Raw genomic sequence first — 72089 nt, 5'->3', positions numbered from 1 at the left:
CTTAAGGACCAGACCAACTCCTGCTCCCTTCATGTTTGAGGCTCCATCTACATTCAGCTCCCACATCTGCTCCCCTTTGTCTTCCTCCAGGGTGATGATGTCCTTTTCGGCCTGCGTCTGGAGGGAGGGGGAAAAGTCGGAGACAAAGTCTGCTAGAGCCTGGGACTTGATTGCTGCCCGAGGTTCGAACTTCAGATCGTAGCCACTCAGGTGTATGGACCACTTGGCCATTCTGCCTGATAACTCTGGTTTCCTCATTATAGTCTTAAGAGGGTAGTTAGTTACCACAGAGATAGTATGGGATTCAAAATAAGGTCGCAACTTATAGGAAGTTGTGACCAGCGCAAGTACAAGTTTGTCGAGTGAGGTGTACCTGGTCTCTGCAGGTAGCAGAGACTTACTGACATAGTATACTGGATGCTGCACACCTTCTTGCTCTCGAACTAACACTGCACTGACAGCCACCTCCGTTACTGAGAGGTACAAAGACAAGGGCTCTCCGGGTTCTGGCTTTGATAGGAGTGGTGGAGTGCTCAGATATCGTTTTAGCTCGCTGAGTGCTGCCTCATGCTCCTCCATCCACTCGAACTTCTGGCTCTTCTTTAGGATGTCATAAAATAACCTGCATCTGTCTGAGGACCTTGCTATGAACCTGTTCAGAGCAGCTACCCGTCCCGTCAGACGCTGCACGTCCTTCGGCTTTTGAGGTGACTCTAGCTGGAGTATGGCCTTGATTTGATCAGTGCTGGCTTCTATCCCCCTCTGGGTGACCATATATCCCAGGAACTTCCCACTGGAGACTCCGAAAGTGCACTTCGAGGGATTCACTTCATTTCATATTTTCTCGGTCTTTGAAAGTGTCGACCGGATGTTCAACGTGCTGGGCAGCTTGCTTTGATTTTACCACCATGTCGTCGATGTATACCTCCATGGTGCGGCCTATTTGCTCTTTGAACATAGTGTTTACCAGCCGTTGGTAGGTGGAACCTGCATTCTTTAGACCAAAAGGCATCACGTTATAACAATAGATACCTCGCTCTAACCTGAATGCCGTTTTCTCTTGATCATCAGGGTGCATCTTGATCTGGTTGTAGCCACTCCAAGCATCCAGGAATGTGAGCATTTCGTGGCCTGCTGTGGCATCCACCATAGCGTCTATGTGCGGCAGCGGAAACGGATCTTTAGGGCAAGCTTTATTTAGGTCCGTAAAATCGACACAAACCCTCCATTTGCCATTCTTTTTTGGGACCACCACCACATTAGATAACCATTCCGGGTACTTCACTTCCCTGATCTTTCCAGCAGATTGTCTACCTCCTGGTTTATGACCTGGTTCCTCTCTGGAGCAATCTTCCTCCTCTTCTGCTGGATAGGTTTATAGCTTGGGTCCACGCTCAGCTTGTGTGTTATTATACTAGGATCTATTCCTACCATATCATTGTGGGACCAAGCAAAACAATCCATGTTAGTTTTCAACAATTGAACAAGTTCTTGACGGACTTTACCTGTGCATTCTGACCCAATAAGTATGGTTCGCTCTGGTTGTAGCTCGTCCAGGTTGACTTCGTCTAGCTCTGCCTGAGGTGGCTCGACATATTCCTCCTGGATGCGCTGGCTCTGTAATTGCTATGCTGGCGGTCTGGCTGTTGGTTTTAGGGCTATCTTGTAGCAATTCTTAGCATCCTCTTGATCCCCACGTATCTCTTGCACTCCCCATGGTGTTGGGAATTTCAGACATTGGTGGTAGGTTGAAGGTATTGCTTTCATTTCATGGATCCAGGGCCTGCCAAGAATCACATTGTAAGTAGAGGGCCCATCGATAACCAAGTATCTTACCTGTTTGTTGACTCCTTTGGCATAGGTTGGGATGACGATCTCTCCTAGAGAGTGCTTTGTTTCACCACTGAACCCGACCAAAGGTACCTCTTTCGTTGCCAAGTCCTTCTCGCTGAGCCCCATGCCTTTGAGAGTTTCCAGCATAATCAGATTGATGGAGCTTCCTGTGTCCACCAGGATCTTTCTTACCTCGCAGTTTCCTATGGGGAGGGTGATGATCAGAGCGTCGTGGTGTTGCTCCGTAGTGTTTTGCGCGTCTGTCTCATCAAAGGTGACTGCTGGGAGGTCCTGGCGGCTGATTCTGCAGGAAAACTCCGGCTTGTCTCCCTTGGTTTGTGTGGCGTGTCATTTGGCTGCTGAATAAGTTAGGCCGCACAATTCCGAGCCTCCTGTAATGACATTCACAATTCTAGTGCAAATAGGTGGAGGAGTAGGCAGAACCTGATTAGCGGAATTAACTTTGGTGGAGCCTCCTGGCAAGAGGTGGTCTAAGTTTCCTCGATCGTACTGGAACTTAACTTCTCTTCTCAAGGTGTAGCATTCGTCGGTGTCGTGGCCGATGTCATCGTGATACTCGCACTTCTTGCTGGAGTCTCTTTTATCGTTAGGACGCTCGTCAGTCCGCTTTCTGGGCCATCTGACTCCCCGGATCTCCTTTAGGGCCTTGAGTACACCTGCAAGGTTGGTTGAGAATTTATACTCACTTACTTTCGAAGGTGGCTCTGAGTTGTTCTTTCCTCCTGGGCCCTCCGATACTTTGCTCACAGGCTTGCTGTAGGGTTTGGCTCTTTCATTCTGCTTCTCTACAGGTGCCTTTCTGGATGTAGGATCTGTGCCATAAGCTGCTCTTCTGGGCCCCGAGTCTTCTTCCAGCCGCATGACTGCAATTGCCTTTGTCTGCACCTCCTTGAAGGTAGTGCATGGGTACTTGGTCAGATCTTTATACAAGTCCGAGTCCTGGTGGAGCCCTTGGCGGAAAGCTTCTATGGCTGTGGCTATGTCGCACCGGGGGATTGCCACCTTCTCTCTGTTGAACCTGTTCAGAAAATCTCTGGTAGCCTCTTCAGGTCCCTGCACTATCCGATCTGAGTCACCGGTTTGTTTTTTTACGTGCTGCGGCTGCTGGCAAACTGCTGGTGGAAGGCATTGACTAAGTCGGCGAAGCAGGTTATGCTCCTGTTGGGCAGGCTGACGAACCATTGCAAGGCTGCTCCGGACAGGGTGGATCCAAACCCTTTACACATACAAGCTTCTTTCAAGGAGCCTGTCGCGGTGATCACCATCATCTTTTGCTTGTAGTGGTTGATATGGTCAAGAGGATCCGTGGTTCCGTCGTAAAGTGTCATGGCTGGCGGCACGCATCCTTTTGGGACACCGACAAGGGCTATGTCATCCACGAAAGGGGAGTCTGCGTAGCTGTCTCGTGTTACCTTCTCCAGGGGTCGTGCTACACCCGGAATCCTGTACATCAGGTCCCTCAATTCCTGGTACTGCTGTTCCAACAAGCTGCCTGTTCCTGCAAGAGGGTTAGAGACAGGCGGATAAGAGCCAACAGAGGTACCTCCCAGCCAGGCTCCTCCTGGGAATTGACTGCCTGGCTGACTTGCCAAGGGTGTTGCATGGACGATGGTTCCTGGTTGCCATTCCGGTGCCTGCTGAGAAGAGGTTCCTCCCACCCAGGTCCCTCCAGAGAAATATCCGCTTGCTGGGTTTATCATGCCGGTGCTGGGTCCTGGATTCCATCCCGCCACCTGCTGGACGGATGTTCCTGCAAAAGATTGCAAGTTAGTCCCTGGTTGGCTGTTAGACAAAGTACTACCTGGGGTTGGCTGCAAGCTGAGTGGTCGATCAAAAGACAGGAATCCTAATCCACTGGGCTCGATGGCTCCTCTGGGTGGTATTCCTTCAAGATCCAATCTGGTGATCAGCTCTGATGGGATCTGCCGGGAGCCTGCGCTGATGGCCGCAACTGGGGCCTCAGAAGGTGGAGGCAACGCAGCTGACGAGGCCCTGGACCTGGTTACTGTTGCGATCTGGCTCCTGAGGTCTTGGTTGTCCTTCCTCAGGCTTTCGATGACTCGGTGCAGGGTATCCATTCCTTCCAACACCACTCGCATTGGGTCTGGTGATGAGGCTCCTGACTTCTTCGGAATTCCTCCTGATGCAGTCTCCTGAATCTGGGTCCTGCTGGGGCTGCTTTCCCTGCTGGATCTCATCACACTGGGTGCTGCTGACACCTTAGGCGCTTGTGGTGGCTTGAAAGGTGGTGGCACGCCCTTCGGGGATGCGCTGACTGGGGCCATCTGACTGGCTGCCGGCGGTGCGGTGACCGATCTTGTGGTTGCTGGAAGAGGTCTTCCCCCAGAAGACTGAGAGGATACTCCCTGGGTGCCGGGTGAACTTGAACTGGCTCCAGACATGGTGACGAACGGGTTGCTGAATTTCGGCTTTACGAGAAATTGATCACTGAGGCCCCACGGTGGGCGCCAAATTGTTTTGGTAAAATTTTACCGGTTAGTCGTTTTATGTTAAGCGGGTCAAAGTGATCGTCTGTGATTGCGAACGGAATAACGAATTACGGTGCAAGAAAAAGTGGAAGACAATAGAGAAAAATCAACACGAGGGAATTTTGGTGACGCGGAAAACCCGTTGTGGGAACAACCGCGGGGGGAATCTGAGTCCCACCAAGATTTGCACTATGATCGGAATATTTTTGCAAGTAAGGAAATACACTGGAAGAAGCTCCGACGAATAATAGTAAAGGAGATTTTTCAAATGGAAGACGGTAAGGTTTTGTCGCTGTTACTTGTGCTCTCGTGTGTTGTGTCCATCTGATTGAGCTTCCTCCCCTTTTATAGTTGCCTCTCCTAGGGTTAGCTCCTGCCGGGCCTTCAGAAAACAGCCTCCTGGCATCTAGGAGCTGTTACCACTTTTTTAGGAGTCAAAGGCGTGGAATCCTCTCTCCCTTTGACTGTCAACCCCTATATCATTAATAGTGTGTTTTTTTACTTTGATCCAACGGGCTTCTCTTTGCCACATAATCAATCCCAGCCCAATTATTTCCTCCATCCGCTGCTTGACACGTGTCTCTAATAAAAATGCAATTTTTAGTCCCAACAAGTTCAGTTCAGTTCAACTTTATTGAGTTCAATTCAGACAATTTCAGTCCAAAAGAATAGAGTGTTAATAGTGTATTATTCGATTTCCGGAAATAAATAATGTACAACATCTAACCAACGACAGAGCTTAGTGTATGTTTTTTTTTTGGACAAAGGTCTTAGTGTATGTTGATGAAGAAGAAGTATGCGGAAGAAATACAACCGATGAAATACAGAGTGAATTATTGAAGCATTAATTAAAATAAATAATTACTCAGCTGCATGACTTGATGTACCATGCATGTATCATGAGTGTCTGAATTATTATTATTATTGTTATTATTATTATTATAATAATAATTAAATAATTGATAAGTTTCTTGGAATTCTCAATAAATTTATTGATGAAAACAAGGTAATAAATCCTCTATAAATAGCGAGAAAGAAATTAAAGGAAGCATAGCAATATACAAAATCAAAGCAAAGCAAAGCAAATAGTGTTGATCAATCATATAAGTCCGATTACATTTTCTGTGAAAATGGCTGCTATTTCGACCCTCGACTCTTTCAACCCGGCTATCACTCAACCACATAATCCATTTAAACCTTGCCAGGTATAATATTATGCACAAATTCTTGTTTATAATGATCTTAAGTTGAGACGTATTCACAACTGATTTAAAAAATGTTAAAATAAAAAAGAAATTGTAAGACGTCTTAACGTAATATGGAGTAAAACTGTCTTAAGCAATACCTACTCGATCAATACTCGGTAAATATTAGATACTAATGCAAGTGTTGGTGGTTGGTGTGATGCAGGAGACCGCTGAACGCGCATCTGCCCCGGTGTAATATGTCTTCACATTGCTCTTTCGCCTTTAGATAATTCGCCTACGGTTGTTGATGCATGCTCCTTATTATCGTCTTGTTCGTAGTTGTTCTGCTTTAATTTCTCGTCTTTTGTCCCAACTTAATTATGTGTTAAGTTTCAGTTTATTCGTCTTTATGTTTTAAGTCGGACTATGTTTGTTTTGGTAAATTTCTACCAATTTAGGGTTAAAGTGGTCTTAGCGTTAGGTCTGTATTATGATTTATTCGAGTGTCGTATGTTAACCTGTATGAGCAATGTAAATAAAGAACACAAGCGATTTTGGTGACGCGGAAAACCAAATGTGGGAAACAACCGCGGGGGGAGACGAAATCCCACCAATATTTTCACTATAATTCGAGAGGAAATACAGCTCGTATGCTTGCTATGGAAGTTAGGGCGTAATTTTCGTATTCTCTCATGATCGTTCTTCTTTGCATTTAGGCTCCTTATATAGGGAAGCTCGATGAGCTAGGGTTTCTTGCTTTCCCTCCAAGTTATCCCTAATTTGACACTGGGTAGGACTTTCCTTCTTCGGATCTCGCAAGATGTTGGACTCTCATAAGCTTCTTCTGCGTAGAGCAAAGCCCACATCCCGCGCTGCTTGCTGGTGCTGGCACCCTGACTCCCTGATGTTCTGCATCCCGTAACGCCTCCAGGCCTGCTGCCCCAAGTCAGCCCATATCCAGATTTTGGGCCTAACAGTTTGCCCCCAATTTTCTGCGAAAAGTGCAACCCTAATTATTTGAGCGGGAAATTGCAGTGTATCGTTGAGTGACTTCTCGCATACTCCATTTCAATTCACATTTCTTAAAACCCCAACTACCCACTCCTATTTAATCTCACCCGCCCACCATTCTCTCTTTCATCATCTTTCGTCTCCTCAAACCTTTCAAATTTCCGTCTCCCCAAATCCCTTCTCATCAACGTCCTTTCACTGTCTGCGCCGCCTCCTCCCATCCTTCCAGGTATTTCTGCTTCTCTTTCCTCGTTTATCATGGCTAAGACCCGTTTCACAGCATCCTCCTCTACCCCCATCGACCTTGAAAACGACGACTTCCCCTCACAGGGAGTTCTCAAAAGTCCACATTCCGGTGATTCTCACCTAACCCAAGAGGACATCTCCAAAATCAAAGCTCTGCTTGGCCTGGGTGATGATGTAGTGATCTTCATCCCCAAACCCGGTCAGAAAGCAGACGCCTTTCGTTCGGGGTGGATCTGCTTATACACCTACCCCTTCGTCCTTGGTCTCAAATTTCCCTTCCCCCCGATGATCCAAGAGTTCATCCGCCTGAACTCTCTCCCTATGGCCCAAATCGCCCCTTATGCGTGGAGGATCCTCCTGTCCACTGTCGCTCTGAACAACAGTATGGGCGCCGAGATTGGTTTGTCAGATCTGGCCCATAGGTTCGAGTGTCGGTCACTGGGGCACGGCCAATACACTTTTAGGTCGGTGGAGAAGACTGAGAACTTCCTCCTCTCGGCGGCAAAAGGGAAAGACGATGGGTGGTACGAGGACTTCTTCTATGTCAAGCTTGAATCTCTTCCCATTCGTGCTGACTACCTGTTTGAGCACTGGGTTTTCGCCAAGAGTAAGTGTATTTGCATGTTTATTCCTAATTGCCCCCGTCGCTCACTGTTCTTACTCTTTGATTTGATGCAGAACTCAAGAACCCTGAGAAATCCGAGGACGAGGATACTTCTGTTGCCAAGCTCTTTTCCATCCCTGAAGATCGTAGACTGTTTCCCCTCCTGCTTGCTGGTCTAGACGACTCTGCCACTGAGGAAACCATGTCTTCTGGTAAGCATCCTTTCTTCCTAAAGCTTCCTGCCCCACTGGGTCTCCATTCTGATTTCCTGCCTCCGTGTGCTACTGCAGGAAGCGCTAAACCGTCTGCCTCTGAGATTCTGATGCGCCATGCCAGGAAAAGGACTTTCGAAAGGTCCTTTGTACACTAAAGTTTTGGCACTTTGTCAGACAAAGTACCGTTTCAAGTGACGGATGTTCCAGGGTTTGTCCAGGATCTGACCGTTCATGGTCATCAACCTGTATGCCCCGTTCTTAATAACGCTTTCGACCTGATATGGCCCTTCCCATTTGTAGGCAAACTTGCCTGCTTTGTGGTTCTTGGTATTTTCAAAAACCCTTCTGAGTACTAGGTCCCCTACTTCAAGGGTCCTGATCTTGACATTCTTGTTATATGTCCTTGCTACGGATTGCTTATACGATGTCATACGTATGTAAGCGCTTTCTCGCAGCTCATCAACTGTATCCAGGCTCCTAGCCATTTCGACTTTGTTCTGTTCTGCCGTCTGACAGCCGTATCTGTGTGTAGGTACCAGAACTTCTGAGGGTATCACTGCCTCCGCTCCGTATACCAGGCTAAACGGAGTTTGACCTGTTGCCATCTTCGGCGTTGTTCTGTCTGACCAGAGTACCAGTGGTAGTTCATCTGCCCATTTTCCCCCCAACTCTTCCAGCCGTTTTCTGAGGTTTTCCACAATGATTTTATTGCTGGACTCAGTTTGGCCGTTGGTTTGTGGATATCTGGGGGCTGACTTTCTCAGTGTTATGTTCCATCGTGCACAGAAGCCCTCGGTGTTATCTGATATGAACTGGGACCCATTATCGCATATGATCTCGGATGGTATCCCAAATCTGCTTATGATGTTGCGCTTGATGAAAGAGATCACCTGTTGCTCTTTTACCTCTGTCATTGCTTCTGCCTCAATCCACTTTGAGAAGTAGTCGGTCATAACTAGCATATATACTCTGTTTCCTGGAGCCCTGGGCAGCTTTCCCACTATGTCCATGCCCCACATCATGAACGGCCATGGAGAGATAATCGGATGCATTGGTTCTGCTGGCTGGTGGATTGCTGGAGCCGCCTTTTGACATGATTCACAGCGTTTGGCATGGTTTACGGCGTCTGCGCGCATTGTGGGCCAGAAATACCCCTGCCTCAAGATTTTGTTTGACAGGCTTCGCCCTCCAGCGTGGTTCCCACATTCTCCACTGTGCACGTCTTGCAGTACTGTTTCTGCTTCCTCTTTGCTTAAGCACCTGAGGCATGGTCCTGCCAATGATTTTCTAAAGAGAATATTATCGATCATGATATATCTGGAAGCTTTTATTCTGAAACTCTGTGCTTCCTTTCTGTCCTCAGGGAGTGTCCCATCCCTTAGCCAATTTAGGTATGGAATCCTCCAATCTGCATCCTACTGTCCCACTGTGGAAACCAGCGTTCTGGCCGCCTGTGCACTCTGTATGTGTACATCCTTTGCTGCCGGATCCTGGTCTGGCTCCTTCTGGATGGCTGGGGTCAACACGTGGGTAATCGGTATGTTTGACAGTTCTGTGGGCTGGAAGGTTGCCCCCAGCGTAGCCAGGGCGTCTGCCTCCACGTTCTGATCCCGTGGCACCTGAGTTATCTTGAATGTCCTAAAATTTGACTTTTGCTCCGTGGCTATCTTTAGGTAGGCTATCATTTTTGAATCTCGTGCCACATATTCGTTGTTCACATGATTTACCACAAGTAAGGAGTCACTATACACCCTCAGGTTCCTTACCTTGAGTCCTGACGCCATCTGCATCCCAAGTATAAGGGCTTCATACTCGGCCTCGTTGTTGGTCGCCTTGAATTCACACCTAATAGCTTGTACTATCATATCCCCTTTAGGAGATCGCAGCACTAAACCTACACCAGCCCCTCTTGCATTTGAGGCTCCGTCAATATACAGGGTCCATATTTCACCATCCTGACTCCCCATCATTGTCAGCATTCCTTCTTCTGCCTCCCCACGGGTAGCAGGGCAGAAGTCAGAGACGAAATCTGCTAGGGCTTGGGATTTTATCGCCGTTCTAGGTTCGAATTGCAAGTCATAGCCACTAAGATGTACCGACCATTTAGTCATTCTGCCCGAAAGTTCAGGCTTTCTCATAATAGTCTTTAGCGGGTAGTTGGTTATTACATGGATGGTGTGAGATTCAAAGTATGGCCGCAGTTTATAAGAAGCAGCAACCAAAGCTAATGCTAGTTTCTCAAAGGAAGTGTACCTGGTCTCTGCAGGAAGCAGAGACTTGCTAATGTAATACACGGGGTGCTGCACTCCTTCTTGCTCTTTGACCAAGACTGCGCTTACGGCTGCTTCCGTGACGGATAGGTACAGAAATAGTGGTTCCCCTTGCTCCGGCTTTGCGAGTAGCGGTGGCGTGCTTAGGTAGCTTTTGAGTTCTGCGAATGCTTTTTCATGTTCTTTAGTCCACTCGAATTTCTGACTCTTCCTCAGTATATCATAGAACAGCTTGCACCTGTCTGAAGCCCTTGATATGAACCTGTTTAGGGCCGCCACCTTCCCTGCCAGCCTTTGCACATCCTTTGGCTTTTGGGGAGATTCCAGCTGGAGTATTGCTTTTATCTGTTCCTTGCTTGCTTCAATTCCCCTCTGGGTCACCATGTACCCTAAGAATTTTCCTGAAGATACCCCAAACGAACACTTGGATGGATTAAGTTTCATTTTGAACTCCCTTAATGTCTGGAAGGTATCTGCCAAGTGCTCCATGTGCATCTCTGCTTTTCTAGACTTCACTACCATGTCGTCGATGTATACTTCCATGGTCTTTCCTATTTGCTGTTTGAACATTTTATTTACCAACCGTTGATAAGTGGATCCGGCGTTCTTTAGGCCAAAGGGCATGACCTTGTAACAATAGATGCCTCTTTCCGACATGAATGCCGTTTTATCTTGATCTTGTGGGTGCATCTTGATCTGATTATAGCCTCTTCATGCATCGAGGAAAGTGAGTACCTCGTGTCCCGCAGTAGCGTCTACCATTGCATCGATATGTGGCAGTGGAAAGGGGTCCTTGGGACAAGCTTTATTCAGATCTGTGAAGTCTACGCACACCCTCCATTTACCGTTCTTTTTTGGCACCACTACCACATTAGAGAACCACTCAGGGTAGCTAACTTCCCTGATTTTATCTGCTGCCAAGAGACTGTCTACTTCTTTGTTAATGACCTCATTCCGCTCTGCCGCAAATTTTCTTCTCTTCTGCTGTACCGGAGTGCAGCTTGGGTTTACGCTCAATTTATGCGAAATAACGGATGGGTCTATACCCACCATATCATTGTGGGACCAAGCGAAGCAATCCATGTTGTTTCTGAGAAATTGGATCAGCTGGCTGCGCCGCTCTTCACTGCAAGTTGCTCCAATCAACACTGTCCTATCCGGGTGCTCCTCATCCAGGTGTATCTGATCTAGTTCCTCCGAAGGAGGCTCCTTGTATTCTGTCGAGGTGCCCCGGTCCTGTAATTGCTATGAGGGGAGCTTGGTCGTAGCCTTGAGGACTTGGGTATAGCAGTTTCTGGATTCTTCTTGATCTCCTTTTACCGTAACCGTGCCCCATGGTGTTGGGAACTTGAGACACTGATGATATGTTGAAGGCACCGCCTTCATCTGATGCAGCCACGGTCTTCCCAGTATTACGTTGTAGGTGGTTGGACCTTCGATGACTAGGTATCTCACTAGTTTATTAACTCCTTCAATATATGTTGGGATGGTTATCTCACCTACTGAATGTGCGGTCTCCCCACTGAATCCCACCAGGGGCACAGATTTCTTTATCAGGTTTTCTTTATCGAAACCCATGGTTTTGAGAGTTTCGAGCATGATGAGGTTCACAGAGCTCCCTGTATCTACCAATGCTTTCCGTACGGTGCAGTTGCCAATGGATAACGTTATAGTTAGGGCATCGTCGTGCTGCTCTGCGCCGCTTTCTATGTCTGTCTCATCGAAAGTTACCGGGGGTAAATTGCTTTGACTTACTCTGTACGAAGTTTCTGGATGATTCCCTTTACTTCCGGTAGCTTTCCTTTTGGCGGCGGAATATGTCAAACCTGCTAGCTCAGATCCGCCTGTTATCACGTTAATAATCTTCGTGCATATGGGTGGGGCGGAAGGAAGCACCTGATTTGCTGCCTCTCTTCTATCCTGCTTGCCCCCACGTGATAACAGGTGGTCCAAGTTTCCCTTGCGTGCACTGAACTTCACCTCCCTCCGCAACCTGTAGCAATCTTCCGTCCTGTGACCTATGTCCTGGTGCCATTCACACCTCTTGCTGCTGTCTCTGTCGTCGTTTGGCCGATCCTGAGTGGGTGGCTTTGGCCACCTCACCTGATCACCCAGGTTTCTGAGTGCTTTTAACAACCCTTCCATTCCTGTGTTGAATCCGTATTCAGATAGCTTAGGAGGATGCGGAGAATCTTCAATTTGCTGAGTTTTTTCTGCTACCCTGCTGATATTGGGTCTACTGTATGGCTTAGCTCTGTCATCCTTCTTTTCTGGTGCAAATTTCCTGCTTGTCTTGTCGAAGCCTGCTGTACCCTTTCTAGCCTGTATATCTTCTTCCAACCTTAACGCTGCAGTAGCTCTCTGCTGGACTTCCTCGAATCTCTCACAAGGATACATTGTTAATTCTTTGTAGAGGTTTGACTCCTTATCCAAGCCCTGCCTGAAGGCGTTGATGGCAGTGGACATATCACAGCCTCGTATTGAGACTTTTTCTGCATTGAACCTAGTGACGTAGTCTTTGATTGATTCACCTATCTCCTGAACGATCCTGTACAGATCACTCGGCTGCTTGGGTGTTCTCCGGCTGCTGGAGAACTGTTGGTTGAAAGCGTTGACCAAATCGGCGAATGAGGATATGGTCCCGTTAGGTAAACCGACGAACCATTGTAATGCTGCTCCGGTTAGGGTTGAACCAAATCCCTTACACATACATGCCTCTTTTGAGGCTCCCGTGGCTGTGGTAACCATCATCTTCTGCTTGAATTGACTGATGTGATCACAGGGGTCTGTGGTTCCGTCGAAGAGGGTCATTGTTGGGACGCTAAATCCTTTTGGTAAGGCCACTGTGGCTATATCGTCAGTAAACGGTGAGTCAGCGTAGCTTTCTGGCGCAGCCATCTCCATAGGCAGAGGCATGCCGGGGACCCTCCGGAGGAGGCTTCGTAGTTCCTGGTACTGTTGTTCTATGTATGTCTCTCTTCCGGTGGGTCGTAGATGCTCCTGTGATTGACGTTCAGCTCCTCGTGCGAAGTTTTGCTGTTCCAGGACTTCTGTTTGACGCGCCTGCGATGTTGCCGCCACCGGAGTGCCTTCCCAGGTATACTCAACCTGATTCGTAACTGGCATCCTGGTTATTGGGACCGCAACTGTTTCCTTGCTTCTCTGCTGTCCCACCGCGCCTGATATGGGTGTAGGCTCTTGGCGTGCTGGCTCCTCGTCTGGTGTTAATGCCCCCAGTCCTGTTGGGACCAGGCCTCCTCTTGGCTGTGGTGTTCCATCCATGTCCAACCTGAGTGCTACTTCGCGTGGTAATACCCGTGTCTGCCTTCGATCCCCACTTTCTCCTAGCGGTCTTCCAGATCTGTCTTCTTGCATCCAAGGGGTCGAACTAGCGGCCTGGTTACTTAACTCATTGATCTGTGCTCGGAGGAGATTGTTATCCTCCTCCATCTTGGATCTCATGCTTCTATTTTCGTTCTGCATAGTCCTGATGGTCCTGGCTAATGTGTCCAACCCGCTTATCATGATGCTGGTGGGACTCGGAGGTGCCTGAACCTGCTGCCTAGACTGTGCTCTTCTGTCAGGCGGTGTGACTCCCTGCCGTCCCTGATCGACTCCTGGATCTCTAGTCTGGATTCTCCCCGTAGATGGGCTTGCTTCTGCCTGGGGACTTTGACTCTGCTTGACTGTTGGTATCTGAGAAGCAATGGTGGTCTGGACCGTAGTTGCACGTGCTACCGCTGCCGCCGAGGGAGATGGTATTGCTGCTGAGGGGGGCGGTACTTGTATTGCTGGGGCACCGCCGGTGCTGCCTGAGTTGGTTTCCTTATGTCCTGACATGTTTCGATTGCTGAGTAGACTATCTAACGAAGACGACCACTATGCCCCACGGTGGGCGCCAAACTGTTTTGGTAAATTTCTACCAATTTAGGGTTAAAGTGGTCTTAGCGTTAGGTCTGTATTATGATTTATTCGAGTGTCGTATGTTAACCTGTATGAGCAATGTAAATAAAGAACACAAGCAATTTTGGTGACGCGGAAAACCCAATGTGGGAAACAACCGCGGGGGGAGACGGAATCCCACCAATATTTTCACTATAATTCGAGAGGAAATACAGCTCGTATGCTTGCTATGGAAGTTAGGGCGTAAATTTCGTATTCTCTCATGATCGTTCTTCTTTGCATTGAGGCTCCTTATATAGGGAAGCTCGATGAGCTAGGGTTTCTTGCTTTCCCTCCAAGTTATCCCTAATTTGACACTGGGTAGGACTTTCCTTCTTCGGATCTCGCAAGATGTTGGACTCTCATAAGCTTCTTCTGCGTAGAGCAAAGCCCACATCCCGCGCTGCTTGCTGGTGCTGGCACCCTGACTCCCTGATGTTCTGCATCCCGTAACGCCTCCAGGCCTGCTGCCCCAAGTCAGCCCATATCCAGATTTTGGGCCTAACAATGTTATCTGTGAATGTACCTGCATCATCATCATCAGCCTCTAAATAAAATCTAAAGGCGCTTATGTTACTTAATATATGTCTTCTCTTGTTTAATTTGTTTTATTTTTCTATACGTATGTATTCATCTACAAATCTTATTTGTGAAAAAGTCGTCACCAATCAAATAATCAGATTTGTCCCGGTGTTATTAAGGCTGACAGGAAAGGGCGTATTGGACGCAGTTTTATTGGTGTATGTGATGATCAGTGGTGGAGTTAGAATTTAGTGGCTAGTAGTAAATCGAGAAAAATTATTGGTGTGATGATCAACTAGTTTAGATCCCGTGCAATGCGCGGTATATATAGAGGTTTCACATTTTAATGTATTATTAGTATAGACCTCGTCCAATTTATGCACGGTATATATTAAGTTTTACTTTTTAGTTTATAACTTGACAATTCATTAATTTTTTATGCGTTCATCTATATATTTTGATTTGAAAAAAAAAAACTCAATATTGAAAAAGTAATCAAGAGAATTGAGTAGGGTTATGTCTATTTTAATGAGATCATTTTTCATAATCATTTTATTTTAAAACATTTTATTTATTTTGTAACTTTGATCCGCAATTTCTTATATTTTCATAGAAAATCAATGAATTTTTTATTATAAAACCCGTGGAGGCAAATCTTGCAGATTGTGAGCATTTCAATTTATGGATATATCTAATTAAAAGATTATATCCATTTATAGTTCAAGATACACCTATAAAATAGAATATAATAAGATACACCTATTCTTTGAGTAGATATGGGATTTTAAGTAATCTTGTCAGTAAATTTGCTAAGAGCTTGATTAATATTAACTAATCTTGGATGCGTTACATCTATAAATTATTGTCTTATTTCCTAGTTTAGATCACGTGATATAAGACAATAATTTTTGGAAGTTTATTAGGTCTATATACTCATGCTAAAACGGATCTATTCATTTAGTAAACATTTAGTAAATATTCCTCCCTCCTAAATCTTCCTTTATTATCACAGATTTGGCCTTGTTAATATATCACATATCTTGAATAGAAGGACGTTATATATTTTTTTTTTTTTGCAATAATTTTTTTACATTAGACTTGGCTTATAGTAGAATGCAAAAATTAAAAGTCAATTAGAAGTTAATATTTTAGGCGGGAAAAAACGTAGAATCGTCTATTCATTTAGTAAATAGTGGATGTGTGATGACAAATTCTCTATTATTACAGCTACACTTGACGAAACTACCCTTGCCGGAGTAGTAAATCGAGAAAAATTATGTGAGACTCGTCATTAGCAACTATGAACCGAAAATTTAAGATAAACAAACATGATCCTAATTCGATCTAACTTTCTTTAACTTGATACTTTTCTAATTTAATAATATTTTTTTTTATCGACCTGAGATTGCTAATATCGCTCGAGTAAATGAAAATTACCCCTTTTACGTTTGATGATGACAACTTTACGTCTAAAACTAACCTTTAGAAGCTCCCTAATCAATGTTACAATGTGTGAAGTGTCGTCTAGCTATCGTTTGGTGGTTGTATCATCTAGCTAAGGCACACGAGTCCGTTGTGGATATATCATGCCAGTGAGGATCATCTGTCCCATATGGTGTCCCATACTCTTTGCTTGACACATCAACATAGGAGATAATAAATATACCACATATGTGGTTTTTATGTCTATGTGTCAAAAGGAGAGAGCATGAAACATGAGATGGGACACAAAAATGTAACAGATGATCCTCACTGATACCATGCACCATACGCGAACAAGTAGTGGCGTTGAATATATTGTCTCACATGAACACCTCCTCCCCCCAGCCCACCACCATAGGTCATGACGTCCAGTAGGATGCTAGGACCGTTGCACACCGTACCAAACTCAAATTATCAAATGTGTATGAATTGAAAATTAAAGATTCAATCGAATCAAATTTGATTTATTTACCGACCTACCACTTCGCCCAGTAATGACCTGGATGCGTCACAACACCATGTTGTCCCGCCTGTTGTTGCTTCTGTTTCGGGTCCGCGTGTGTCCAGTTCGTCCGGCCCTTCTCATGTTCACCTGCCCGTTAACACACATACTATGCGCACTCGGGCGAAAGACGGTATTTTTAAACCTATTGACAAATTAAATTTGAATACCGTTCTAAGTGAACCCGATCCCACTTACTTTTCACAAGCTAATAAAATTCCAATGCTCTCATTGCCAATAAGACATGGGATTTAGTTCCGTATAATACTTCTATGAACTTCGTTGGGTGTAAATGGATTTATAAGACGAAATATAATTCAGACAGGTCCGTTGAGCGATGTAAGGCTCGTTTTGTCGCCCATGGGTTTAACCAGCAAGCCGGGGTTGATTTCACAGAAACATTTAGTCCTGTTGTTAAACCTACCACTATTCGTCTTATTCTTTCCTTGGCTATTTCTTTTGGCTGGGTTGTTCGTCAATTGGATGTCAAAAATGCTTTTCTACACGGTATTCTTACAGAAAAAGTCTAGATGAAACAACCTGCTGGTTTTATTCACCCTGATTTTCCTTCCCATGTATGTCGTATGCGTAAGACTCTTTATGGTCTTAAACAAGCCCATCGTGCTTGGTTTCATCGCTTTAGTAGTTTCTTACTGCAACAAGGCTTCTTTTGTAGTCAGTATAATTCTATGTTTATTTGTCTTTCGTCGGTCTGGTTATATCTTGTATCTCCTCCTTTATGTCGATGACATCATCATCACTGGTAATTCTCCTCCCTTCATTGCGACATTTATCTCTCGTCTTGCTCGTGTTTTTGCAATAAAGGATCTGGGAACCTTCACTTCTTCCTTGGTATACGGGTGGTGCGTACATCAAAGGGCCTTTTCTTATCACAACAAAAATATATTTAATTTCTGACCTCCTACAAAAATTTCATCTTCACACACTTAAACCTGTACGCACTCCCTTGCCCTCTAGGTCCACTCTCTCCCTCACTGATGGTGAACTATTGGTTGATCCAACCGAGTACCGCGACATGGTTGGTGCTTTACAGTACTTGACTATGACACGACCTGACATTAGTATGTCGTACATCTAGTGTCTCAGTTTATGCACGCTCCTCGTACCGCTCACTTGTTCGTTGTCAAGGGTATTTACAGGTATTTGCAGGGCACACCTTCTTTTGGTTTGTGGATCAAGCCATCGACTCGTCTGGCTATTGTGGCCAATTCTGATGCTGATTGGGCCGGTTGTCCTGACAGTTCTCGTTCGACCGCAGGTGATGCTGATTTTTTTTGGTGACAATTTAATATCTTGGCGTTCTAAAAAACAGCCTAAGGTGTCCAAGTCTTCCACCGAGGCCGAATACAGAGCCGTGGCTATTACGGTGCAGGATGTCCTCCGGATTCGGTCATTACTTGCTGAGTTGGGCATTGTGCTTCGTCAACCAGTGCGACTATTTTGTGATAATGTCTCCGCCTCCTATCTTGCTGTCAATCTCGTCCAACATGATCGCAACAGCCAACAAGCATATTCGTATTGATTACCATTTTGTTCGCGAGCGGATCGCTCATGGTGATTTACAAGTGTTTTTACTAAGAGCCTTAGTGGTCACCGTTTTGACACTTTACGGAACATCAAATTTTTAGTCTTCAGAAGTTTTGACCCCAAAATTCCAAACTCATCTCGGCCCGAGAGCAACCTCAAGCTCAGATTCTAATGGACCCCTAAGCCCATAACCAGTTAACCGCCTCTACATGACTAAAGTAGCTTATTTGACCAAAATTTCACCTATCCGGTTTTTTTTTGCAAGTGTTAGACAAGTAGCTTGTTTGGTCAAATAAGCTATCAGAAATGAAATGTCACCTAGAGTAGCATTTGACATTTCAGGTACCTGAAATAAATTATCTTCCATTTATTACGCCTTCAATCTATAATATTAAATAATAATCATATCTTTTTACACATTTTACCAAAAATCAGTTACCTTTTCAGCTAGTTTGTCAAACATTTTTTTTTATAATCAGTTACCTTATCAGCTTCTACTTTTTAGGTTTCAGTTAACTTTTCAGATTTCAGGTAATTTTTCAGGTTTCAACTAACTTTTCAGTTAGTTTTACAAAACACAACCTATATATATATATATATATACTCCCCAAGAGACTCCCCAATGTCCATCTATTTTGTTTACCTTTAGTTCTGACACAAATATAAGGGGATGGGACATGTGTGGTTCTAGTTAATTGATTGAATTATCACCCAAAACCCGCTAGCCTAACCTAATAAAGTAAAATTATTAGTAGTAAGACGACTAGAAGAGCAATGTGATTCCAATTCAATTTCGATAAAGGATCATCTGTATTATTCGACTTCAGGAAATAAACAATGTACAACATCTAACCAACGACAGAGCTTATAGTGTATGTTGATGAAGAAGAAGTATGTGGAAGAAATACAACCGACGAAATACAGATTGAATTATTATTGAAAGCATTAATTAAAATAAATAATTACTCAGCTGCATGACTTGATGTGAATTAAAGGAAGCATTGCAATATACAAAATCAAGCAAAGCAAAGCAAATAGTGTTGATCGATCATACAATAAGTCCGATTACATTTTCTGTGAAAATGGCTGCTATTTCGACTCTCGACTCTTTCAACCCGGCTACCTTTATACCGGTTAATCCATTTAACCTACCTTGCCAGGTATAATATGTTAAGGAAGTAAATAATACGAAGATTATTCCGTCTTCATAATATATTATGTATCTCCGTAAATATAGTTATTGTATATTGTATTTTCCATATTCTCGTTGATAGTTTACTTAGGCTCCAAGCGTAGGGTTTCCGTCTCTTGTATATATATAGCATTGCATTGCAATTCATATAATTCATTCAATACAATTATAAACATTCTTTACATGGTATCGAGCTTAACATCCTAGGCCGTTACCCTTCACCTTCAAATCTCATGGCTACCTCCGGTACCTCTCTTCCCAATCCCGATGATCCTTCATCCCCCTTCATCCTCATTAACTTCACCTCTTGCACTCAACTCACCACCAAAAATTATCAAACCTGAAAAACACAAGTTGCTGATCTTCTCTTCGGCTTTGACTTGCTCAAATTTGTCGATGGCTCCTTCCCTGCACCAGAACCCACCCTCACCACCACTAACTTCAAAACTTCACCCAACCCCAAGCACGCCTCTTGGAAGCGTCAAGATAGCCTCCTCAAGGGTGCTTTGCTTGGTACCTTACACTCCTCCATCTCCCCCCTTGTCCTCAAAGCTACTACCTCTCGTGAGGTTTGGACTCTCCTTGAGAAAACCTATGCCAATCCCTCACGGGGTCACCTCCTCCAACTGAAAAATCGGTTTGACAGTCTCTCCAAAGGAGATCGTTCCATTGCCGAATATATGCAAGACATTACCACCTGTGTCACGGACCTTGCTCTCCTCGGTAAAACGTTGGACAATGAGGATATTGTTGACAGGGTCCTCAAAGGCCTTGACTACAAAACCTATCAACCCGTTACTGACGGAGTTCGAGCTCGTGATGACCCGATTACCCTAGAAGCTCTCCATGAAAAACTCTTGAACCATGAACTAAACCTTCCTCACATGCCTTCTCCCACCCTCCCTGCCTCTGTTCACGCTACCTCATACCGTCCCACCTATCATCGTAACCCACCTCCTCCATCTCGAGCACTTGGCCTTCTTCCCACACCCACCACACCCAACACATCCACCACTCCCAATCCTTTTAAAGGCACCTGTCAATGGTGTCGCCACCCTGGGCACTACTTATCTAATTGTGCCGACTTCAAAAAGCTCTTCCCTAACACTCAGTTTCCTCAACCTCCACCCCGTCCTCGCCAAACTCGTCCACAAGCACACACTGCCACTGCCTCTTCCTCTCAGTCCTCGGCTACTTATCTCCTTGACAGTGGAGCAACCCATCATATCACTGATGATCTTTCCCTCTTATCGCTTCATCGTCCTTATGACGGCACTGATGAATTAATCATTGGTGATGGTTCCTCCCTACCCATCTCTCATATAGGTTCCTTTTCTATTCCAATCTCCTCTTCTTTCTCTCTGTTTTTTACTAATGTGTTATATGTTCCGTCTATTTCTCGCAAAATTATTTCTATTTCCCAACTCTGCAAAGACAATAATATCTTATTTAAATTTTCTTCTAATTCTTTTTCTCTAAAGGTGGCCAACCAGACTCAACCCCTCCTCCACGGACCCCTTAGCTCTGGCATTTACGAATGGACGCCGCTCACTCCACAAGCTCATCTCGGTCTTGCCTCTTCCGCAATGTCGTGGCATCATCGTCTTGGGCATCCTTCAACTACTATTTTTAATACAATTTGTCATCAAAATTCCTTAGCTTGTTCTTCTTTTTCTCGTCCTTGCAATTCGTGTGAAATTAATAAAAGTCATAAATTACCGTTTTCTATTAATACTCTTACTTCCTCTGCTCCTCTTGATTTAATTTACTCGGATGTATGGACATCCCCTTTGCACTCCATCGATGGCTTCAAATATTATGTTGTATTTATAGATCACTATACTCGCTATATCTGGCTCTACCCCCTTAAACGAAAATCTGACACCGCTCCTACGTTTCATCGCTTTCGTGCCCTCGTTGAAAAATTCTTCAATCGGTCCATCTTACGATTATATTCCGACAATGGCGGTGAATACTTAAAACTCACCCCGGACATCTTAAACAATGGCATCTCACACTTAACCTCTCCTCCACATACTCCAGAACACAACGGTTTCGCTGAGCGACGACATCGTCACATCGTCGAAACTGGTCTTGCCTTACTTCACCACGCCAAACTTCCTACTCTCTTCTGGTCCTTTGCTTTCACCACGGCTGCCTACCTCATAAATCGACTTCCCACTCCTACCCTAAAATATGATTCTCCCTATCCGCGTCTTTTCCAACAAACGCCCAACTACACCAAACTCCGTTCCTTCGGTTGTTTATGCTATCCTTGGCTCCGTCCTTACACTACGCATAAACTTGATCCTCGCTCTACCCCTTGTATTTTCATTGGCTACTCCGCTACCCAAAGTGCCTACCACTGCCTCGACCCTATCTCCCTCAAAATATACACCTCCCGTCATGTTAAATTTTTTGAAACTACTTTATCCCTCCTATAACACACCTGACACGACCACTGATATCTCTCAGTGGTGTACTCTATCTCTGCCCGTTCCCTCCTCTTCTCTGCCTGACCCTCCTATCACCACCGAACCCCCACTAACCCCTCCCACCTCTCCACGTTCCCCTGCCACTCCAAACTCCCCTGTTACTTCTCCTCCCACGACCCCTGCCACTCCCCCGTCTTCACCCCGCACTGCCTCCCCTGCCCCACCACCTCCTCCACCTCCTCCTCCACGCCATAACCATGGCACCAGACTTTCTAACAACATTGTTAAACCTAACCCTAAATACGCCCTATCTTTTACCCTCACCGACTTGTCTCTCCCAACCACTACCAAACAAGCCCTCCTTGACACACGCTGGCGCGCTGCAATTACCGCCGAATTTGATGCGCTCACCCACAATAAAACATGGACTCTTGTGCCTCGTTCCCCTACCCAAAATGTCATTGGTTGCAAATGGGTATACCGTATTAAATATAACCCCGACAATACCATCGACAAATTTAAAGCAAGACTCGTTGCCAAGGGATTTCATCAACGTCCAGGTATCGATTTTTCTGACACTTTCAGTCCTGTTGTTAAACCCACTACCATTCGTCTCTTACTGTCTCTTGCCGTCACTAGTGGATGGCATCTTCGTCAATTAGATGTCAACAATGCCTTCTTGCAAGGTCATTTTAAATGAGTCCGTCTTTATGGAGCAACCTCACGGTTTCGTTGATACCGCTCACCCCTCGTATGTCTGTCAACTGTCTAAAGCTCTCTATGGTTTAAAACAGGCCCCTCGGGCCTGGTTTACCGAACTCAAAACGTACCTGTTGTCCTACGGCTTTACTGGGTCCTTAGCTGACCCATCCCTTTTTATTAAGCATTCCTCCTCCCCTCTTTATTTATTGGTTTATGTTGACGATATCATCGTCACTGGTCCGTGTCTCACCACTGTTACTTAGTTTATATCAAATATGTCCTCACGATTTTCTATTAAGGATCTTGGTCCCTTGTCTTATTTTCTTGGTGTTGAAGTCCGTCCCACATCCTCTGGTCTATTTCTTTCTCAACAAAAGTACATTTATGATTTACTTGAACGTCATAATATGCTCGATGCTAAGCCTGCTCCTACGCCTCTTCCAACTGACTTATTGCTTCTCCAAGACAATGGTGCGCCTGTCACTAATGCTACTACTTATCGTGCCATTATTGGTGGACTGCAATACTTGTCTCTCACTCGCCCGGACATCTCCTTCTCTGTCAATAAGTTGGCCCAATTCATGCAATCACCTCGTCTTCCTCACTGGACTGCTCTAAAAAGGCTTTTTCGCTACCTTAAAGGTTCCATTTCTAATGGTCTTATGCTCTATCGTTCTAGTTCGTCTGAGTTGCATGCCTACTGTGATGCCGACTGGGCTGGTGATAGAGGTGATTACGTCTCTACCACCGGTTATGTTGTTTATCTTGGTCGAAATGCAGTATCCTGGTCGTCTAAAAAGCAGCATGGTCTCTCCCTCTCTTCTACGGAATCTGAGTTTCGTGCCATTGCAGCCACCACTACCGAGCTTGCTTGGCTACAATCTCTCTTGCAGGAACTTCGTGTCACTTCTGTCTCCTCTCCGGTTATTTTCTCTGACTATCTCAGTGCGACTAATTACTCTGCTAATCCCGTCTTCCATTCACGTATGAAACATCTTGCTCTTTCGTTTCACTTTGTTCGTGAGCGGGTTCAGAATGGTTCTCTCCGTGTTCAACACATTTCTGGCGATGATCAGTTAGCTGATGCTCTAACCAAGTCTTTACCTCGTACTCGTTTTCATCTGTTGCTTTCCAAGATTGGCCTTGTCTCTGGACCGTCCATCTTGCGGGAGCGTGTTAAGGAAGTAAATAATACGAAGATTATTCCGTCTTCATAATATATTATGTATCTCCGTAAATATAGTTATTGTATATTGTATTTTCCATATTCTCGTTGATAGTTTACTTAGGCTCCAAGCGTAGGGTTTCCGTCTCTTGTATATATATATAGCATTGCATTGTAATTCATATAATTCATTCAATACAATTATAAACATTCTTTACATAATACTCTCCACAAATTCTTGTTTATTTATAATGATCTTAAGTTGAGACGTATTCACAATTGATTTAAAAAATTTTAAAATAAAAAAGAAATTGTGAGAGGTCTTAACGTAATATGGAGTAAGACTGTCTTAAGCAATACCTCCTACTCGATCAATACTCGGTAATATTAGATACTAATGCAAGTGTTGTGTGCAGGAGGAGACCGCTGATCGCGCATCTGCCCCGGTGTAACATGTCTTCACATATATTGCTCTTTCGCCTTTAGATAATTCGCCCACGGTTGTTGATGCATGCTCCTTATTATCGTCATGTTCGTGTTGTTCTGCTTTAATTTATCGTCTTTTGTCCCAACTTAATTATGTGTTATGTTTCAGTTTGTTCCTCTTTCTGTTTTAAGTCGGACTATGTTATCTGTGTACCTCCATCATCATCAACCTCTTAAATAAAATCTGAAGGCGCTTATGTTGGTTTATGTCTTCTCTTATTTGTTTCATTTTTCTATACGTATATATCATCTACAAATCTTATTTGTGAGTGTGTGTGCACTAGGGGTGATAATGAATTGAGTCGATCCCGAGCTTGGCTTTGCTCAACTTGTGCTCATGTAACAAAACTCGAGTACAAGCCAATCTCCTTGGGAAGGTTTTTTATAGATAATTTGATCATCCAATATTGGATACTTTGGCTGTAAGATACTGTTACCTGTAAAAAGAGCTAGAAAAAGTCGTCACCAATCATCGTCAACAACATTGTCCCGGTGTTATTAAGGCTGACAGGAAAGGGCGTATTGGACGCAGCTTTACTGGTGTGATGATCAGTGGCGGAGTCAGAATTTAGAGGTTGGGGGCGTAACATTTGTGGGCGTAGTCGTAAAAAAGAGCGCACTTGCAATAGAAATTAACCTAATAAGGGGAAACCAACCAACCTTAGAGATTCAGATATGTAGTGTAATGACTATAGACAGTAGAATCAACTCATCATGCTTAATTACTTATCATACATCAAAATCCCGTCTTTCGAGAAACATTTTAACAATTTCAGGCCATAACAGAGGATACTAAAGTCTAAAGGCTAAATTCCCAAAATTTATGCAAAGCTAATTTCTCAGAATTTGCTCAATGCTACAAGTAGAAGTAAGTCATGCAAGGTTAGTAACCTAACAAAGCGGAAATCACCCTCTCGAGTCTACCAATCATCAATTCATACTGAACACGCGGAGCCACCAATGGGTTGTGAGCATTACTGACAGCCAGCTGACCGCCAGCAGGAAGAATGACCTGATTCATGGAATCCTTATCTTCACATAATGTTGCAGCGGGTTCATCTGAACCTACAGGTTCGCTGCATAGAATGTCGATCTCATTTTCCCCCTCTTCATTGTCGGAACTACAGTCATCTGAAAAATTACTGACATTTCGAAAAGAGAACTCCTCCATGGGATTTTCCCTAGCATTTCCAGCTACATACATTGCTTTAAACTCGCTACTTCCATCACAAATTTTCGACATTTTCTTAACTCTCTTTATAGTTCTCTTCTTCCTCTTAAATCCTACCCGCACCTCTTCTTCTAAATTTGACCTTGCCCTCCACCAATTAGAGTACCGATGTGTAACATCTCCTTCCTGCAACCGAGGAGGTACATATAACTTCAAACCAAGTTTACAACTAGCATTAGATCTATCAATGGACTCGGGAATATCTTGATCAAACCCGAATTGGAGAGCCACTCTATGAGGTTATACTCCTGAACACAGTTCAACCCAACCAACTGACCAGCCATCAAACACCTAGAGAATAACTTCCATTCCTCGTGATAATCCACATCCACATACGTCCCTGAATCAACATAAAACCTAGGTAACGACCAATTGGCAAGCGACATGGTATATGGGCGCCAACTAAAAGTTTCCCTAGACGAGTCTAGACAAACCTTTATATCATCATACAATTTTCTTTCATTATTCTCCCAACGCGCCAACCTAGTCTCTCCATAATAGATTATCCTAGGGACGGGTCCTAGCAACGGAAACCTCTCCCAAGCCCAAACCTGAACAAGGTGCAATGGTGATGTCAACATTAAAGGACGATCACTTAAAGACCCGGCAATCTTCCTTTTCAACAAAGTCAGGTCGTTATAAATAGAAGCTAAAATCACGGGGCCAAATGCCAGTTTATCCCCACAACTAAGCCTGGCAGCCATGGAGAAAACCGCCTGAGTAACAACCGTGGCTGATTTGCCAGCGTAAACATGACGGGTAAGCCAAAGAACCAGAAAACCAGCATTCTCTATCTGATTACTACATCGCGATGATCCCTTAATGAAATGCTCCTGCCACCTTAAATGAGACAAATTATGGTCAAATTTCACCAGTTTTAAATATATTTTAACCAGCTCGTTCACAACAAATTCGACATTTTTCCCAAGAGAAGACTTGCTCAAAACCGAATCACCCAAAGGCGAAAAACCACCTAAGACATAAACATCCTCTAAAGTAACAGTAGCCTCACCCCATGGAAAAACAAAAGTGTTAGTCTCAGGACACCATCTTTCAACCAAGTTATAAATAAGATCACTAACTCTGGCAATGTGGTAAGTAGAACCCTTGATAGCATCAAAGATGCCAGCTTTTCGCCATTCCGGTTCATGGGTTACCCTCAATTTCTCCACCCATGTTTCCCATCCTTTAAGAGGGTTTGAACTGCAACTAAAGAGAACATTGGGTTTTGACAACAACGAAAAAGATTGAATCTTTGGAGGTTTTGGTGGTAATGCATTCAGGTTTAAAGAGGGTTTCAGAAAATGGGCAATTCTTTTAGTTGGGTTTTGGATAACATTAAATGCAGTCTGATCAACCATCAACTCTACTCTTTCCTCTATAATCCTACCTTCTGTGGTTTTTTCTTTTGCCATTTTTGGATCAAATGAATTGGGGTTTAAACAATGTTCAGAAATCGACAACAATGATCAACAAACTCAAATACAACAGAACAAACATTACCCAAAGTCCCAAATCACATATAAAGTACAAATATAAACTTCAAAAATCAAAATATCAAAACTCTGTGTTACAGACTTACACAGTACTTGAGAATGAGATTAATCTTCCTGAATTATATAGAAATTACCAAAGAAAGGTTGATCAGTTGAGCTTGAAATAGATGGTGATGCATGCATACATGAGCATTGTTGCTAAAGAGCGTATAAAATCAGCAACTGACCTTACAAAAGTTGATTTAGGAAGCTCAGGAGTTAACTTGCGTGCTCTTCCTGTATTTGCTGAGTGGAGTAGTGTTCATTATTAACTAGTGTAGATCCCGCGCAAATGCGCGGTAAATATAGACCTTTTAATTTTTAGTGTATTAGTTATAGATTTTAGATTTATATCTCGCGAATTTTTATAAAAAACAACTAATATTAAAATTAATTAAAAGAATTGAATAATTCCATAAATTGTGTTTTTTATGAAAATATTTTAACTACATCAATTTTTTTTAAAAAAATCTTTTTTTGAAAAATCAAATAGTTTAAGTAGTGGGCCCAACATATGATGGTATAATTAGAAAAGTTAAAGATTGGAAGAAGTATCACGGTAGAATATTTGCAAAATCAATTAGTTTAAGTAGTGGGCCCAACTTAGAACGTGATATGTGGTTTTTTCAGTCCAGAAGGCAGACCCAATCATAGTGGAAAGCACTTGGGCGGGAAACTACTAAGAGAATTTTATTCTCTTAGTAGTAGGGGGGATTGAGCAGATAGTTGGGATTTCCTTTCTTTCTCTAAGCCCATTTCTAGGGTGGGTTTGAATTAGACCCGATAAAATTAACCCGATTCATACTTAACAGGTATCTTCCCAATGGAGGGTCTGAATCTGACCAAATCAGAATGTTTCACGTTAATAATAAAGACCTGGTAAATGGGTCAATTGCGTTGGGTTATGATCGATTCAGTCCGGGTTTGGTCATTTTTGGGTTTAACAGAACTCGGGTCAATTTGGGTTCGAGTAATTTTCGAATAGATTATTATCAAGTTATTTAGGGATAATGGATTGTGTAGAACAATAATTTTTCGGGTCTGGTAATATTACTCAATCTCATGTCCTTAGTTCGGGTGTCCGATCGAGTATGGATCATGTTATTCGTGTCGAGTCAATTTTGTTAGGTTTACTAACAATCCACCCGATAATAACCTGAACCTGAAATAACCCGAGTTCTTACTATAACCTAAAATGACCCAAACTGAACCCGAATGACCCGTGTTTGTTAGGTCTGGTTTTAAGTCTCTTTGCTTATAACAACGAAAAATGAGATACGAGTTCAAATTTTAATTTTAATAAATATTACTCCCTCCATTGGAATCTTTATTTATCTTTTATTGTTTTTACGAGGAGAATTTTAATTAAAGGTAAACAAATGATTCTGTCGTAGACATTATTATTTCTGTTATTTTACGGATTAAATATATATGATTCATTTATTAAATATATTTATAATTTTGTATGTTTAATAAAAAGTTTAATTAAATTTAATACAGTAAGTTCTTTTGATCTTCTTTACAATCTTACGGATTAAACTTGAGCTCTAAGGGCCTATCTATTTTCTTCTTTTGATCTTCTTTACAATCTTCTTCTCTTATATTCTCCCGTTCCGGTCAATTATTGTCCTTTAGTTTTGGCACAACGATTTCGTATAAGAGTAACAATTTTCATCTTATATCGTCCAATTGATGTATAGAGCCTGATTGTCTAATATATCGTCCCTTCATTCCGGTCATTTATTTATCTTTGATTTTAACACATAATTTGATAATCTATCCAACGATTTTGCACAAATATTACATGTAAATAAATGTAATATATAAATATAATCCATAGTGCGACGCTACGTAAACATATGGAAATATGTCGTATTTTAATTCAAATGCGACTATGTGAACAACATAAACACGTTCACTTATCGTAGTACTAGTACACGACATAAGTAGACGTAAAATATAAGTGTAATTCATGTCTTAGTCTAGAGATAAAGACATACGGAGCATACTTTGTAATAATCTAAGCTAGCGACATATGAACGTAAAAGTATATCGAATACCAGAAGTAGGGGGCTCGCATGCCAGGTTTGTGCAACAAGGTATCTGTGACCCGTAACACAAGGCACCGGCTTGTAAACAACCAGCGCCTGTGGCGGCTAATGTCGCAAAGGCAACCATGAACAATACCATTATTATTATTATTATCATCTTTTTGTTCATCTCCATTTTTACTTTTTGTGTAGTATTTGTAAATAATGCATTGAATGGTTTTGATCGTCGATCTACACTTTATATATTGTTTTAATTTGTCGTCGATTGTTAACGTGACAATTATATCCATAAAGACTTTTCTAATGGCATTTGTGGACTCAAATTATCAGGGACATCAACTATGTAAGTTGATGACAAAATAATTTGTGGACTTTAATTTTCAAGGACATCAACTAGCAAGAAAATAATTTGTCATATAGTCTCAACACGGTTGTCATTAAGTTAATGATCGTTTAAACCTAAAAGACTATAAAATCGGTCTTATATGATTTAGAGTTAATATATTATGTTCAGCAGTTCGGTTTAGCATAATTTATTTTTTAAGTATGGTTTGTTAAAGCATTTGTTTTAATGCAATTTTGGGAAATTAGGGTATGAGATTTTATGAGGTTGGAATGCGTTCAAAATCCGTTATAAGAATATCTAACTACATTCCGAAACAATTCAGCTACTTTATTTTGAATTGACTTTGTACTTGCTGAGTTTGAACTTTGAAGTGAATTGATGCAACAAAGTCCCAAAGGTTACTACTTACTGGGCCCAATTATTGGTGATGGGTTCGCTAATTTAGGTTGGTTTTAAGTCCCAAACGTTACTACTTACTAGTTACTACGATAATAAAAATGAGATACGACTTGATATTATAACGAATTTTATGGTTGAGATTTTAAAATTTTATTTATTTAAATTTTAGGCTGCTTTTCAATCTGAAAAGGGTATTTCATAGGAATAATTCGTCACCGGTTTCTAAATAGGTGACCAAGTCACCCCAAGTCACCGGTTTAATTTGGATGACACAAGTAATTTGATCATCTATTCAATGATTTTGGCACAAATGGGTCACGTAACACTGGATAACACAAGGGAGACTCTATCCTAAAACCAAATGGCTATAGAAGGAGTAACTCTACTGGTTATAAACTAGTACAATCTCTCTTTCTCCAATAATGTGGGACACCTTACATGTGGATGGTTTATATTCTAACACCCCGTATATAAATATAATCCATGGTGCGGCGCTACATAAACATATGATAATAGGGCGTCTTTTAATTCAAATGCGATTATGTGAACAATCATAAACATGTTCACTTATCGTAGTACACAACATAAGTAGACGTAAAACATAAGTGTATGTAAATGATATTGTAGTTTAGAGATAAAGATATACAGAATACTTTGTAATAATCTTAGCGACATTTGAACGTAACAAATGCATGAGGATTACTGGTATCATAGATATTGGGCTTGCATGTCAGATTTGCGCAACAAGGTATCTGTGACCCGTAACACAAGGCACCGGCTTGTAAACAACCAGCGCCTGTGGTGGCTAATGCCGCGAAGGCAACCATGAACAATACCATTATTATTATCTTCTTTCTGTTCATTTCCATTTTTACTACTTTTCACCTAACTATTGAGATAATAAGGATATTATTGTGTAATATTTGTTAATAATGCATTGAATGGCTTTGATCGTCGAACTACCCTTTATATATTGTTTTAATTCGTCGATTGTTAACGTGACAATTATCCATAGACTTTTCTAATGGCATTTGTGGACTCAAATTATGAGGACATCAACTATGTAAATTAATGACAAAATAAGCTAGACTATGAAATAATTTGTGGACTCAAATTTAATTTCATCTGACAAAAAAAAAATTAATAATAATTTCAAGGACATCAACTAGCAAGAGAATTATTGTCACAAATCCACAAAATTCATAAATATCATAGTCTGAAAGTGAGCCGTGTCGGGTAGTGCCTTGTCCCGGCCCACCTGAAACTTGGCTTATGATTTTTTTATTTTTTTTTACAATGATAAACTGATATTAAGATAAAAGAAAGTCAGTTACATTACAAACCCGGGATGCTGGAGTTCTTTAGACTACTAGAAAGCCAATAAGGGGAAACCAAACCTAGTTTAGAGTTTCAGATATATATGTAGAATCAACTTCATCAAACTTAATTACCTTATATTACATCAAAATCCCGTCTTTCGAGGCACATTTTAACAATTTCAGGCCATATAACAGAGGAGACTAAAAGATACAATAGCCAAGTTCCTAAAGTACTAGTAATTAGTAATTACTGCATGCTGTTCAATGCCAAAAGGTAACTATCCTCTATGACTATTAGATGCAAGTCATGTAAGATTGATACCACATAAAGCAGAAATCTCCCTCTCGAGTCTACTAATCCTCGATTCATACTGAACACAGAGAGCCAGAAACGGGTTGTCATCATTACTGACAGCAAGCTGACCGCCAACAGGAATATCGGCCTGATTTGTGGGATCATCTTCAGCTAGCAGGGAGCCTGATGCTTTCACCTCCGTATTCACATGGTGCTCAACAACATTATGTTCCTCGTTTTGGTCTCTAACATTGACCTCACAGTTTTTGGAACCCGCTTCTGGTCTGACTTTCCCAACTTCATTCGCTAAATTCTGATGTTTTGCAGGAAAATCTGAACCTGCAGCTTCCTCACATGGGATGTTCAGTTCGGTTTCTGCTAATTTGCTGCATAAAATGTTGATCAAATTTTCCTCCACTTCATTGTGAGAGCTACTGTGATCAGAATTATTACTACACTCACCCATACTATGATCGCTAAATCGGACCTCATCCACCTCGTCTTCCTCTGTACTCGGGTCTTCTTGTGAGTTACTACGGATGTCATTACCGATTTGAAACACATTTCGAGGAGAAAACTTATCACTAGGTAATAATTTTTCAATAGGATTTTCCCTGACACACCCACCTGTATCTTCTGTCATAACCTCATCTTCCTCTGCACTCGTGTCTTCCTGTGAGATTGACGCAACCTTCATATGGAACACGCAAGTCATCCTGGTGTGATTACAAACTTGCAGGACATTTCGAGAAGATGACTCCTCCCTAGGTGGCGATTTTTCCATTTGATTTTCCCTAGCATCAAATTCACTACTTCTATCACAAATTTTGGATATTTTCTTAGATCTCTTCCTAGGCCGCTTCTTCCTTTTACACCCAACTCGCACCTCATCTTCTGAATGTGACCCTGACCTCCACCAGTCAAAGTACCGACGTGTAACATCTCCTTCGTGCGATCGAGGAGGAATGTGTAACTTCAAACCTCTGAGATTCTTCTTATACCCAAGCCACCCAAGTTTGCAACTAGCCTTGGATCTATCAATGGACTCTGGAATGTCTTGATCAAACCCGAATTGGAGAGCCACTCTATGAGGGTTATACTCCTCAACACAGTTTAATCCAAACAATTGACCAACTAACAAACACCTCGAGAATAACTTCCAATTCTCGTGGGAAGCCGCATCCACCCACTTTCCTGCATCGACATAAAATCTAGGTAACGGCCAATTGGCAACCGACATGGTATATGGGCGCCATCTAAAGGTCTGCCTAGACGAGTCTAGACACATCCCAATACCATCAATGCCGTCATATAATTTCCTTGCATGACTTGCCCAACGCGCCAGCCTAGTCTCTCCACAATTAATCATCCTAGGAACTGGTCCTAGTGACGGAAACCTCTCACAAGCCCAAACCTGAACAAGGTGCAATGGTGATGTCAACTTCAAGCCATGACAACTTTCACAAACCAAAATCTTACTTTTCAACAAGGTCAAGTCCCCATAAACGGAAGCCAAAACCGCTGGGCCAAACGCAAGTTTAGCCCCACAACTTATCCTGGCCGCCATTGCAAAAACAGCCGGAGTAATAACCGTGTGTGTCCTAGATGGAAAAACATGGCGCGAGAGCCAAAGACACAGAAAACCAGCATGTTCCATCTTAGGATTACCACATCCTTTAAAATACTCTTGCCACCTTAAATGAGACACATAACAGTCAACTTTCATAAATGTCTTATTTATTTTAATCAACTCATTCTCAACAAATTCTTCATCTTTCCCAAAAGAAGACTTGCTCAAAACCGAAACCCCCAAAGGCGAAAAACCACCTAAGACATAAACATCCTCTAATGTAAGAGTAGCTTCACCCCATGGAAAAACAAATGTGTTAGTCTGAGGACACCATCTTTCAACCAAGCTAAAAATGAGATCTCTGACTTTGTCAATGTGGTAAATAGAACCCTTGATAGCATCAAAGATCCTGGCTTTTCGCCACACCGACTCATGGGTTTCCTCCAATTTATCCACCCATGTTTTCCATCCTTCAAGAGGAGCTGAACAGCAAAGATACCGCAGCTTGGGTTTCGACGAGGATGAAAAAGATTGAATCTTTGGAAGTTTTGGTGGTAATGCATTCGGGTTTAAAGAGGGTTTCAGGAAAAAAGCAGTTCTTTTAATTGGGTTTTTGATAACTTTAGTAGCAGTAGGATCAACCATGAATTCTACTCTTTCCTCTGTAATGCTACCTTCAGATGATTTTTCTTTTGCCATTTTTCTGATCAAATGAATTAGGGTTTAAACAAAGTCACAACAATGTTCAGAAAATCAGAAATCGACTCGAATCGACATCAATGTTCATCAAACTCGAATACAACACAGCAAACATGATCCAATTCACCCAAATCACATATGTAAAATACATATAAACTTCAAAATATTAAAATTCTGTGTTACAGTACTTTAGATGAGATTAATCTTCCTGAATTAAGTAATACTCACTCCGTACTGGTCATTTGTTGTACTTTTATTTTGGCACAAAGAACAAGGAAAAAGGAGAGGACAACAAATGACTGAGACATCAAAATGAAAAATGATAACAAATGACCGGGACAGAGGGAGTAATTACCAAAGGAATGCTGAAATGTTGAGCTTCAGTTAGATTGAAATGCTGGCATACCTGAAAAATGTAGCTAAGGAGCACATAAATCAGCAACTTACCTTACAACTTGTACAAAGTTTGATTATGGGGAAGCTAAGAGTTGTAATTTAAGACAACTAAGCCTAATTTTAGGGATCGTTTGGTTCAAGAAGTTACCGATTTATGTTATGAGGTTGGAATGCATTTAAAATCGAACTATGGGGGAAATGAGTGAGAAATTCAGTGATGAGATTTGATGAGGTTGGAATGCATTTAAAATCCATTATGAGACGAAGTTACATTCAGAAACAATTCAGCTACTTTATTTTCAATTGTCATAATATTTCCTGAGAAGATTGAAGTGACTTGATTGAGCAAAGTTGAATTTTTTGTAAGACGAATAGTGTCCCTCTCACAAGATGTAAGTGGCAATATGCATGGGTGCTTCATTTTCCCTCCCATTTGCCAACCCACTTGCTTTATTGTGAGAGGTCTTCAGCTTGTGATGGATATTGGCCGTCACAAGCAAGACGCTTTGTTATTGGTGACGGGTTCGCTAACTTAAGTCTGTTTTAAGTCTCAATGGTTACTACTACTATGATACAAGTATAAAAAAAGGGGAATAACTCGATATTATAATGAATTTTGTGGTTTAAAAATTTTAAAATTTTCTTTTTTAAAATTTTAAGGTGTTTTCAATCCAAAAAACGATGAATTTTTAACCGAACCCGAGTTCATTGGCTGAAAAATAACTCATCGTCGATGAATCCAAAGCCACCCTTTTCAAAGGTGACACAAAATGATGAATTTCAAATTTTGGACATAACCCTTGTCCAAAAGAACCCAAAATCATTGGAATCGTGTTATGTTGAAGGCTAGAGTTATGCGCTGGTCCGGGTCGGTGCGAGCTGAGCCAAGCTAAGGGGTGGGCCGGGTTGAGTGCTAGCAGTCTAGGCAGGGCACTAAATGAGGATCAAGCTGTGTCGGCCAGTTTTGTCTAGGACGACTCCGGCCCACTAAGTAGCAGGCCTGGCTGGGCCTTCATTATTTTTTTATTAGTGTTTGGACCGGGCCAGATTGAAAAGTTGCAAGACTAGCCCGTCCCGAGGATGACATTGGATTGGACTGGGTTGACTAGTGCTGGTCGGGCTGCTGGAAATCGACCCACGAGGCCGGTTTGGGCCGTATTGGCTCACTATGATGCACAACTTTAGGTGTTATGTGACTTAGAGCAAGTCCAATGGTTTGGCTTAGGGACTTGCTTGCAATTTTTTAAAATTGTAAGCAAGTGGCTAAACCATTGGACAAGTACATATAGGGTTAGCTTAAACTAAGCAACTAGCTTCATTAAGCTAGTAGCTTAAATGACCCTACCATAAAATTCAACCAATAGAAATTAGTTTGCTTAATTAACATATGAGTCAAGCTAGTTAAACTTTTGGCTAAACCATTGAAATGAATTAGTAGCTCAAAAATAAACTAGCTTAAAATGTGATGTGGCAATGGTAAGCTAGTTGAAACTAGCTTACCATTGGACTTGCTCTTATGTCCCTCATTTTATTCACTTGGTTATTCTTGAGACCAATATATCCGTTTTAATATGAAGAACACTTTAATTAATGTGTTTTTGTCTGATCTATCCTATTTGGCCCATTTAATTTTTTTTAGACGGATATTGCTTTAAACAAGAATTTGTGTTTTTATGACTATATTACAAATCAAAATGTATTAAGCCAACAAAATCAAAATGTGTTAAGCCAACGAAACTCACTATTGACTTATAAATCTATTATTGATTTATAAATCTATCACTTGCACACGACTAAAAAATAAAAATGATAATTATTGACTGATACACCTTAAAATAAGAAATTTTTAAGATATAACACATCTGTGATACAGGGATGCACCTTAAGTTTAACTTTTAAGTTGACTAAGGAATATTAACTTCCAAATATAACTAAATAAATTCTAACTAGTTTTAAACCCGTGCAAAATTGCACGGATATGTATTTGGGCCAGTATTAATGTTTTTGGATGTATATTTGTTTTTGCATTTCTATTGTACTTATCTAGTTAGTTTAAATCTACGATCTACATAATTTATCATGATGATATTAACGTTGCCTATCATTCGTACTTGTAGAAGTAGAAATTACTCGGTAGCCTATCATTGTCATCTTCCGAATTCGGAGTGCGAGACTGATAGTAAACTTGCCAGAATTTTTGCTCCAAATACATAAATCCTCGGTGATGAACGACTTTCTATACAGATCTGAGAGGATTATTTTTTTCTAAAAAGAACATATGTTAAAGTTTTTCGACTGTTAACTTATCGTGTTTTTATTATTAAAAAAATATTTATTACAACAATTGCGAATTATTTATTATAAAAAATTTATTAAAAAAAATTAATCACTTGTAAATTAAATTAAAATTTATTTGTTTTTTTATAGTTAAAAAAATTAAAATTTGTTTTAAATTCTAGTTGAAGACTAAATTAACTCGGTTGCCTATCATTGTCACCAACCATTTTCGGTGTGTGCGGCTGATAGTTAAGTTGTCGAGTTTTATATTCCAAGTAAATACTCCGTCATAATTGATATTTTTTTAAACAAATTTTTTTTGTGCCATGTACTTTTAAAAAATTATGTTGGGATGTTGTTGTTGCATGGTACAATACTATTAACCAAAATACATGAATATTTTATACTCCAAGTAAATGCTCCGTCAAGATTTATTTTTTTAACAAAAATTATTGTACCATGTAGTTTTAAAAAGTTATATATGTAATTCATTTCCGTTTTATGTTCGATCTCGTATATAAATATAATTCCTTATTGAAATTATGTAATTTTATTATTATATAATTTTGTTTTAAAAATTATGTAATTCAATTTCATTTACTCGCATTTGTAATTCAATCTGCGTATATGTTATTAATTTTATTTACACGAAATGTATAAAATTATTTCATAATATTAATTCATAAAAAAATTTCATAATATTATTTCATAGAATTTGTGTAAGACGGAATTTATCGCATGTTTGAAAAGACGAAAATCTGAATAAATAAATACATTGCACACTCACGAGTCCCACCATAACATGAATTTCCAAAAAAAAAAAATGCATTAATGACGTGGCGCGCTGCTGATGATTGAGTATTGTCTTTTGTATTAATATAGATAAGATTAGAATATATTAGTTTTAAACTCGTGCAAAATTGCACGAGTATGTACTTGGGCCAGTATTAATGTTTTTGGATGTATATTTGTTTTTGCATTTCTATTGTACTTATCTAGTTGGTCTAAATCAACGATGCACATAATTAATGTTTAAATTTGTTAGAAATACGTGTTCACATGCACTGGTTTATAAAGAAATAACGTAATCTAATCTTGTAAATAAAAATTGCATACATAAAAAACTTTACATCCGGATAAAAGAAATATAATCTAATAATCAACTTTAACATATGCAAATTATTCTAAAAATTGAAAATTTTCATGATACACTACATTAGTAGTCGTAGTAGAAGTACGCATATCTGATCCACTCATTTTAATGAAGTCTGGACGGTCCAAGTGTATTTATCATGACGATATTAACGTTGCCTATCATTCGTACTTGTAAAAGTAGAAATTACTCGGTAGCCTATCATTGTCATCTTCCGAATTCGGAGTGCGAGACTGATAGTAAAGTTGCCAGAATTTTTGCTCCAAGTACATAAATCCTCGGTGATGAACAACTTTCTATACAGATCTGAGAGGATTATTTTTTCTAAAAAGAACATATTTTAAAGTTTTTCGAGTGTTAACTTATCGTGGTTTTATTATTAAAAAAATATTTATTACAACAATTATGAATTATTTATTAAAAAAACTTAAAAAAAATTTATTAAATTTTTTTTTAATCACTTGTAAATTAAATTAATATTTATTTGTTTTTTTAAAGTAAAAAAATAATTAAAATTTGTTTTAAATTCTAGTTGAAGACTAAATTAACTCGGTTGCCTATCATTGTCACCTAGCATTTTCGGTGTGCGCGGCTAATAGTTAAATTGCCGAGTTTTATATTCCAAGTAAATACTCCGTCATAATTGATTTTTTAAACAAAATTTTGTACCATGTAGTTTTAAAAAATTATGTTGTAATTGTAACACCCCTAATTTCCATAATATAATTTTATATTTTATTTTCCCATATTTTATATTTTATTTTTCCGGGAAAATATCCGTCTTTTATCTTTTGGGCTCGTTGGGCTCGAAAAACGATGAAGACCCGTTTCTCCCTTGGGTCTCACGTGATTTTGGTGTAGATGGGTGAGTTTTGGGCCTAAACCTAGAATAAACCCATGAGCTTCCCTATATATATGAAAGGAAACCAAACCCTTGCTCTTCTTTTCTCATAATCTCACAAAACCCTAAACCTAATTCTCTCCTCCTCTCTTCCTCCTCGTGCCGCGCGCCACCCACCTAGGGTTTCGTGCCATCCTCTTTTCTTCTTCGTCCTTCGTCGTTCTTCCGTGCTTAGATCGATCCTACTTCTTGGATTTATCTATCCTCTTCGTAAGTTTTTATGTTTCGCGTAGTTTTTATAGTTTTATAGTTTATATATATATAGTTAGTATATTTATTAGATTTGTTATCTTTGGCACGTGGATGATTTAATGAAGGCGTGGAAGTTGCTCCTGGAGAAGACGTTTACATCGTTGAAGACGATCCTTAGGGTTATTTGCTTAATAAGGTAACTAGGTGTTTCTCTTTTAATTGTGTTTATGCCAATTGATGTAATTAATATGATTTAATGATTGTTTTGCATGATTGGTACATGTTTGATTATTTATTATCATGTTAGCTATATGTTTCGCATGTTGTATATGTTTTTATGCATTAATTATAGATCGTATGTTGTTTATGTGTTTATTATGGGTGTCATGAGCGTAATTAGGGTTTACGAATAAACCCTAGTGGCGGCATGATAGGCGGCCAAGGGTTCTCTCCAAAGTTATAGCTAAAGCTAGTATAACATTGATGATGATTCAAGAGTTATAGCTTAAGTTAATACAACTTTGGGTAGTTACTCTAGTTATGGCTGGACCTACTATAACATTGAAGTACGAGATAAGGTTATAGTTTGGAACTATCGTACCACGAGATTTATGGCTCAAGGTTATGGTTAATGCTAGTATAACTTTGTGCTTCGTGTCAAGGTTATAGTTGAGGTAAGTTTAACTTCAAGTCGTATACGTTGAAGTTACAGTCGAGGTTGCTATATCCTCGCATCCAGAGTTTACGTTATGGTTAAGGTTGTTATAACATTGCATGGTTAATGTTAAAGTTATAGCTAAAGTTACTATAACATCGAATGGTTGATACTTGTTTCACATGTTATGTGGTGATCGCCATTATATAACGTTATGTTTGCATATATCGTTGTTACTCTTGTTTATATAATTGTAGGATAGTCGGTTATATTATTCTACGATTTGATAGTGATGTTATTCGTATGTATGTATGGTCAGTTATACTGTGCATTGTTTGTGGGCTGGTTGTATAGATGACGTGAGGTATCAGTTATATACCGAACGGAATGAACTAATGCAACCCTTCGGGGTCTGGTGCATGGTCTATGGTCGGGGGGGTAATGGAGGCAGTTGTTATACGCTCTATTCCCCGAGTGTCGTTCGGTGTACGGTTATTGCACCGAGAGTCCGCCAGTCTTAGACATATAGGCGTGGTTATACGCTATACATAGTACCTTGGATGCGGTTGTTATACGGTCCACACCGATGGAGGCGATTGTTATACGCTCCGTCGATTAGAGCGATTGTTATACGCTCTAAGGCGTTCATTTTATACACCGTGCTTGTGATTAGAGGCAGTTGTTATACGCTCTAGTAGGTTGTTGGTTTGGTCACATGTTACGTGGTCACAGTGGTTATATGATGTGCATGATGTCATAATGTGGTTTGTGTTATGCGTCGTCACATGTTATCTGATTTGGAGTAAACGTTTCGAATACTTATCTTTTTATGCCATTGTTTTGGTAGTGAGTTGTTGTCAAGTTTTTCATGAGTATAGATGGTCTCGCATGTTTACTAGTTTTGCATTTCAATTGTTAATGATTGTTAGTTATATTCAATTGTTGTAAACATGACTGGGAGAGCATCTAGTTACTCCCGATCGATTGTCGACCCCCTTCTCTCAGTTGTTGTTCGATTGTTGCTTTGTTTTGGATGATATCTTGCTGGGAAGTTGTGTGCGGCGAGATGAATAATAAATTAGGACCTTACTTTATGTTTTAAGAACCTTGAATAATGTATTAGTTTGGTTTTGGATTAGTAGCGAACCGGATTTGGGCTTGGTGTTTCCGCCACCTTGACCCTTTTATCAGTATCGTACTCTGATATTCATTTTATATAAGCTTTTCCTTTGTTTTATAATCCGGGTTGTTACAGTTGGTATCAGAGCGAACACGCTCCCAACTCTCGCTTAGTTGATGACTAAAATAAATGACCTAGTTAATGAGTGAGAGTAAGTGGGGTAGAAACCAATAGGATTCGTTGGTTTTCTTATGTTTGTAAAGTGTATGAGTAGTTGTTTGGAGTGGTACTTAGGTTCTACCACTTATAACGAAATTTCGTTCTCGCAGATGGTGCGCAACGCTAATGGTGAGACCGATGCTGACCGCATCAGGAGACTGGAGGCTGCTTTGGCATCTATGGCCGAAGGTTTCACCAACCACCTCAACAACAACAACAACAACAACAACAACCACAACCATCCGCAACCGACTATGTTTGATCGCTTTGCTCGTCACCGTCCTCCGACTTATGATGGTGCGAATGATCCTACTGCTTTGGAGGCTTGGATTCGAGAGATTGAGAAGTTGTTCCTCGCTACCGGATGTCCTGAGGATCAGAAGGTGGATATCGCCACCTATTATCTGAAGGACGAGGCCGACAACTGGTGGGCTCTTGCTAGAGTTGGTCTGGAAGTTCAACCAGGTTATGGTTGGGCTCTTTTCTCTGAGGCTCTGAAGAAAAGGTTTTATCCTGAGGAGATGCGCCGCGAAGAAGGAGCGGGAGTTCCTTCGTCTCTGACAAGGTTCCTTGACCGTTGAGGAGTACACCAACAAGTTCGTGAAGTCATCACGTTTCGTTATACGTAGCTATGGACGAGGTTTCGAGGACTCGTCGCTATGAGAAGAATCTAGCTCCTAAGGTCCGGACTGCTATGTCGGCATTCCTTCAACTTCTTTCCAAAGCGGGCTTATGATCGCGCTCTTAGCATCTATGATTCTGTCCTTGCTACCGAGGCTGAGGAGGGTGCGAAGAGTAAGTTTGTGAAGAGACCGTATGTCGCTCCCTATGCTTCCCGGAAGAAGCGTTTCGAGGCTCGTTCGTCTTCCCGCGTGTTCGTGGTCAAGCTAAGAAGGACTGGTCTTGCTTCCGGTGTGGAAATGCTTACCATCCGGGTAAGGACTGCGACGGTAATGTTCTTACATGTTATCTTTGCAAGTCACCGGTCACAAAGTGTTGATCGTCCTCAAAAGCCGAAGACCGATGCTCCGAAGACTAGTGCGCCGAAGGCCGATGCTCCCAAGACCGGGCGAGTGTTTGTTATGAGTCGTCTTTGAGGCTGATGCTAATCCAGATGTGGTTACGGGTACCTTTCTCGTTCATTCTTTATCTGCTTTTGTTCTTTTTGATACGGGTGCATCGATGTCTTTTGTATCCGAATCCTTTTCCGTCCGAGCTGGACTCCCTTCTTCTTCATCCGTTCATACCTCTATATCCCTTCCTATGGGTGAGATTGTTTCTTGCTCCGTTCTTTTCAAGGACGTACCTGTCAGTATCGCAGGGGCGATCCTTCCTGCCGATCTCGTCCAATTCAAACTCGGAGAGTTTGATGTGATTTTGGGTATGGATTGGTTATCTCGCTATGACGCTAGGTTCCTATGTCGTGATCAGAAGATCGTGCTTAAAAGTCCTACAGGTTCGAGGGTTTCTTATCAAGGTGTGAGGGTTACACCTACGGTCAAGTGGGTTTCTGCTATGAAGATGGTTAACATGGGTAGAAAGGGTCATCAGATCTATCTGTGTAGTGTTCATGGTGTTTCAGTTGAGCCTAAGTTAGAGGAAATCCCTGTGGTTAGGGAGTTTCCCGATGTCTTTCCTGAGGATCTACCTGGTATTCCTCCTGAGCGAGATGTAGAGTTCTCGATTGAGTTGCTACCTGGAACTGGTCCCATTTCGAAAGCTCCTTACCGTATGGCGCCAGCCGAGTTACAGGAACTCAAGAAGCAACTTGAGGAGATGGTCGATAAGGGTTTTATCCGACCGAGTGCTTCGCCGTGGGGTGCTCCTGTTTTGTTCGTCAAGAAGAAGGATGGTAGTATGCGTTTGTGCATTGACTACCGTGAGCTGAACAAGGTTACTATCAAGAATAGGTATCCTTTGCCGAGGATCGAGGATCTGTTTGATCAGCTCCGTGGTGCTAGTGTGTTCTCGAAGATCGATCTGAGGTCAGGTTACCATCAGATTCCAGTTAGGAATGAAGATATTCCTAAGACTGCTTTTCGTTCAAGGTATGGCCACTATGAGTTCGTAGTGATGCCATTTGGGTTGACGAATGCACCTGCCGTTTTCATGGATCAGATGAACCGCACTTTCAGCGAGTATTTGGATAAGTGTGTCGTGGTGTTCATAGACGACATACTGATTTACTCGAGAGATGAGGCTGAACACGAGAATCACCTTCGTGTTATCTTGGAGATTCTGCGTAAGCAGAAGTGGTATGCTAAGTTCTCGAAGTGCGAGTTTTGGTTAAAGGAAGTTACCTTCTTGGGTCATGTGATATCTGGCGATGGAGTTATGGTTGATCCGTCAAAGATTCGAGCCGTGGTCGATTGGGAAAGTCCAAAGAATGTAAATGAGGTTCGGAGTTTCCTTGGTCTAGCTGGGTACTATCGTCGGTTTGTGCATGACTTCTCTAAGATTGCGAGACCGATGACTCAGTTAATGAAGAAGGAATCCAAATTCATTTGGACTGAGGCTTGTGAAGCTGCCTTTCAGGAGTTGAAGACGAGGTTAACTACCGCTCCTGTGTTGACTCTACCAGAAGATGGCGTTGAGTTCGATGTTTTCTGCGATGCGTCAAAGTTTGGGTTGGGTTGTGTCTTGATGCAGAAGGGTAAAGTTGTGGCTTATGCTTCCCGTCAGTTGAAAGTTCACGAGACGAACTATCCGACTCACGATCTTGAGTTAGCAGCAGTGGTGTTTGCACTTAAGCTGTGGCGACACTACTTGTATGGAGTCTCTTGCAATTTTTATACGGATCACAAGAGCTTGAAGTATATCTTCACTCAGAAAGATCTTAACATGAGGCAGAGACGTTGGTTGGAGCTGCTTAACGACTACAAGATGGAGCTGCAGTATCATGAGGGTAAGGCAAACGTGGTTGCCGACGCGTTGAGTCGCAAGGTGTGCCATAGTCTGAGATCTGTGTTGGTGTTACCTGATGACTTGAGTCGAGAGTTCCAGAAGATGAGCCTTGAGGTAGTTCTTCCTGGTACTTTAGATTTGAGTGCGATGGTTGCTGAACCCGAGATCCTTCATGAGATCCGAGTTAAGCAAAGAGAGGATGAATACTTAGAAGGAGTTCGAGTCGCTATAAGCGAAGGACGTGCCAAAGACTTCGACGTTGGACCTGATGATGGTCTACGATTCCATGGTCGTTGGTGTGTGCCTAGCTGTGAGGTCTTAAAATGTAAGATTCTCAAAGAGGCTCATAGTACTCCCTATTCGGTTCATCCTGGTGGTGATAAGATGTATAAGGACCTGAAGCTAAAGTTTTGGTGGCCGGGTATGAAGAAAGAGATCGCCGAGTTTGTGAGTCGTTGCTTGGTTTGTCAGAAGGTCAAGTTCGAACATCAGAGACCTGGTGGTCTACTGCAACCTTTGGAGATTCCCACGTGGAAATGGGATTCGATTTCGATGGACTTCGTTATGGGTTTGCCGAGGTCGCCGAGAGGAATGAATGCGATTTGGGGTCGTGGTTGATCGTTTGACTAAGGTCGCGCATTTCATTCCGATGAAGGAGACTTGGAGTCTCGAGGAACTAGCGAATGCTTATCAACGAGAGATCATTCGTCTTCATGGAGTTCCTAAAGATATCATCTCCGACCGTGATCCGAGGTTTTGTTCTCAGTTTTGGAAGAAGCTTCAGTTGTCTCTGGGTAGTGAGCTTAAGATGAGTACGGCTTTTCATGCTGCAACTGATGGTCAGACTGAGCGTACGATTCAGACGCTTGAGGATATGTTGCGAGCATGTGCTTTGGAGTTCCAAGTTAGTTGGGAGAAGAGTTTACCGCTTGTGGAGTTCTCCTACAACAACAGTTACCAAGCTAGTATTCAGATGGCTCCGTTTGAGGCACTTTATGGAAGGAAGTGTCGTAGTCCTTTGTGTTGGGATGATTCTAGTGAGGCTGTCGTTCTTGGTCCAGAGTTGGTTCAAGAATCGATTGAGCAAGTGAGGATGATCCGCGAGAAGCTTAAGGCAGCCCAGGATCGACAGAAGACGTATGCAGACTCGCGGCGTAGGCCGATTGAGTTTGAGGTTGGCGATAAGGTTTTCCTTAAGGTTTCGCCGATGAAAGGTGTTAAGAGGTTTGGGCTTAAGGGCAAGCTTAGTCCTAAGTACATTGGACCATATGAGGTGCTCGAGAGAGTTGGCGAGGTAGCCTATAGGTTGGCTTTACCTCCGAATCTGTCGAAGGTTCACGATGTGTTCCACGTGTCGCAATTGCGACGTTATCGCAGTGATCCTTCTCATGTTCTTCAGGCTGATGTTATCGAGGTTGAGCCTAACCTGACTTATGAGGAACGTCCTGTTCGCATTTTGGAACGTCAGGAGAAGAGGTTAAGGAATAAGGTTGTACCTTTGGTTCGGGTTCTGTGGAGAAGTCAGAAGTTTGAGCGGGAGACCCGGGAAACCGAAGCGTCTATGCGAGAGAAGCATCCACATCTTTTCGAGTGAGGTAGTTCTCTTATCAAGTTTCGAGGACGAAACTTCTTTTTAGGGGGTTGGATTGTAACACCCCTAATTTCCATAATATAATTTTATATTTTATTTTCCCATATTTTATATTTTATTTTTCCGGGAAAATATCCGTCTTTTATCTTTTGGGCTCGTTGGGCTCGAAAAACGATGAAGACCCGTTTCTCCCTTGGGTCTCACGTGATTTTGGTGTAGATGGGTGAGTTTTGGGCCTAAACCTAGAATAAACCCATGAGCTTCCCTATATATATGAAAGGAAACCAAACCCTTGCTCTTCTTTTCTCATAATCTCACAAAACCCTAAACCTAATTCTCTCCTCCTCTCTTCCTCCTCGTGCCGCGCGCCACCCACCTAGGGTTTCGTGCCATCCTCTTTTCTTCTTCGTCCTTCGTCGTTCTTCCGTGCTTAGATCGATCCTACTTCTTGGATTTATCTATCCTCTTCGTAAGTTTTTATGTTTCGCGTAGTTTTTATAGTTTTATAGTTTATATATATATATAGTTAGTATATTTATTAGATTTGTTATCTTTGGCACGTGGATGATTTAATGAAGGCGTGGAAGTTGCTCCTGGAGAAGACGTTTACATCGTTGAAGACGATCCTTAGGGTTATTTGCTTAATAAGGTAACTAGGTGTTTCTCTTTTAATTGTGTTTATGCCAATTGATGTAATTAATATGATTTAATGATTGTTTTGCATGATTGGTACATGTTTGATTATTTATTATCATGTTAGCTATATGTTTCGCATGTTGTATATGTTTTTATGCATTAATTATAGATCGTATGTTGTTTATGTGTTTATTATGGGTGTCATGAGCGTAATTAGGGTTTACGAATAAACCCTAGTGGCGGCATGATAGGCGGCCAAGGGTTCTCTCCAAAGTTATAGCTAAAGCTAGTATAACATTGATGATGATTCAAGAGTTATAGCTTAAGTTAATACAACTTTGGGTAGTTACTCTAGTTATGGCTGGACCTACTATAACATTGAAGTACGAGATAAGGTTATAGCTGGAACTATCGTACCCTGAGATTTATGGCTCAAGGTTATGGTTAATGCTAGTATAACTTTGTGCTTCGTGTCAAGGTTATAGTTGAGGTAAGTTTAACTTCAAGTCGTATACGTTGAAGTTACAGTCGAGGTTGCTATATCCTCGCATCCAGAGTTTACGTTATGGTTAAGGTTGTTATAACATTGCATGGTTAATGTTAAAGTTATAGCTAAAGTTACTATAACATCGAATGGTTGATACTTGTTTCACATGTTATGTGGTGATCAGTTTCATTATATAACGTTATGTTTGCATATATCGTTGTTACTCTTGTTTATATAATTGTAGGATAGTCGGTTATATTATTCTACGATTTGATAGTGATGTTATTCGTATGTATGTATGGTCAGTTATACTGTGCATTGTTTGTGGGCTGGTTGTATAGATGACGTGAGGTATCGATTATATACCGAACGGAATGAACTAATGCAACCCTTCGGTCCAGTGCATGGTCTATGGTCGGGGGGTAATGGAGGCGGTTGTTATACGCTCTATTCCCCGAGTGTCGTCGGTGTACGGTTATTGCACCGAGAGTCCGGCCAGTCTTAGACATATAGGCGATGGTTATACGCTATACATAGTACCTTGGATGCAGTTGTTATACGGTCCACACCGATGGAGGCAGTTGTTATACGCTCCGTCAGTTAGAGGCAGTTGTTATACGCTCTAAGGCGTTCATTTTATACACCGTGCTTGTGATTAGAGGCAGTTGTTATACGCTCTAGTAGGTTGTTGGTTTGGTCACATGTTACGTGGTCACAGTGGTTATATGATGTGCATGATGTCATAATGTGGTTTGTGTTATGCGTCGTCACATGTTATCTGATTTGGAGTAAACGTTTCGAATACTTATCTTTTTATGCCATTGTTTTGGTAGTGAGTTGTTGTCAAGTTTTTCATGAGTATAGATGGTCTCGCATGTTTACTAGTTTTGCATTTCAATTGTTAATGATTGTTAGTTATATTCAATTGTTGTAAACATGACTGGGAGAGCATCTAGTTACTCCCGATCGATTGTCGACCCCCTTCTCGGTTGTTCGATTGTTCTTTGTTTTGGATGATATCTTGCTGGGAAGTTGTGTGCGGCGAGATGAATAATAAATTAGGACCTTACTTTATGTTTTAAGAACCTTGAATAATGTATTAGTTTGGTTTTGGATTAGTAGCGAACCGGATTTGGGCTTGGTGTTTCCGCCACCTTGACCCTTTTATCAGTATCGTACTCTGATATTCATTTTATATAAGCTTTTCCTTTGTTTTATAATCCGGGTTGTTACATAATTCATTTGCGTTTTATGTTCGGTCCAGTATATAAATGTTATTCCTTCTTGAAATTATGTAATTTTATTATTATGTAATTTTGTTTTAAAAATTATGTAATTCAATTTCATTTACTCGCATTTGTAATTCATTCTGCGTATATGTTATTAATTTTATCTACACGGAATGTATAAAATTATTTCATGATATTAATTCATAGAATTATTTCATAAAATTTGTTTAGAGTTTCAGATATGTAGAATCAACTTCATCAAGCTTCATTACCTTATAATACATCAAAATTCCGTCTTTCGAGGCACATTTTAACAATTTCAGGCCATAACAGAAGAGACTAAAAGATACAATAGCCAAGTTCCTAAAGTACTAATTAGTAATTACTGCATGCTGTTCAATGCCAAAAGGTAACTATCCTCAATTACATGCAAGTCATGTAAGATTTATGTTGGGAAATTGCACACGAACTGAAAAGACAATAATGAAAACCGCACCGAATCGCTATGCTTTCCTAATAGAACAATTCGACCCTTACTTTAGTGCCTGGGTTGTATCGAACTTTCTATTGAGATAAGACGGTTGCCCTCTGTATTCGGCACAGAATACAGAGATATAATTAAGAAGTATTTTGTGTAGATCGTTATAATTTCTTAGATGCAAAAGATGGATTGGTTTCTTGTCACTTTTCCATCTTATTCCCTGGCTATATATATAAGCAAGATAGGGAAATAGGGGAATGAATATCCGAACAATTGCAACTGTTGGATTTCCAAAATAATTGATGCGTGAATTTAATTTCCGCACCCTCCTCATAGTTATTCGAACGAAAACTATACCGTAATTCCGTAAATAATTATGCAAGTGTACACTCCGTACTTCCCGAACTTGCATTATATTATTTAGAAATTACCCATCTATGAAACAACCTTAATTACGCCAAAATGAACCGGTAATTACTCTTAAATCACCAACATTCCTCCCCCATTTAAGCGTAATACAAGATTTTAAAACAACTAACAAACATACCAATTTATGCATAAATGAAAATGTCACGAAGATTGAATTTCCACTTAGTGAAATTACACATTCCAAATATTCGAGTATCGGGGTGTGACTAAGCATTGAACCCTTTCTACCCATTTTGAATACATGAAGATAACTCACACATAAACTAATTTACTTCTAAAAATTACATAAACCGACACTTATTTACAAGCCTAGTGTCCCATATCTATTCATGAACATATCAGGAGTCAAACCCATACTCCCTTGAAGCGGCTGTACTTCATGTTCATATAGGTTGATTCTTTTCATCGTGTCCTTGCAAACACACTTTTTCAAAAGATCAACCTTACAACATGCAAGTCTAAGCACACACCTCGGGATATAAACTATTGTGTGCTTCAATCTCTTAACAATAGGCCTTCCACATTGAATTCAGCCTCTAACGTTGTATTAGAGGGAAATTGGGTATCCTATCGCCAAGGATCTTATACGAGTTTTAAACTCATCCCGTCAACCGACTTAATAACCAAGTCCATAATTGACCCTTCATGCAAAGTGATCAACTAAAACTGAGATCTCACAAAAGATAACCAAGATCATCCCCATTTATGATAGTCCATAAACCGTGTTATAGCAAACACCCTGGTGCACCGTTATTTACTATCAAAAACATGGATGAAGTTGGTCTAATACTTTTAAGTAATACCGTAGATTAATTAATTTCCTTAGCTACTTAGCCTTAACCGGCTATGCTAACACTACGCATACCAACTCCAATGTCAAACTCATAATGCAAATTCGCTTCTTGGAAGTCCATATACTGATGATACTTTCCAAAGTAAAATACACTACCACTAGTAGAAAATCACCTTCTACATTTGGTACATCAATTTGCAAAATACTATCCCTTTAAAACCGAAGGAGAAATGACATAGGACAAACCATAATTCATGGTTTACTTTATACATTGTCACACTTGCTTAATCCCTTGCCAAAGATGAGTACTAGCTATACTAGTATACTTACACAACTTGTCAAACCGCAATAATTAAGCCCTTGTGAAAATCCGAGTCATGACTCCACTTTCACTATTGGATAAAACCGTCATTCTCGACTCTTGGGAGTATTAATCGGAGAATAATAATCATACTCTCACCCTTGATCCTAGTACTAAGGACCATATTACCTCTATCATATTCTTCATAGAAGAACACGATGACAAAATCACCTTTTACAAGGTAATTAATTCATCTTTTGTTTACCAAGGATTAACTAGTCATTCATCCTACAACAAAAGATTGCTCCATTACCGGACATGTCAAAAGTTGTACATACAATACTAGTGATTATATTATTACATGGTTAAACCACCATGACTTTATAATCTCAACGTGGTTACTGCAAACCATCATTCCCGAGATTATATGATTAAATGGTCAATTACTTGATCAAATTTTTAAAATGCTTTACACACAGATGCCTATTACAACGCAATCTGATTCATTGAGTATTCATAGAATTATTGCAATCATGCATAACAAAGATAATCACATGGACCTCATGATTATGAATGTTGTTATACATCAATACACGGAGAAAATATGCAGAACTATTAAAATCAAAGCATAATCAAAAATAATTACTCTCATTGATGTTTACCAAAATCAGTATCATGCATGGGCCGCTCTAAACAATGCGACAAATTACATGTATTCAATAGATTTTAACAAACCACAAAAAATTAAGGTCAAAACATTATGTCCATATGGACGTACTATGGCGGTAAGATTTGTTTGTTTTAGCAAACAAAGTACACACATTGCATATTAACCGTAACAAGAACCATAATCATTTTTAACCAATGGATCAAACAAACATACATGCCTTCATACCTATTCCACATGATATACATCCTACATGATTAAAAAACAACTTTTTTTATAAAAGTTTGAAACTAATACCCATCTCATTGATCATTCCCGAAATAAATTACATGGACAATAACAATGAGATGAAAATCGACATATTATATGTCCCTTCGCATGGGTGATTCTCCAATTTCTCCTTTTACCAACCTAGGGTGTCTTAAGTCATGAAGAATCGGCACTTGACACCATCCAAGATCAATACACTTGCTAATGAGCCATACAAACAACCATTTATTATACTGCACTACTTCGCATTACCGTGTATCTTATCAAGGAGGGTTCATTAGAGATATTCACACCCACTTTATACATTCAATATTTCAATAGTACACCACTATTGTTGATAATTATATAGTACACACACAATTCATATAATCGATACTACTCAACTATTGTAACATCATATGAATTGCAAAACAAACAAAGAGATTACCTCTTATTCATGTCGTATATATTAAATAGACATGAAAAGACGAGCACTTAATGTTACACCATATTAAGATTTAAACCACTCATTAAACATGCTCAATGTCTAAAATAAATGTCTAATGATCCAAGATATAAATTATTCATACAAGACAACACTACCGTGTTTAAAATGAGTGCATAGCCATGTTATAAATTATAAATAACGACTATCGTGATCATATCATAATCGGTATCTTTATCATCCATATATCAACAATGGCCAAATAACAAGACATGAATCATGGATATTAAAACCAAATATCCACAAACCAAATAGTATAACCACTATTGTCGTTAACAATGTCATCAAAACGAGATGACCATATGCATATATCCATGACTGACAAAGAAAAAAACATCTTCATCTTCATTTAACCCATTATCATGAAAACAATTGTACTTGTCTCATTACGATGAACACAAATTATTCCATTTATTATGATGACAATTGAAATTTAATTTCCAAAAAATAATACTAGTATCATGGCAATTAAAATATCATCAAAAGAATCATGTAGATATGCCAAAATTCCATGATAATAAACGCTATTAACAAGTCCTGCTATCTTTATCCATTGTCATTAAACAAATAACAGAACAAACACCAAGAATGCACTCACTATCTCTTGATATATTAGCATCATTTTCTTTATGGTAAAAGTCGGTAAAAAACAAACATCACATAAGAGACCCATAATCATGATCAATCTTGAACACGAGTCAAGTCACTCGTTTTAGAGACATTGTACCATAACAACTTCCATAAGAATAATATAAAATTATTCATTATCCAATATTCATCATTATCAATATAATACAAATGTATATGAAACAATATACATTAAATTCTTTGGTAATGATACTGCATATGTTACCAAGCATCAACCAACATCAAACTAAAACTATATTAAAATATAGACATTTTAAAAACTAATCAATGCATATAAAGATATTTTGGGCTTTAAACAGGCATCATAAGATGTTAATCTATGTCTAAAAACCATGATGCAAAATTTGTAATAATGCATCTAAAGACAATGATACTGTATTCTTCTATATTTACGAAGAAACATGGCATCAAAATTAAAAAAAAAAAAAAAAAACTTCATTGCATGCTCATGATGTAAACATAATTAATTCAACACCATGATTCTGTAATCCATAGTTAACTGTTGATGTGCAAAACACCATGTGTAACAACATGGCAGACATAAAAATTCAAGTTCAAGCATTAAATTTGCATATCTATGATTTACACAAATACCTGACAAATTAAAATCATCAAACTTAGAGTGAAGTCAAAGATACTTATCTCTTTTGATTTCCCTTGTTGATCTTATCAATACACATAAGTATTTCTCGATCGTAGTCTCTCAGAACATGCATACAACAATCAACAACGGACACGCATGTCTTTAAAACGTACCAAAATTCAGACTTGGACACCGTCTCGCGTATCGATATAATTATTATCACAAAGTGTAAATACTCTTAAGAATCTTCATTGTCATTTCCTTAACATTCGCCATCTTAACATATTTCAAAATTGTTCTATTAGATTGTTGGGAAATTGCACACGAACTGAAAAGACAATAATGAAAACCGCACCGAATCGCTATGCTTTCCTAATAGAACAATTCGACCCTTACTTTAGTGCCTGGGTTGTATCGAACTTTCTATTGAGATAAGACGGTTGCCCTCTGTATTCGGCACAGAATACAGAGATATAATTAAGAAGTATTTTGTGTAGATCGTTATAATTTCTTAGATGCAAAAGATGGATTGGTTTCTTGTCACTTTTCCATCTTATTCCCTGGCTATATATATAAGCAAGATAGGGAAATAGGGGAATGAATATCCGAACAATTGCAACTGTTGGATTTCCAAAATAATTGATGCGTGAATTTAATTTCCGCACCCTCCTCATAGTTATTCGAACGAAAACTATACCGTAATTCCGTAAATAATTATGCAAGTGTACACTCCGTACTTCCCGAACTTGCATTATATTATTTAGAAATTACCCATCTATGAAACAACCTTAATTACGCCAAAATGAACCGGTAATTACTCTTAAATCACCAACAATTTATACCTAACAAAGCAAAAATCTCCCTCTCGAGTCTATTAATCCTCGATTCATACTGAACACAGAGAGCCAGAAACGGGTTGTCATCATTACTAACAGCTAGCTGACCGCTAACAGGAATATCGGCCTGATTCGTGGGTTCATCTTCAGCTAGCAGGGAGCCTGATGCTTTCACCTCCGTATTCACATGGTGCTCAACAACATTATGTTCCTCGTTTTGGTCTCTAACATTGACCTCACAGTTTTTGGAACCCGCTTCTGGTCTAACTTTCCCAACTTCATTCGCTAAATTCTGATGTTTTGCAGGAAAATCTGAACCTGCAGCTTCCTCACATGGGGTTTTCAGTTCGGTTTCTGCTAATTTGCTGCATAAAATGTTGATCACATTTTCCTCCACTTCATTGTGAGAGCTACTGTGATCTGAATTATTACTACACTCACCCATACTATGATCGCTAAATCGGACCTCATCCACCTCGTCTTCCTCTGTACTCGGGTCTTCTTGTGAGTTACTACGGATGTCATTACCGATTTGAAACACATTTCGAGGAGAAAACTTATCACTAGGTAATAATTTTTCAATAGGATTTTCCCTGACACACCCACCTGTATCTGTCATAACCTCATCTTCCTCTGCACTCGTGTCTTCCTGTGAGATTGACGCTACCTTCATATCGAACACGCAAGTCATCCTGGTGTGATTACAAACTTGCAGGGCATTTCCAGAAGATGACTCCTCCCTAGGTGGCGATTTTTCCATTTGATTTTCCCTAGCATCAAATTTGGATATTTTCTTAGATCTCTTCCTAGGCCGCTTCTTCCTTTTACATCCAACTCGCACCTCTTCTTCTGAATGTGACCCTGCCCTCCACCAGTCAAAGTACCGACGTGTAACATCTCCTTCGTGCAATCGAGGAGGAATGTGTAACTTCAAACCTCTGAGATTCTTCTTATACCCAAGCCACCCAAGTTTGCAACTAGCCTTGGATCTATCAATGGACTCTGGAATGTCTTGATCAAACCCGAATTGGAGAGCCACTCTATGAGGGTTATACTCCTCAACACAGTTTAATCCAAACAATTGACCAACTAACAAACACCTCGAGAATAACTTCCAATCCTCGTGGGAAGCCGCATCCACCCACTTTCCTGCATTGACATAAAATCTAGGTAACGGCCAATTGGCAACCGACATGGTATATGGGCGCCATCTAAAGGTCTGTCTAGACGAGTCTAGACACATCCCAATACCATCAATGTTGTGATATAATTTCCTTGCATGACTTACCCAACGCGCCAGCCTAGTCTCTCCACAATTAATCATCCTAGGAACTGGTCCTAGTGACGGAAACCTCTCACAAGCCCAAACCTGAACAAGGTGCAATGGTGATGTCAACTTCAAGCCATGACAACTTTCACGAACCAAAATCTTACTTTTCAACAAGGTCAAGTCCCCATAAACGGAAGCCAAAACCGCTGGGCCAAACGCAAGTTTAGCCCCACAACTTATCCTGGCCGCCATTGCAAAAACAGCCGGAGTAATAACCATGTGTGTCCTAGATGGAAAAACATGGCGCGAGAGCCAAAGACATAGAAAACCAGCATGTTCCATCTTAGGATCACCACATCCTTTAAAATACTCTTGCCACCTTAAATGAGACACATAACTGTCAACTTCCATAAATGTCTTATTTATTTTAATCAACTCATTCTCAACAAATTCTTCATCTTTCCCAAAAGAAGACTTGCTCAAAACCGAAATCCCCAAAGGCGAAAAACCACCCAACACATAAACATCCTCTAATGTAACAGTAGCCTCACCCCATGGAAAAACAAATGTGTTCGTCTCAGGACACCACCTTTCAACCAAGCTAAAAATGAGATCTCTGACTTTGTCAATGTGGTAAGTGGAACCCTTGATAGCATCAAAGATCCCGGCTTTTCGCCACACCGACTCATGGGTTTCCTCCAATTTCTCCACCCATGTTTTCCATCCTTCAAGAGGAGTTGAGCAGCAAAGATACCTCAGCTTGGGTTTCGACGAGGATGAAAAAGATTGAATCTTTGGAAGTTTTGGTGGTAATGAATTCGGGTTTAAAGAGGGTTTCAGGAAAAAAGCAGTTCTTTTAGTTGGGTTTTTGATAATTTTAGTAGCAGTAGGATCAACCATGAATTCTACCCTTTCCTCTGTAATGCTACCTTCAGAAGATTTTTCTTTTGCCATTTTTCTGATCAAATGAATTAGGGTTTAAACAAAGTCACAACAATGTTCAGAAAATCAGAAATCGACTCGAATCGACATCAATGTTCATCAAACTCAAATGCAACACAACAAACATGATCCAATTCACCCAAATCACATACATAAAATACATATAAACTTCAAAATATCGAAATTCTGTGTTACAGTACTTTAGATGAGATTAATCTTACTGAATTAAGTAGTAATTACTAAAGGAATGCTGAAATGTTGAGCTTCAGTTAGATTGAAATGCTGGCATACCTGAGAAATGTAGCTAAGGAGTCCATAAATCAGCAACTTACCTTACAAAGTTTGATTATTGGGAAGCTAAGAGTTGTAATTAAAGACAACTAAGCTTAATTTTAGGAATCGTTTGGTTCAAGAAGTTACCGATTTATTGTTATGAGGTCGGAATGCATTTAAAATGGAACTATGGGGAAATGAGTGAGAAATTTTGGGAAATTAGGGTATGAGATTTTATGAGGTTGGAATGCATTTAAAATTCGTTATTACATGAAGTATCTAACCACATTCCGAAACAATTCGAAACAATTCAGCTTCTTTATTTTCAATTGTCATAATATTTGCTGAGATTGAACTCATTGAAGTGACTTGATTGAGCAAAGTTGAATTTCTTTTGGTTTTTTTGTCAAATACAGGCTTCAAATTTTTTTTTTTCCAAACACCACCATTAAAAAAAAAAGTTTGTGAAACACAACCTTTAATAAAAATTTTTTTGTTAAACACGACATTTTGGCTAGAGCTTGAACATTTGCAATGGGGTGACTTTCAGTCGATGTTTGGGATAGCAAACGAGGTCAGTTTGAGGTGTTTTTAGACTCGTTGGAATGGTGGGAGTATAAGCTTTCTAGGCATTATCAATACGGCGGTGATAGGTGACCTTATGTGGGGTCTATTGGTGTGTAAAGTAAGGTTGGTCAAGTAGTGAATTGGAGGTAAAAACAAATAAAAAAAAACACAAATTCACTCCTTGACCAGTCTTACTTTACACACCAATAAACCCCACATAAAACCACTTATCACCACCGTATTGGTAACCCCTGGAAAGCTTGTACTACCACCTTTCCAAAAAGTCTAAGAACACCTCAAATCGAACTCATTTACTACCTCAAATATCGATTTAAAGTCACCCTATTGCAAGTGGTTAAACTCTTGCCAAAATGTCGTCTTTTACAAAAAAGAAATTTATTAAAGGTTGTGTTTTACAAACTTGTTTTTTAAAGGTGGTGTTTGGAAAAAAAAGTTTTTTAAAGGTTGTGTTTGACAAAAAACCCCTTTTTTTGTAAGACTACTCACTGAGCTCAATTATTGGTGATGGGTTCGCTAACTTAAGTCGGTTTTAAGTCCCAATGGTACTATTACTATGATAATAAAAATGAGGCATGACTCGATATTATAATGACTTTTGTGGTTTAAAGATTTTAAAATTTTCTTTATTTAAATTTAAAGGTGCTTTTCAATCTAAAAAACGATTGAACTTTTAACCGAACCCGACTTTATTGGGCTGAAAAATAACTCATCGTAGATTCGTAGATGAGCAAATCTAAAGCCACCCTTTTCAAAGGCGACACAAGATGATAAATTTCAAATTTTGGACACAACCCTTGTCCAAAAGAACCCAAAATCATAGGAAACGTGTTATGCTCAAGGCTAGAGCTATGCGCTGGTCTGGGTCAGTGCGAGCTGAGCCAAGCCAAGGGGTGGGCCGAGTTGAGTGCTAGCAGTCTAGGCAGGACACTAAATGAGGATCAAGCTGGGTCGGCCAGTTTTGTCTAGCACGAGTCCGACCCACCAAGTAGCAGGCTTGGCTAGGCCTTTATTATTTTTTTATTAGTGTTTGGACCGGGCCAGATTGAGAAGTGCAGAACTAGCCTGGCCCGAGGACGACACTGGATTGGACTGGGCTGACTAGTGTTGGTCGGGCTGCTAGAAATCGGCCCACGAGGTCGGGCTGTATTGACTCATTATGTGCACAACTCTACTCGAGGCGACAACTTTAGGTGTTATGTGCCTCATTTTATTCACTTGGTTATTCTTGAGACCAATATATCCGTTTTAAGATGAAAAAACACTTTAATTTTAATGCGTTTTTGTCTGATCTATCCTATTTGGCCCATTTAATTTTTTTTAGACGGATATATATGCTTTAAACAAGAATTTGTGTTTTTATGACTATTACAAATCAAAATGTATTAAGCAAACAAAATCAAAATGTATTAAGCCAACAAAACTAACAATTGACTTATAAATCAATTGATTTATAAATCTATCACTTGCACATGAGTAAAAAATACTATAAACAAAAATGATAATTATTGACTGATACACCTTAAAATGAGAAATTTTTATGATGCACCTTAAGTTTAGCTTCTTTTTTTTAACTTTTAAGTTGACTAATACAGAGTAGAAATATTAACAATTTTCCAAATATAATTAAATAAATTCTAATTAATTAGAATATATGGAAAAGAAAAACGCTTCTCATTTCCGATTTACAATTTTTTTAAATAAAAATTGGTTCTCATCAAAGCCCAAATTCTCATTAAGACAAGTACAACTATATTTGTCTTAACTTAAAAAGTTACAAATATGATAGACAACAATAAAATGTCTAGAAACTAGCAAAACGAGTGTCTTATTTATCCAAATTGATGATATTTGACCCGTTTTATTTAAGAGTATCAACCAAAATTTGTGTTAGAGAATACAGGTGCCCATTTTCTAAAGTGTCCTGAAAAACCTGAAACCTGAAACCTGCAACCTTACAACAACAGCAGCAACCCAACAACAACAACAACAACAACAGAAAATGGTGGAAGAAGAATTCTCAAAAACTAGCATTATAGAGGAAAGAGTAGAGTTGATGGTTGATCCTGCAACTTGTGAAGTTATCCAAAACCCAACTGAAAGAACAGGTTATTTTCTAAAACCCTCTTTAAATCTCAATGCATTACCACCTAAACTTCCAAAGATTCAATCTTTTTCATCCTCGTCGAACCCGAATGTTGTCTTTCTTTCCCATTCAACCCCTCGTGAAGGATGGAAAACATGGGTACAGAATTTGGAGGAAACCCATGAACCGGTGTGGCGAAAAGCCGGTATCTTTGATGCTATTAAGGGTTCTACTTACCACATTGCTAAATCTACTGACCTTATTTATAGCTTGGTTAAAAAATGGTGTCCTGATACTAACACCTTTGTTTTTCCATGGGGTGAAACTACTGTTACTTTAGAGGATGTATTTATCTTGGGTGGTTTTTCTCCTTTGGGTGTCTCGGTTTCGAGTAGTAGCTCTTCTGTGGAGGAAAATGTGGAAGGAGTTGAGAATGAGTTGATCAAGTTATATGGAAAATTAAAGAATAAAGACAATCATATTTCTCAGTTAAGGTGGCAAGAGCATTTAATGGGATGTGGAACTCAAATAGAGTATGCTGGTTTTCTAACACTTTGGCTTACTCGCCATGTTTTCCCAAGTAAGAATAACTGGCGTATTTGGCAAAAGGTTTTCGCAATGGCTTCTATGATTAGTTGCGGGGCTAAACTCGCTTTTGGTCCTGTTATTTTAGCTTCTATTAGAAGATAAGAGTTGTGTTTTATTGATTGAATCAATCGTGTGTTTTACAAGGCAAAGCACATCACTATTTATACAAACTATAAGCCTAGCTATTTACGGAAAAGAATCAATACAATATGTAAAATATAATATATACGGAAGGCAAATATTTCGTTACCGAAATATTGCTATTTACTGATCTTGCGGGATTGAGGAGCTTGGGTGTGTTCACATGAGCAACGGCTCTATTATCCCCCCTCAAGTTGGTGCGTGGAGATTCGAAACGCCCAACTTGGATAAAAGATCATGAAATTGAGCGCGGCCGAGTGCTTTTGTGAAAATATCCGCTAGTTGGTTCTTGGTATGTATGTAGCTGACTGTAAGAGTACCCTTTTGAATCTCATCGCGGACGAAATGACAATCAATTTCTATGTGTTTAGTCCGTTCGTGAAAGACCGGATTGCGTGCTATGTTGAGAGCGGATTGATTGTCACACAAAAGTTTGATAGGTTGCTTGTGCAGGACACCAAGAAAGCTAAGGAGGCCTTTGAGCCATTTGAGTTCACAAGTAGTGTATGCCATAGCTCGGTATTCGGACTCCGTAGAGGAGCGTGATACCGTATTCTGCTTTTTCGTTTTCCAAGAAATGGGGGAGGACCCGAGTAGGACGAGATAAGCAGATAGAGATCGTCGGGTCGCAGGGCATGTCCCATAATTGGCGTCACAATAGGCTAAAAGAGAAAGATCGCTGTCAGCCCGAAGTATGATGCCTTGACCAGGAGCGTTTTTAATATATCGTACAACTTGAAGTGCTGCGTCCCAGTGTTCTGTAGATGGGGTTTGCATAAATTGAGCCAGTGTGTGCACGGAATAAATGAGTTCTGGGCGAGTAATGGTGAGGTAGACAAGGCGACCCACAAGACGGCGATATGATTGTGGATCCTTTAGGGGCGGTGCTTTGCTTGTGGCTAAGGTGTGATTTGGTTCCATGGGAATTGACTTGGGTTTCGAGCCAAGGAGCCCAGTTTCCTTGAGGATATCAAGGGCATATTTGCGTTGCGAGACGAATATCCCGGTTTTGCTTCTAGCAATTTCAAGCCCAAGAAAGTACTTTAAAGTTCCAAGGTCCTTCATGTGGAAGCAATCACATAAGTATGATTTAAATTTCGTGATCATTGCGGAATCGCTACCACAAATGACAAGGTCATCAACATAGATTAGCACATGAACTTCTTTGCCAGGCGCGGTGATAGAAAATAGAGAATGATCATATGGGCATTGTTTGAAACCAAACTTCGTAAGAGCGGAAGCAAGTTTATCATACCAGCAGCGAGGGGCTTGTTTTAGGCCGTATAAAGATTTGCGTAGCCTGCATACCCGCCCGTCTGTGGTCGAAAGAAAACCAGGAGGAGGTTTCATGTATACCTCTTCTTGAAGATCGCCATGAAGAAAGGCATTGTGAACGTCCATTTGGTGTAGTTCCCAATGCTTAGCCGCGGCAATAGCTAAGAGTGTGCGGACTGTGACGACTTTAACGGTAGGAGCAAAGGTTTCGGTGTAGTCAACCCCTTCGACTTGACGATTGCCCATGACCACGAGGCGGGCTTTGTATCGTTCGATAGTTCCGTCGGCATTGTATTTTATTTTGTATACCCATTTCGAGCCGATGGCCTTTTTGTTAGGAGGTAATGTTTCAAGTGTCCAAGTGTTATTGTGCTCGAGTGCCTCTACTTCCCGTTTCATGGCTTCTTGCCATTTAGCATCCTGCATAGCTTCGTAAAAGGAGTTTGGCTCGTGATTTTTGGTCACGGCCGTCAAGAAAACTTGGTGGTTAGTTGAAAAAATGTTACTACTAACATAATTGTGAATGGGAAATCGAGTACCTGAGGATGTTGGTGATGCGAGGAGAGCGTTGGACGAGGGACGAGGTTTCGAAACAATAAAGTCTTTAAGATTGGAATTTGGTAGTTTGATACGCTGTCCACGACCCAGTGTGGTGATGTCGGGTATAGAAGTGGCAACAGACGGAGTGGTGGAGTCGGGTTGTGAAGTGGGGGTAGGTTGTCCGGAGTTGGTGGTCGTGGGTGTGGACGAAGGCGTGTCGGCCGAGGACTGTGTCTCGGCAGCAGCTTCGGTGGGTGGAAGGAGGAGTACTTGATCAATTGGGCTTAAGTCGTCATTAAAAACCGAGGAGGGAGGTGTGTCAGTGTCAGTGTCGTGGATAGCAATAGTTTGATAAGGAAAATTTTCTTCGACAAAAACCACATCGCGAGACTCAAAATACGAACCCGTGTCAAGGTCATAAAGACGCCACCCCTTTTTGCCATATGGATACCCAATAAAAAGGCATTTCCGACTCTTAGGTGCAAATTTATCATGAGAGCGATTAATTGTCTTGGCATAGGCGAGACACCCGAAGATGCGCATATTCTCCATGGGTGGGGGTTTATTAAATAAGAGCTCGTATGGGGTTTTACCGTTCAAAATTTTCGAGGGAGTGCGATTAATTAAATAGACTGCCGTTAAAACACATTCTCCCCAAAAGAAGATAGGAAGATAAGCTTGAAAAAGGAGTGCGCGAGCTACATTTAAAATATGTCGGTGTTTCCTTTCGACGCGTCCATTTTGTTGTGGTGTGTCGACATTGGATGTTTGAAAGAGGACTCCGTTTTCATCAAAAAAGGATTTAAGACATGAGAATTCCGTGCCATTGTCGGTGCGTAAACACTTAATTTTCTTGTTAAATTGTCGTTCAACCATAGCGAAAAAATTTAATAATTTTTGACGCGCTTCGCTTTTGTGTCGTAAAAGATAGACCCAAGTTGATCTTGAAAAATCATCAACAATTGTTAAAAAATAACGTGAACCACAAGACCCGTTTTCAGAATAAGGACCCCACAAATCACAATGAATGAGATCAAAAATTGAAGCAGCATTGTTCGAACTTAAATAAAAAGGTTCACGAGCTTGCTTGGCTCGTAGACAAATATCGCAAGTTTTGCTTAAAAAAATAGAAGTTTGAGTTTTATTATTATGCAAAATATGAATAAAACGAGTAATGTCGGTAGAAGGGTGCCCCAACCTTCGGTGCCATAATTCCGTCGAGTCGACTGTTCCCACCATAAAGACTTTGGGTGTAAAATTTCGGACATCCTTCAAAAAATAAAGTCCCCCGCGCTGCTCACCCGCACCAATCACCATCCTCGAGGAACGGTCCTGGATTAAGCATAAATTGCGAGAAAATTGAATAGTTAGCGAGTCATCAAGTAATAAGCTAGAGACAGAAATAAGATGGCATTGGAGATGAGCCGCGTATAACACATCTTTTAAAATGAGACGGTCGGATAAAATTATATCACCACACTTAGTGGCTATGGTACGATCCCCATTGGGGAGTCCGACAGATAAAGGGGCAATGTTTCGAGTATTAGAAAAATGCGACAAACATCCCGACATATGATGGGATGCGCCGGTATCAATAATCCAAGAAGAGATAGGAATGTTACCATTGAGTCGGTCAGTTTTGTTTGATTTATGGGACTGCCATAACTGAATGAGTTCCGCGCGTTCAGTTGCATTCATATTGGCGAAATCGAGACCATCCAAATCAGTGGTATTGGAGGAGGATGGTGCACTTTGGGAATTAACCTGAGTCATGTGAGCACGAGCCCCTTGGGAGTTGTGACGGTTGTTGCGCCCACGGGTATCCGGGATGACCACCATCTGACTCGGGTCATTAGGGTCGGGTCCAACTTGTATCCTATCCCGAGGCCTAGTTCCCCACCAATCCGGAAAATTTCCGGTGACCCGAAAGCAAGAAGTGAAGCCATGTCCAGGTCTCTTACACGCAATACAGGTGGGTTTCGGTTTCGGGGGAGGGTCTGTGTTCTCTGCCTTATTCCCGTGAGTCTGATTCCCGCCCCCGAAATGAATCGACCCGGGTTGAACTCGAGCAGCATAAATCATGGGGTCGGGACGGGGTTCAGAAGGTATAGTTTCTAAAGAATTACGCATGCCGTCTTCTTGAAGAAGACGGCTATAAATCTGGTTCAAATTCGGCAGAGGGTCAGTCCCAAGAATATGGGACCGTAGAGTAGCATAGCGAGAGTCGAGGCCCATAAGGAAGGAACGTACCCGTTTTTTGTCGCGGTGACGGCCAAGTAGTGTGAGCAGATTGCAGGAGCAGGGATTACAGGAGCATGAGGGAAAGCCATCATTAGCAATGAGATCGTCCCATAGCTTCTTCATCCGCCCATAATACGTCATTACCGACTTTGTTGGTCCCTGTTTACAGGTGTTAATATCACTTTCTAATTTAAAAATATAAGCATCGTTTACCATGGTAAAGCGGTGTTTGATGTCGGCCCAAAGCAAAGTAGCATTGTCCTGCAGGGATATCGAGGTGCGAAGGTCTGGATCAATGGTGTTGAATATCCAGGCCGACACAAGAGCATTAGCAGAACGCCATGACTTGAAATCCGGATCAGTTTCAGGCGGTTTAGAGATCGTTCCGTCAATATAGTCGAGCTTTCCTTTGGCGAGGAGAGCAAGACGAAAACAGCGAGACCAATCATCATAATTTTTTCCATTAAATTCGACTGGAGTAATTTTTACTCCCGGATTTTCGACCGGAATAATCGAAAACGGTGCCGGAGTTTTTGTTTCAGTTGTTGACTGAGCACTGTTCGTCATTTTGATCGGAAAAAAAATGACAGAGATTTCGAAAAAAATGAAGAGATTAATGAATGGCCTGTGAACCTGATACCATATTAGAAGATAAGAGTTGTGTTTTATTGATTGAATCAATCGTGTGTTTTACAAGGCAAAGCACATCACTATTTATACAAACTATAAGCCTAGCTATTTACGGAAAAGAATCAATACAATATGTAAAATATAATATATACGGAAGGCAAATATTTCGTTACCGAAATATTGCTATTTACTGATCTTGCGGGATTGAGGAGCTTGGGTGTGTTCACATGAGCAACGGCTCTATTAGCTTCCATTTATAGGGACTTGACTTTGTTGAAAACGGAAATTGTGGGACCTACAATTAGTCATTGTCGCGGTGGTAGTCTGCTGAAGTTGTCATCACCATTGCATTTAGTCCAGGTTTGGGCTTGGGAGAGGTTTCCATTGCTAGGACCCGTTCCTAGGATGATCGGTTGTGGAGAGGTTAGATTGGCGCGTTGGGAATGTTATCTGAGGAAATTAATTGGTGCCACTGATGATATAGAGACGTGTTTAGACACAGCGAGGGAAACTTTTAGATGGCGCCCATATGGCATGTCTATTGAGAATTGGTCTTTACCGAGGTTTTATGTCAATTCGGAGATGTGGGTAGTTGTGGATTCTGATGAGGATTGGAAGTTATTTGCTAGGTGTTTGATGGTTGATCAGTTGAGGGGATTGGATTGCGTTCAGAATTATAATCCTCATAGGGTGGCTCTCCAATTCGGGTTTGATCAGGATATTCCTGAGTCTATTGATATATGTAAGTCTAGCGAATTGGATTGTGTTCAGAATTTTAAGGGTTTGAAACTGTACCTGCCTCCTAGATTACACGAGGGAGATATTACATATCGGTACTTTGATTGGTGGAGGACAAGGTTAGACGACGTACAAGAAGTGGCGCTGGTAGGATGTAAGAGAAAGAAGAGCGCTGAGAATAGAGTGAATAAAATGGCCAAAACTTCAGAAGAAGTCGGTAATGACATTGGCATGACTTGTTCGTTAAATATGCAGTGTGTGTTAACTTCAGAAGAGGACACGGGTATGAAGGAAGACGATGAAGATGAGGTGTGGACTATCAATCGGAGCATGGGTCAGTGTAGTAAAATCAACGTTTCCTGCAACAAATTAGCGGAAACAGAACTGAGGAGATGCATAGATCAGGAAGATGGCTGTATGGAATTCGCTGAAATGCTTCTTGATAGAAAACTAGGGTTGATAAGGCCTGAAGGGGACTTGGGGAATTCTGAGGATGTTGCTAGGGAGCGAAATCAGGAACGAAATTTGATCAAGCAAGATATGAAAATGGAAAAAAGCTCGGAGTATTTAGAAGCCAATGTTCTTCATGGCAATGGTCAGATTGCTGCCAGTCTGCAAGTGACCGATAATTGTGTTCACTATTAGCAATATCTCAGACGATATTCCCATATCTTCTACACAATCATAATCTCCACAATAAAATCAAGTCATTATCATATACTTGTAAAATCAGTAACAAATTATTGTATACTACATTTAGGACTATTGTATAATCTTCCCTTCCCTAATTACATAGCTAAGCTAACTATATACTGTAAACTTCATTGACAGAAATACAAGCTTTTCATATCTCTCAAAACCTATTGTCTTATATGGTATCTTCGAGCCTACAACGATCCAACCCCCTTCGACCAAAACGCACCAGCTTTAAACGATCCAAACACCACACCTACCCTTCCGCCATGACTAACAACCAGCAAGACTCCACCGTCACCAACCCCCATGATGCTGCTCATCCCCTCACGGCACCCAATCTCAGCCATGTCGTGAAATTGAATCCTCTAAATTACACGACATGGAGGTTTCAGTTAACCAACATCTTGTTTGGTCTTAGCCTTTTAGGCTTCATCGATGGCAGCCAACCTATCCCTGCCGCCACAACCCTCGATGCCGCCAAACAAGAAGTACCCAACCCCGCTCACATGTCTTGGTTAAAACAAGACGGACTCATCCTTGGTGCCCTTATGGGTACCATAACCGATGCCCTTCAAACCTTAATCGTTAGGGCGAAAACAGCGAAGGAAGCTTGGGACATCCTTGCCCAAACCTATGCTAATCCTTCGCGCATTCACATACAACAAATCAAAACCAAATTCGATTCGATTTCGAAAACCACAAATCAAACCATTACCGAGTACATTCACTCGATAAAAGCTTGCGTGGATCAACTTGCCCTTTTGGGTAAAATTCTCGATCCCGAAGACGTAATTTCAAGAGTCCTAAATGGCCTTGATTACGAACTATATAAATCCGTCATCGACCAAGTCCGAGCCCGCGATACACCAATTTCCTTCGAGGCGCTCCATGAAAAACTCCTTCAACAGGAACTAATTCTTCAACAAAACCCACCCACCAATCACTTTCAACCCTCTGCCAATGCGGCGTATAAAAACTACAACAACAATCGTCACCACTACAAACCATCCACCACCTACACTAACCAAACTACCACCCCTGCCGCCACCTACAACCAAGCCAACCCCCGTCCTTTCAAAGGACGTTGTCAATGGTGCCGCGAAACGGGGCATGTTATTGCCAATTGCCCTTATTTCCGTAAGCTATACCCTAACATTGTCTTCCCTGCCCCACCACCAAACCGACACCACCAACCCACACCTCAGGCTCACGCCGTGGGAATGACCGCAGGTCCCTCGGCTGCTAACCCCAGCTACTTGCTCGATAGTGGTGCTAGTCACCACGTAACCCACGACCTTGACACACTAGCATTTCATTCACCATATTCCGGTATCGATGAACTCCTTATAGGAGATGGTTCCGGCCTACCGATTGCCAACACAGGCGATGGCAACGGGAACCACACTCCTACAGGGCCGAGTTAGAGACGGAATCTACGAGTGGAGTCCTCCGAAACCGCGCGCCTATAGTACAACCAAAGGACTCGCTCCATTATCATTGCATCATAGATTAGGGCACCCATCTTATGATGTAATGAAGACAATTAATAAAGATTTGCAATTTTCTTTTCATAACTTTGACCACTGTCAAGCGTGCAATATCACGAAGAGCAAAAAATTACCATTTTCGCAATCGTCATTTCGCACCACTGACTCACTACAACTATTATTTTCTGACCTTTGGACGAGTCCCGTACCCTCGTTTGATCATTATAAATATTATGTCATATTCGTTGATCACTACAGTAAATATATTTGGATGTATCCACTAAAACGAAAATCTGAAACCAATCAAGTTTTTATTCAGTTTAAAGCCGTTGTAGAAAAGTACTTCAATAAACCAATCAAACATTTCTTTTCCGACAATGGCGGAGAATATGTTAAACTAAATACCACTCTCCTCAACAACGGAATTTCTCACTCGACCTCTCCTCCGCATACTCCCGAACATAACGGGTATGCCGAAAGACGACATCGTCATATAGTTGAAACGGGTCTCGCCCTTCTCCGCCATGCGCACCTCCCTACCAAATATTGGCCGTATGCCTTTAGCACAGCTACTTATCTCCTAAATAGACTACCCACTCGGTCACTAAACGGTAAATCACCATATTTTATGATTCACAATAAACAACCCGACTACACCAACCTCCACAATTTTGGTTGTCTATGCTACCCATGGCTTAGACCATACACCAAACATAAATTGGAAGACCGCTCTATTCCATGTGTTTTCGGTGGCTACTCGACCACTCAAAGTGCCTTTCACTGTCTTGATCCAAAGACTCATCGTATTTACACCTCCCGTCACGTAAAATTTTATGACGGCATCTATCCCTTCGAAAATCCATCGATCACCACTCCACCATCTCCCACAACTGACGACTGGACCACTTTCTCCCTACACATTCTCCCTCCTGCTTCCTACACGACTCCCTCCACGACTCCCAAGACATGTGAGCGGGGTTGGGTACTTCTTGTTTGGCGGCATCGAGGGTTGTGGCGGCAGGGATAGGTTGGCTGCCATCGATGAAGCCTAAAAGGCTAAGACCAAACAAGATGTTGGTTAACTGAAACCTCCATGTCGTGTAATTTAGAGGATTCAATTTCACGACATGGCTGAGATTGGGTGCCGTGAGGGGATGAGCAGCATCATGGGGGTTGGTGACGGTGGAGTCTTGCTGGTTGTTAGTCATGGCGGAAGGGTAGGTGTGGTGTTTGGATCGTTTAAAGCTGGTGCGTTTTGGTCGAAGGGGGTTGGATCGTTGTAGGCTCGAAGATACCATATAAGACAATAGGTTTTGAGAGATATGAAAAGCTTGTATTAGCAATATCTCAGACGATATTCCCATATCTTCTACACAATCATAATCTCCACAATAAAATCAAGTCATTATCATATACTTGTAAAATCAGTAACAAATTATTGTATACTACATTTAGGACTATTGTATAATCTTCCCTTCCCTAATTACATAGCTAAGCTAACTATATATACTGTAAACTTCATTGACAGAAATACAAGCTTTTCATATCTCTCAAAACCTATTGTCTTATATGGTATCTTCGAGCCTACAACGATCCAACCCCCTTCGACCAAAACGCACCAGCTTTAAACGATCCAAACACCACACCTACCCTTCCGCCATGACTAACAACCAGCAAGACTCCACCGTCACCAACCCCCATGATGCTGCTCATCCCCTCACGGCACCCAATCTCAGCCATGTCGTGAAATTGAATCCTCTAAATTACACGACATGGAGGTTTCAGTTAACCAACATCTTGTTTGGTCTTAGCCTTTTAGGCTTCATCGATGGCAGCCAACCTATCCCTGCCGCCACAACCCTCGATGCCGCCAAACAAGAAGTACCCAACCCAACTCCTATTGTCTTATATTCACAACCTGTTTGAAGCTCTTTTTCTTGAGTATGAATCGAGGATTAGTAGGCTCGAGAGGATGATTTCAGCTTTGTTAGTTTCTAATCCTACATAACTTACATTTATTCGCGGTTGGAGTTACCTTCTGTCACTAATCAGTTTCAGGTACAATATGTTGCCATTTGAGCAAAAGTAACTCAGTAATTAAAATGGAAACTTGGTTATAAACTTACTATAATTTAAATAGGCTGTGTTTTACCCTCTATTGTTGATTTGTTGTATGCCCTGAGAGAGGGATTTGTATGTATGATTTCAGGGCATTCCGACATTATCTGTGTATGTGCTGCGGGATATATCAGTCGCTGCGAAGAGAGCATAGCTGCATTGCACAAGGTACAGAAATTGTAAGGAACAACAGAAAATTAGAAACAGGTTACAGTAACTGTCATACTTCACAATTAGACGCTTCAAAATGCAGTGATGTAATAACTTGCTAAGCTCTTATGAATCGGTTTGATCGACCCGAGCTTAAGCATATCCGAGCCGATCCTGATTTCAAAATGGTGCTAGGTGCTAAAAGTAGGGCTAAGCATGTTTAGGCCTAGACCGGAAAAACGGATTGGCATGGGCCATTTGGTATGAACCGAACTCAAATCGGATGCCTTTAGGTTCTTTCCTCGGTCCTCATTTTTTGAAGTTTCGGTTTTTAGTTTGGTTCAAGCTAAGACCGATTAATTTCGGTCTGAATCTAATGGACCGAAATTTAGGTGTTTCGTGACTAAGCTTCATAACTATTATAACTACAATCATTTATGTAAAATTTTTTATTTCTACAGGCTCAATTAATTTAATCCTCGCAAATGCCGTGCTTTAGCACGGGATATCAACTAATAACTTTATGAAATAATTTGTGAATTAAACATTTTATCCTCAAAAATCGTAATAAACATAATATTGGTGGTTATGTTTATCAAAGAATTTTAATTACTACTCGTAGTTTATTTCATTCAATGAAATTAATGTTTAATAATCATATATCTAAAATGAAAAATCATAAATTTTGGTTCATTTTAATCCAAGACTAATTCAATTATACGAGTCCGGTTCTATCTGATCCGATCCGATTTTAGACCGATCCGACGATGTTCACCTCTAGCAAGAACAAAGTGATAGATGAACCAACTCAACCAAAACCTGAAGAGTGGTTAACAAAGTGATAGATGAACCAACTCAACCAAAACCTGAAGAGTGGTTAGTTGTGCACCGGCTCCCCCGTACCGTGTGCTGGGTTTCCACTTCGAGTTCGAGTTTTTGAGGAGTTTTGAGGTTACCAGGATTTGAACCCGTGACCTTCGGTCACACTGGCTCTGATACCATGATAGATGAACCAACTCAACCAAAACTTAAGGTGATGGTTGAGGCCCAACTAGTATAAATATTCCTATTACAAAGCTCACATATTTAGCCATATTTGAGATAAAGAAAAAACAAATTGGTACTCCACTAGTCCACTACTCTACTGTCCAGTGTCCACACATCACATAATTACCCATTGGGTTGGTTTTTTTAAGACCGTCTTGTTTAAAACCATCTTAATTTTTAGGTATACCCTCATAAAGTCATAAGAACTTGAGTAGCAGCCCGGTATTAAAGCACAAAGTTTCAGAGTATCAGAAGTTGTCATTTTTCCTGAACATTGATTCCTGAGCGTCAGTCCTCACAGAAAACAATGGCAGAAGATGAATCCTCAAAAACCACCATTGTAGAGGAAAGAATTGAGTTCATGGTTGATCCTACTACTTCTGAAGCTGACCAAAACCCAGCAAAAAGAACAGGTTATTTTCTAAAACCCTCTTTAAATCTCAATGCATTACCACCCAAATTTCCAAAGATTCAATCTTTTTCATCGTCGTCAAAGCCGAATGTTTTATTTCTTTGCCAATCAACTCCTCTTAGAGGATGGAAAACATGGGTAGAGAAATTGGAGGAAACCCATGAACCTGCGTGGCGAAAAGCCGGTATCTTTGATGCTATTAAGTGTTCTACTTGCCAAGTTAATAAATCTACTGACCTCATTTTAAGCTTGGTTAAAAAATGGTGTCCTGAGACGAACACCTTTGTTTTTCCATGGGGTGAAGCTACTGTTACATTAGAGGATGTTTATATCTTAGGTGGTTTTTCGCCTTTGGGTGTTTCTGTTTCGAGTTGTGGTGGTAGCTTTTCTTTGGAGGAAAATGTGAAAGGAATTAAGAGAAAGTTGAAGAATTTATATGGAAAATTAAAGGATAAAGACCGCCATGTGTATCAGTTAAGGTGGCAAGAGCATTTAATGGGATGCGGAAATCAAATAGATTAGTCGCCATGTTTTCCCAGCTAAGAATAACGGGCTTATTGTGCAGAAGGTTTTTGGAATTGCTGCATTGATTAGTTGCGGGGCTAAACTCGCATTTGGTCCTGTTATTTTAGCTTCCATTTATAGGGACTTGACCTTGATGAAAAGGGAACTTGTAGGACCTTTAAGTAGTCGATTAAAGTTGTCATCGCCATTGCAGTTAGTCCCCAAGTTTGGGCTTGGGAGAGGTTTCCACTTTCCATCGCTAGGACCCGTTCCTAAGATGATCCTGAACCATAATGGAGGAATTAGATTGGCGCGTTGGGAATGTCGTGTGAGTAATTTCTATTATGACAATGATGTTATAGAGATGTGTCTAGACTCCGCTAAGGAGACTTTTCGATGGCGTCCATATAGCATGTCTATTGAGAATTGGTCATTACCGAGGTTTTATGTAAATTCGGGGATGTGGGTAGTCCTGGATTCCGATGAGGAATGGGAGTTATTTGCTCGGTTTTTGATGGTTGGCCAGTTGAGCGGATTGGATTGTGTTCAGAATTATAATCCTCATAGGGTGGCTCTCCAATTTGGGTTTGATCAGGATATTCCGGAGTCTATTGATATATCTAAGTCTAGCGAATTGGATTGTGTTCAGAATTGTAAGGGTTTGAAACTGTACCTGCCTCCTCGATTACACGAAGGAGATGTTACATATCGGTATTTTGATTGGTGGAGTACAAGGTTAGACGACGTAAAAGAAGTGGCGTTGGTAGGATGTAAGAGGAAGGAGCGAACTGTGAAGAGAGTGAGTAAAATGGCAAAGATATTCGATACAAGTAATGAGCTTGAAGCTATAGTAGTTGTTGGAAATGTTGGGGAAAAGTCGATGGAAGAATCGCCACCTAGAGATGAGTTTTCTCCTAATCTCCTGCAAGTCGGTAATGACATTGGTATGGGTAGTTCATTCAAGATGAAGTGTGTGTTAACCTCACAAGAGGACACGGGTATGGAGGAAGACGATGAAGGTGAGTGTATTAAGATCAACATTTCTTGTAGCAAATTAGCGGAGACTGAGCTAAGCAGGGGCATAGATCAGGAAGAAGGCGGTATGGAACTGGCAGACAATGGAATTGGGCAGGTTATGGTTAGGTGTCCATTGATACAATCTGTAGGGGACTCGGGAAAGTGTAAGGACGTTGCTAGGGAGCGAAATATAGAGTACTTAAAGGCCAATATTATGCGTATTAGAACACCAACTGATAGTAATGGGGCTTTAATCACAGTGGCTTCTGAAGATGCACCAGATGAAGCATTACATCAGGTGGCTGCCCGCCTGCCAGTGGCGGATAACTGTGACAACGCGTTTGCAGCTCTTTGTTTTGAGTATGAATCGAGGATTAGTAGGCTCGAGAGGGTTTTTTCGGCTTTGTCAGTTTATAAACCTACATGACTTGCATCTATTAGATAGGAAGGTGATCAAATGCCAGTTTGAGCGAATATAGGCTGAGTCAGGTTTATAGGGTTAAGAATTTTAAGATCTAATTTATTTAAAGTTAGAAGTTTAGAGGTCTGTTATAATCTGGAACCCGGTTTAACATTTAGACCGGAAAATAGCTCATCCAAATGAGCAACATTTAGTCTCGCATACGACGGAGGTATCCGTTTTAGCAATGTAATAGCATATCACTTGACACTAATTGTTGCTCATTTGTGAGCCGAACTCATTTGTCGAGTCGGATACCTCCGTTTTAAGAGAGACTACATAGAAATATGGAGTTATGATCTCGAGCAAAAAACGAGTCTTTATGGACTTTTGGTTCATT

General features: G+C 40.8%; 6 protein-coding genes across 9 annotated transcripts in view; 1 reads left to right on the top strand and 5 right to left on the bottom strand.

Annotated features, from left to right (window-relative positions):
- Nucleotides 1–774, bottom strand: part of LOC141646544 (uncharacterized) — a 1403-nt gene extending 629 nt beyond the window's left edge. The window contains exon 1 of the mRNA XM_074454414.1: nt 1–774. This exon is cut by the window's left edge and continues 531 nt beyond it. Within this exon, the coding sequence (XP_074310515.1) occupies nt 1–774 (774 nt within the window).
- An 852-nt stretch (nt 775–1626) lies between these two features.
- On the bottom strand, nt 1627–1980 carry LOC141646543 (uncharacterized). Its single transcript, XM_074454413.1, has one exon. The coding sequence runs from the start codon at nt 1978–1980 to the stop codon at nt 1627–1629; it is 354 nt and encodes a 117-aa protein (XP_074310514.1).
- A 23255-nt stretch (nt 1981–25235) lies between these two features.
- On the bottom strand, nt 25236–26498 carry LOC141646541 (serine/threonine-protein phosphatase 7 long form homolog). The gene has a single exon (XM_074454412.1). The coding sequence runs from the start codon at nt 26496–26498 to the stop codon at nt 25236–25238; it is 1263 nt and encodes a 420-aa protein (XP_074310513.1).
- Nucleotides 26499–30835: 4337 nt separating this feature from the next.
- LOC141646882 (uncharacterized) lies at nt 30836–34030 on the bottom strand. Of its 3 annotated transcripts, none has more exons than XM_074454867.1 (2): nt 33653–34030; nt 30836–33301 (listed from the first exon to the last, which is right to left on the bottom strand). In XM_074454867.1, the coding sequence occupies exon 2, from the start codon at nt 33295–33297 to the stop codon at nt 31039–31041; it is 2259 nt and encodes a 752-aa protein (XP_074310968.1). In that variant the 5' UTR covers nt 33298–33301; nt 33653–34030; the 3' UTR covers nt 30836–31038. The 3 variants fall into 3 exon arrangements, with proteins under 3 accessions (XP_074310968.1, XP_074310967.1, XP_074310969.1); XM_074454866.1 differs by having other exon boundaries at nt 33704–34004; XM_074454868.1 differs by having other exon boundaries at nt 33745–34004.
- An 18486-nt stretch (nt 34031–52516) lies between these two features.
- Nucleotides 52517–55361, bottom strand: LOC141646881 (uncharacterized). 2 transcript variants are annotated; one of them, XM_074454864.1, is made up of 2 exons: nt 55053–55361; nt 52517–54777 (listed from the first exon to the last, which is right to left on the bottom strand). In XM_074454864.1, exons 1-2 carry the CDS (start codon nt 55076–55078, stop codon nt 52539–52541), a joined length of 2265 nt encoding a protein of 754 aa, XP_074310965.1. In that variant the 5' UTR covers nt 55079–55361; the 3' UTR covers nt 52517–52538. The 2 variants fall into 2 exon arrangements, with proteins under 2 accessions (XP_074310965.1, XP_074310966.1); XM_074454865.1 differs by having other exon boundaries at nt 55094–55361.
- A 2260-nt stretch (nt 55362–57621) lies between these two features.
- On the top strand, nt 57622–58395 carry LOC141646540 (uncharacterized). The gene has a single exon (XM_074454411.1). It carries the CDS (start codon nt 57622–57624, stop codon nt 58393–58395), a length of 774 nt encoding a protein of 257 aa, XP_074310512.1.
- The last annotated feature ends 13694 nt before the right edge of the window (nt 58396–72089 follow it).

Source organism: Silene latifolia, chromosome 3 (genome assembly GCF_048544455.1).
Source record: "Silene latifolia isolate original U9 population chromosome 3, ASM4854445v1, whole genome shotgun sequence".
Taxonomy (NCBI): domain Eukaryota; kingdom Viridiplantae; phylum Streptophyta; class Magnoliopsida; order Caryophyllales; family Caryophyllaceae; genus Silene; species Silene latifolia.
Note: the sequence above shows the minus strand (reverse complement) of the source record. Positions and strands in the feature narration are given on the sequence as shown.

Bases quoted from the DNA above. Each gene is read 5' to 3' on its own strand.
- LOC141646543 (XM_074454413.1), bottom strand. From the start codon at position 1,980: ATGCTGGAAACTCTCAAAGGCATGGGGCTCAGCGAGAAGGACTTGGCA.
- LOC141646541 (XM_074454412.1), bottom strand. From the start codon at position 26,498: ATGGCAAAAGAAAAAACCACAGAAGGTAGGATTATAGAGGAAAGAGTA.
- LOC141646540 (XM_074454411.1), top strand. From the start codon at position 57,622: ATGGTGGAAGAAGAATTCTCAAAAACTAGCATTATAGAGGAAAGAGTA.
- LOC141646881 (XM_074454864.1), bottom strand. From the start codon at position 55,078: ATGGACTCCTTAGCTACATTTCTCAG. The intron at 54,778-55,052 runs GTATGCCAGCAT...TCATTTGATCAG, and splicing joins TCCTTAGCTACATTTCTCAG to AAAAATGGCAAAAGAAAAAT.
- LOC141646882 (XM_074454866.1), bottom strand. From the start codon at position 33,729: ATGTGCTCCTTAGCTACATTTTTCAG. The intron at 33,302-33,703 runs GTATGCCAGCAT...TCATTTGATCAG, and splicing joins TCCTTAGCTACATTTTTCAG to AAAAATGGCAAAAGAAAAAT.